Source organism: Sinocyclocheilus grahami, unplaced genomic scaffold, assembly GCF_001515645.1.
Source record: "Sinocyclocheilus grahami isolate Dianchi unplaced genomic scaffold, SAMN03320097.WGS_v1.1 scaffold18.1, whole genome shotgun sequence".
In the NCBI taxonomy this organism is placed as follows: domain Eukaryota; kingdom Metazoa; phylum Chordata; class Actinopteri; order Cypriniformes; family Cyprinidae; genus Sinocyclocheilus; species Sinocyclocheilus grahami.
The window spans coordinates 1,381,730-1,452,881 of record NW_015505197.1 but is presented as its reverse complement, the minus strand read 5'-3'; the positions used below and the strand labels follow the sequence as shown (position 1 = coordinate 1,452,881).

Genomic DNA, 71,152 nt, shown 5'->3' with positions numbered 1-71,152 from the left:
CTTTTTTCCGTGCAATAATTATACTTTCCTTTTGAGTTTATTTATTTAAATAAATAAATGAAATATAAATTATGTATATGTATATATATAATTGTCTGTGTGTGTATATACATATTTTTTATTATATAATTTAATATAATTATATATAATGAATATAATATAATTAATTTTATTTATTTATGTATTTATTTTTTTTATTAATATTATGTTTTCATCTATTATGTTTTTATTAATATTTTATGGTCATGTTTTTAGGTGAAACTGTTAACTTCTTCAAATAACAAACTTAAAATTCAAACTTTATACATTTTATATTATTTTATAAATATTATATTATGTGGGAAAAGTTGGCCATTCTTGATTTACTTCAGCTTTTTTTTTTTTTGTAAGGTCTCAGAACTTAATTGACTTTTTAGGCCTTAATCTAAGTCAGGTGATGACTATTCCAGAGCTTAATGAATACTGTAAGTCTGAGTCCCTCCGGGTGTTTCGGATACGCTCAACAACCATGGGCTCCTCTAAGGGGCTGGCTGAGGATGAGAAAAACAGACTCATACAAAGCAGAGGAAGCCCATCTATATGCTTCCTGCCTGCAGTTTTCATGATGTGTAATGTAATTAAAGTAATGGACTTTAAAACTGAATTTTTCAAGTCGATATAAAATATGGCAGAGGAAATAAAACTTCTTGTACGCTTATCAAGAACAGTACTGTATAATACTCACATCAATACAAAGGACATGCTGGAATATTTAGGGGTTTATGAAAAGAAAAAGAATGTGAAGAAAACCAAATGCCAATAACTAGGAATGGGGGAAGGTTGGTTATGCTTTGGAGTTATATGGTAGCCTGTGGAAAAGAGGGGAGGAAAGAATGAATGGATTCTCCATCAACATATTCAGGAAGTACTGATAAGCAAGAAATAACAAGACAAAATCCAGAACATACTCGCATGAAGTACCTCACAAAATGAAAGATTATAACAGTGGCCTTATTATTGCGAATCTATAAGGAGATCTTAAGTATGCAGTGGATGAAGGATGAGCGTAATAAGATTTCTAAAATAGAAGCACTCAGCAGTAGCAAGAATAGAAACTTTGCTGTGCAAAAGAAATGTTGTGGGTTATGATGTCTGCTAAAATAGTTAATACTGAGGCTGATAATGTCAAACATTTGCACATTATTTATAAAAAATATGTATTTTATTAATATGTGCAATTTTTTTTTTGTAAAACAATATACAGTATATATAATAAATCTGTATGTTTATATAGACCTGTGCTGGCAAAATGAGTCACAATGAGCAAATTTTAAAAAAATTAGTTCTTTTTATTTTCACAATCTCCATTAAAAAACCTTCAAAATTATGTATGATTAGTTGGAATTGACCAAAAAAATTACTGTGCTATACCCTTTTAAAGTCGATAGAGTCAGCAAAGTCAATTTTGAGAAAAATCGAGTTAAAAGTTTTCTGAAGGTTCCAAAGCAAAATCACCCGCAATGTTGCTGTCACGGAAACACCTGCCTCACCAGCTGAATCAGCCTCCTACACCCGCTCACAATCACCTGATTATTGATCACGGACACCTGTACCCACTTACCACACCACTCAAATACTCACTCACCTCATTCACTCATCGACTGGTCTCAAGGTTGCAAGCTTCTCTGTCCTGGTTCCTCGTCTTCCGATCTGCCTGTCCCCCTCGGAATCCTCAGTTCTTGGCCGGAGAACCGGAGTGCCGACCCAGATAAGACTGTGTTTTTGCTTCCCTTACTGCCTATGTTGAACTCTTTTCCGTTGGAAGCCTCTCCTAAGTTCCTGTTATTAAACTCTCTGACTTGCGTTACCCTGCCTGTCTGCCTCTTTGTCCCGGTTGTGACAGAAGACCAGTCCCTACAAAACGAAACGGATTACAACACGGACTCATGGATCCTCAGAGCACCTCCTCACCGGAACCCTCACCCAGTCGGACTTTCACCACCTCTCTACCCGCCTGTCCCATGGCCCGGCCAGCCAGCTTCTCGGGTGAGGCAGCCCTCTGCAGCGGGTTCCTGCTGCAATGCTCCCTCTACCTGGAGATGCAACCCCACCTGTTTGTGACCGAACGGGCCAAGGTGTCATTCATTATCTCCTTGCTGTCGGGACGAGCCTTGCAGTGGGCCGAAGCCTTGTGGACGGCACAGAGCCCACAGATTCACTCTCTGGATGGCTTTGTTAAACACTTCCGGGAGGTGTTCGGTCACTCGACCACGGAGGTCACGGTGCATGAGGAGCTCTTTCAACTGCGGCAAGCCAAGTTATCCATCCACGGGTATGTGCTACGCTTCCGCACTCTCGCCGCCAGCAGCGGCTGGAACGAGGCCGCCCTGCTCTCGGTGTTCCGCCGAGGCCTCAACCCGGGCTTACGCCAACAGATGGCTATATACGATGACACCGTGGGCCTCGACAGTTTCCTCTAGAAGGCGGTTCGCATCTCCCAGCACCTAACCGCGTGCCATATGGAAGCGATACCCATTGCCGCTGCCTCACCCAGCCTCTCCACTCCAGCACCAGAGGCCATGATCACGGATAGCTACCACCTGTCGTCCTGAGAGCGATCTCGGAGACTCACCCATGGCCTATGTCTCTACTGTGGATCCCATGAGCACCAGCTCCGCACCTGCCCCATTCGTCCACCACACCCAGCGGTGAGTACTATCCAGATCACTCCTGATGTGTCAGGCATGCGTCATATAAAGGCTCTTCTAATTTATCACACCCAATCCTTTCCAGTCAAAATCCTTGTGGACTCCGGAGCATCGGGGAACTTCATCTCCTCCCGTAGTCTCGCCGGATTGCAAATTCCCTGCTGCAAAAATTCCACGACCTACCAGATCACTACTGTCCAGGGAAAGCCATTGGGCAGTGGGCTGGTGCGGCACTGCATGCCCGAGGTCGTTCTTCGGATTGGATGCTTCCACGCCGAACGGATCTCTCTACTGGTGCTGGAGGAGGCCGTCGTGGACATCGTCCTGGGACGCCCCTGGCTCGCCAAGCATCAGCCCACCATCGCCTGGAAGTCCGGAGAAATACTCACGTGGAGTGGGGAGTGCAAGCAGGAGTGTCTCCGGGATTTGCCTAGACCGATCTCCAACCGGAAGGACCTCCCTGTCTGTTCCACCTCGGTGGAAAGCCCGGATTCCGCGCCTATCACTCCTCCTCCTCCCAAATATCAGGCGTTCCAGGACGTGTTCAGCAAGCTCGCTGCCACTCACCTTCCACCTCACCGGCCATGGGACTGTGCCATTGACCTGCTGCCTGGGGCCCACTTATCCAAAGGACGTGTCTACCCCCTGTCGATCCCGGAGAGAGCCGCCATGGAGTAGTATGTGCAGGAGGCCTTACAACAGGGGTTCCTCCGTCCATCCACCTCACCCGCAGTGTTGAGCTTCTTCTTCGTGGCCAAGAAGGATGGGGGGCTGAGACCGTGCATCGATTACCGGGCCCTCAATGACCAAACGGTGAAGTTCGCCTATACCCTTCCTCTGGTCCCGGCGGCCTTGGAGGCCCAGCAAGCTGGATCTCAGGAGCGCCTATAACCTCATCCGCATTCACAGGGGTGACGAATGTAAGACTGCCTTTGTCACGCCCACCGGGCACTACGAATACCGGGTCATGCCCTATGGGCTTTCCAACTCACCCTCCATATTCCAGAACTTCATGAACGAGATCTTCAGAGACATGCTCAACCGGTTCGTCCTCATCTACATTGACGACATACTCATTTACTCGCCCACTCTCGAAGCACACTGTCTCCATGTCACCCAAGTCCTCCAGCGCCTCTGTCAACACCACCTATTTCTCAAGGCCGAAAAGTGTGAGTTCCATCAATCCACGGTTCACTTCCTGGGATACATCGTCACCCCTGCCGGGGTACAAATGGACCAGAGGAAGGTGGAGGCCGTTTGGGACTGGCCCCAGCCAAGTACCATCAAGGAGATGCAGAGATTCTTGGGGTTTGCAAATTTCTATCGCCGCTTTATTGCCCACTTCAGCCAGTTGGCGGCACCCCTTACCTCTCTCCTCCGATGGAAGGCCAAACTCCTCACCTGGACCCCGGAGGCCCACCAGGCCTTCAGCCAGCTTCAGCCGGCGAGGTGAACCCCCCGTGCTCCATCCATGTGCGTATTTCTCACGGAAATTATCCCCGGCGGAGCAGAACTACGACGTGGGAAATCGGGAGTTACTGGCCATCAAGCTCGCCCTGGAAGAGTGGCGGCATTGGTTGGAGGGTGCCAAGCATCCATTTGAGGTGATCACCAACCACAAGAACTTACAATACCTCCGAGAGGCCAAACTTCTGAACCCTAGGCAGGCCCGCTGGGCGCTGTTCTTTACCCGCTTCCTCTTCGTGGTCACTTACCGTCCCGGGACTAAGAATGTCTGCGCGGACGCACTTTCCCGCCTACACCAGCCGCATCCTACCGCCGAAGAACCAGAGCCCATCCTGCCGCCTGCCGTCTTCATGTCTCCTATTCAGTGGGCCCTCACTGACCAGATCCGTGCCGCCACTCTCACCGAACCTGCTCCGCCGGGAGGTCCAGAGGGGAAGAGCTATGTTCCACCCACCCTGCGTATAACCCTTCTGGACTCTGTTCACACCTCTCCGGGATCGGGGCACCCAGGCAGCCGCCGAACCCTCTAGCTCCTCCAGAGCCACTACTGGTGGCCCCACATGGCCCGAGATGTCGCCCGGTATATCAGGGGATGTTCGGTCTGTGCCATCTCCACCACGCCACGTCGTCTGCCCGAAGGGAAGCTGGTCCCGCTACCCGGGCCTACTGTCATGACCATCAGGACAGCTGGAGCCAGTACCTACCCTGGGCCGAGTACGCCCAGAATTCCTTGCGCCAGGAAACCACCGGACTCACCCCATTCCAATGTGTGCTCGGTTATCAGCTGCCCCTGTTTCCTTGGACCACTCAGAAGTCCCAGCGGTAGATTACTGGTTCCGTGAGAGCGAGAGGGTATGGGACTCAGCACATATCCATCTCCAGCAGGCCGTCCGGAGGCACCAGGCCAACGCAGACACTCGTCGGTCCGACAATCCCCGCTATGAGCCAGGGGACCAAGTCTGGTTGTTCACCCGGGACATCCGCCTCCGGCGGCCCAGCAAGAAGCTGAGTCCCCGATACATAGGTCCTTTCCCCATAGCAAGGCGCATCAACGAAGTCACGTACCGGTTACACCTGCCTGCCCATTATCGGATCTCCCCCACCTTTCATGTGTCCTTGCTAAAACCCTTCACTAATCCTCTTCTCCCTCCCTCCACAGAACAAGAGCAACATTCCAATTAACCAATCAGAATTGAGAGATAACTTTTCAGGAAATATCTATTTTAGACTTACAATCAGGGTTAGGTGCTTCTTCACCCTTGTTAATCAGCTATCATTTCACACTGTTTTTAGGAATAAATTATGGGTAGGGTTAGGTTTAGGGGTACGGATTGGGTTTAGTCTATATTTTTGGACAGTAATGTTGATCCTGGATCAACAAAAGATGTTGATCCAGGAACATGTCTTACTTGGCAAAATCACGGCGACCATTGCCCATGCCTAAATCCGCCACTGCAGAAGTGTAATGTATGTACATATTTGCCTATGGGAAGAGCAAGGACTTGGCACAAAACTTTTTGCTTCAGAAATGTAAACAGCATTTCCTTTTTTTCAGAGAGAGAGGGGACATTAAATTATCAGTTAGCAAAAACATAAAACTATCTATCATCTTTAACACAGCTAATTTTCACTGTTTATGATTTGGATTTATAGTCTCACATTTTGTTCCACACAGTCTATACCAGGATGCATCCCATCTGTGAGATGTCAGATCCCACATTTCTGCTAAGCATGAAATGTCCTTATTTGGGGAATATATGAAAGAACAGTTGCAGATGCATTGAGCACTGAGAAGTTGAAAGGTCAACAGAGATGTCGGTGTTCTAGAGAGCAATAACCCCTCTGACTTTGACAGTCAGTTCATGCTGAGGTCCAGGTTGAGAATAAGGACACCACACATTCGCTTTTGACCCTCCCTCTCTTGAGATCTCAATTCCCTTCCCCATCTTCCTTTTTTTTAAAACACTTGTTTTTACCATCCCACTACCTTCATTTCTCTCAGCCAACCCCACATCCACCACCTCATTAGTCTCGTCTTCGTTTCCATTCTTTCTTCATTCTTGTGGTTCCATCCTCAGATGAGACATAGCGTTCGTTTCCCCACAGACACCAGTCATCATAACTGTTTCCCATCAGCTGCAGTTTTCCATCAAACCAGAAGGCCAGGAGGCCAAATGCTCATCTCAAACCAAAATCACTTTTTCCTGTCCACACAAAACGCCACCGCTGTGGAGGAGAGATGAGTTGTGGAACAGAAAATGACCCCCTGTTCATGGGTGAGAAATCCACACAGCATTTTATGACTTCACAATACTTTCCACTGTTCAGACTCTCTCTCTTTTTATCAACTTTTTTGTACAAATCCGCTTTATTGACCTCAGTGTAATTCTGAACTGTCTTGAAAAGGAACCACAAAACTGGGTCTTGGGTTAATCATGGTATAATAATTTGGTCCTACGTTAAATTAAATGCTTGCTTATTAATATCAGAGCATGGTAACCCTGCTGTTTAAAATATTATGCATGCATGCATTTCCATAATTTATCCAGCAACCTGAATAAAGTCATGAACGGATGTTCATTATTGTTGTGCAAGTCAACAGCAATGAACAGTCATTATTTTGATCAGTTTGTTCACCTTGTTTTCCAGTAAATTAATTTCCAGTAGTTTAATTAAAAGTTGTATACAATCTTATATAGAGATATATTTTTTCAAATATATTCAGAGAACGCAAACTGAAATTGAACTGAATTTGAATGTACAGGGCCGTCCTTAAGGGTTTTCAACTGGTGCGGCCGCATTGGGCCCCGCAACGAACAGGAATTTTTACTTACATTTATTGTGGAAATAATTTTTTTCAGGATTCTTCATGGAATAGAAAGCACAAAAGAACAGCATTTATTTGAATTAGAAATCCTTTGTGACATTATAAATGTCTGTAATGTCAATGTTTTGATCAAATTAATGCATCCTTGCCAAATAAAATTTATTAATTTCTCAAAAAAAAAACCTTACTGACCCCAAACCTAATCCTAAACCTCACTACATTTCAACAGATGTATGTTTAAAACAAGAAAGAAAGAAAGGAAACATTGCTAATGTGGTAAAAAAAAACTAACAAAGTTCAATATATGTTCTCTGAAAACAATTTGTAATGTCTTATGCAATTTTAAAAGTGGGATAATATTATTAAAAAATAAGGCAAAAATACTGATTAAGTATATTTTTTGTAATGAAGCTGGATTACTGCAAACACTGCTATTTCCAAACACAACAAAACTCAGATGATGCTCCAGCACAAATTCAAATCCATTCAGTGCTCACATGGCTCTGATTTAGATCAATGCATGTTTTGATCAACTAGTGAAGAGTTGTTTGTTTTTCTATCATCACAAATTGCTGTTGGGAAAATAGTTTGCTATTTCCTTTTAATCTAAACATGAAACAAACTTGGACATGTACTGTGTGTGATATTCAAGATCTGTTCAATCAAAGCTTCTTTGATCATAATTTTCCCACAGGAAAAAACAAATAAATCTCATGGCTTCTGTTTAGATTTTTTTTCCCCCGTCTTTTTGTCCTCTGCTGTTTGCTTAAATAAACTTTGCCTTTTGTATTGTTTTTCTTTAATCTTTTTAGCATTAAAATACATTTTACTACAGTCTCCTAGCTCATTTAGATTACAGCTTTAGTGTTTGTTTAGAAAGTGTCATATTTGTGTTGTAATATTTCCCAGACTTCTGTGGTGGATTTTTACATGAAAGTCTTGTTAAAAAAATAAATATAAAAAATAAAAAAAAAAATATATAAAATATAAATAAAATAAAAATTAATTCCTCTTTAAAAATATATATCTCAGCTCTAGGTGTGAAATCATGTGAGTTGCATCGTCAGTCTGACTTCACATGATGTCAGAATTATTTTCTCTTTGGCTTTTTTTTTTTTTTTGAAAAAGGCATTGCAGCAACACTCGTGCTCAGAGTCAGAGAATGAATCTCTCAGCATAAGTCAGAATATGTGTAATGGAAACCAAATGACTCAACAGCTTTTAGCCAGTGTCCATATTTCATTTGGCAATGTGAAAAATTAAGTTATACTGCTGATGTCTGAGAAAGTGCATTGCCTGTTGTGAGCACAATTTTAGTTGAGCTTGGTCTCATCTTTCAAATCCAAAGAGCAAAATTTAGCCTACAGTAAAAATCTTTATGAATAATGAAACATAAAAGTTAAATTTAATATTAAATATATTTATTTAAATACAGGTCAATATAATGTCTACGGTTCAAACTGAGGAAAAACACTTCATAAAATGCCAGTTCAAGAGTTCACTGATATTTGTAAAAAAAAAAAAAAACAACAACAAGTCTCACATCTATATTTATGGAATTTCAAGAGCTTGTGTCACCCAGGGCAAATCAATCAAAACTGCACACACAGGTGCTGCTTTGCACCTGCTTTCCCCCTTGGTGATTAATAAAACATGTCTTTTTAGTCATATCCAGTAACACAGTCACACTTAAACACATACTAGCCCCGAGGTATTGTGAGTCAATGTCACTCCTATTGAGCAACTCATGACAGTTAACAGCAATGTCCTGAGAGACTCTCATAATTCCAGTCAAACAAAACAGAGGAGTGTTAAAACCGGGGGGGAAAAACCTGCAATAGCACAACAGTCATTGTGGAACAATGGAGGAAGTGCTGGTCTCAAGTGAACCGATGAAGACAGCCAGGCCTAAGACATAAGTGTCTCAGTGGTCCATCTAGTGGGCAAAAGTGTAGGCCAGCGTAGCATGACCCTTAGGCCAATGTTCTGCTGTTTTGTTCATCTACTCTACATCAACTTGTCTTACACTACTGTTCAAAAGTTTGGGGTTAGTAAGTATATATATATCATAGAAATATACTTACTTTTATTAAGCATGGATGCATTAAATTGATCATAACTGAGAGTAAAGACATTTTCAAATCTTCCTATTAAATAAACCTGAAAAAATGTATCACAGTTACAACTGTTTACAAAAATTGATTATAAGAAATGTTTCTTGAGCACCAAATCAGCATGCGACACTGAAGACTCTACTGAAACTGCAGATTTGCCATCCCAGAAATAAATTACATTTTAAAATATACTGTATTATAGAGGAAAACACTTATTTTAAATTGTAAATTTTCCATTTTAATATATTGATGAAATAAATGCAGCCGTGAGAGAAAAAATAAAAAACCCAAAAGTTTGAATAGTAGTGTACACATTTAACTAACACTTTTTTTTAATGCTTTGTGTCATTTTCTGAGCTTGACAGTCCCTAGTCACCCTTCACTTTCATTGTTATAGAACAGAAAAGAATAGATTGATCTACAAAAACAAAGGAAATCACACAATTTTGGAACAATATGAGGGTGATGAATGATGACATTTTTGGGTGAACTATCCCTTTAATGAATCCTTTTAGTAAAATATAGACAAAAATCACTCTCCAGTCGCTCCTGCTGTCAGCCTTAACTTCCGGTGTCAACATCAAATCAGAATTTTGACGCCTTTGTGAGAGGAATTCTCTCCATGTTTCTCTTCAGTGCTTTGTTCAGCGTGTTTAAAATGACATCTGTGTTGTTCAGAATGTTGTAGGTGGTGAGGTTGGTCAGCTTCTGGAAATCCTCAGGTTGGTATGTAAGGTTGAGAGTGGAGAATGGACTTAACAAACTGGTGAAGTCAATATCAAAATCTCCATCCTTCATCTCTTCCTTACCCTCTCTCTTTACTCCTGCCACACAAACATACACACACACACACACAATTGCTTTTAGTTGATATAAAGTTGACAAAACAATTTAGTTGATAAAGTTGTACTCAAACTTGACTCCTCCTTTTTTGGACATTTTTTTCATTCACATCATATGTAACGTGAAACATAAAAGATAAGAAACAACATAAAATTAAGATAAAGATATTAATAAGCGTCTCCTGCTCAAACTTGATTCGGACTCAGGTGGTCTCGAGGTCGAGGTGGACTCGGGACCCAACAATTATTGTCCTTATAAAAAAACCTTCAAAATAGTAGTATCTTTATGTAAAAGCTGAATCTCCATCTAAACACCTTTCAGGAATATTTCACCCAAAAATTTATATAATTTGCCATCATTTATACACACCCTCATGTTGTTCAAAATTTGTATGACTCTCAATTATGTTTTGGATCACACTCACAATCACTGCATGGACAAAACAGGTTAAACATTCTTCAAAATTATGGTCATACTAAAGGTTACAGATGGTGGTACTCACCAGGAGACTTGAACTGCTTGAATGAGACATTGACCAAGGGAAAGTGGATCACTATGGGAACATCTGGATTCTCTTTATCCTCAAACACATAAACTTCCCTAATCGGCTCGGACTCCAACTTCTTATAATCGATCTTTGGAAACGGAATCTTGCGTTCAGCGCAGTACTCCTGAGTTTGCTTAATGACCTGTTGGACACCAACAGAAACAACAGAATCACATTTCATCCTAATCTCCTCGTAATCTGACATTATCTTTGTGGTCTCTCACCTTGAAGTGGTCCGGGTCCCAAGCGTAGTTCAGGGACAGAATGACGTCCGCGCGTCTGTTACAGCGTAACACAGGAGGGAATCCTGACTTGATGACAAAAGCAGAGTCAACCAGGCCAAGTGTGGCATCTGCTGGTGTCAGGGAGTTTGGGAAGGCATCTGGATGTGTGTCTGCAGAAAGTCCACTTTATAATTAATCCTTTCCTAGGTTGATAAAACTGAATCAATGGTACTAATTAGGCTAAACTTGACAGCATAAATGATGTTCTGACCTTTCCATGAGGTGAAGTCACAGTTCTCACTGTAGTTCCTGTGCAGGTGGAAGCCTCTAAGGAAGTTGAACACTTGGCTGATAATGGGGCGGCAGGACAGAAAGTTGCTCAGCTTTTTTGCCAAGTCAGTCTTAGGGCTGGCCTGAAGTGTGTCTGACGTTGATGATTTGTCATCTGTGTCTACAGATAAGGGAGGATGATATACTGACCCAGTGACAAGCCACTGTACCCCCAAAAGGTAACATTTTTGCAAATTTTTTCTTAGTGTGTGGGTCTGAACAAAGAACTAGGTTCTTTATGCTCATTAATACAGCTAAAAGGCAAACAAACTTTTGAGAAGCTTCACAGGGAATCCTCTTACCTGTCTGGTTCACTCCTTTCCCAATCTTGCTGGCCCAGGATGGGATCACTCCAGTGATGCGACTCCAAAGCTGAGTCAGACTCAGGGAGAAAACACTGCTCCATATTCCTGCAAACATAACACATTTTGACTAACATTTTGAATACAACCAATCACTATCTCTAACTTAAAATTGTTTACCATTAATTAGCTTTTTGAGTATTTAAATATATTTACCCAATAGAGAGTAAATTCCAGATTCTGGGAGTTTCTTGACCATGTGGCCGAGGTAATATTCACTCCCAAAGTTCTGTGCAGGTATGAAGACACCATACTTGGTAAATCCCACCTCATATGGGGTGAACTCACACCATTCTGAAGGAGAAAAGAACAAAGAGAAACATGGACAACATATCTGCAGTAAGCACATTTAGTTGCTCTAAATACAGGGAATTGATCTGTTGAGGAACAAACATAATCAACTTTTTTAACCGTAATGGACCCTAAGTAAATTCAAATCAATTCTTACCAGTCTCTATGGTACATCCTGTCTTGCCATTCTTCATGTTGAGAGCCGTGTAGATGGGAAGAGGGTTCTGGCCCTTTGATAGTGCCATCTGCTGGTCAGATAGTGTTCCCATTTTTTTCTGAGTAAGAAAAGAATGTATGAATTTCTTCTAAACTTCTAATGGTAGCCATTTATTTGCATTTTATGCTAAAAATTTATTTTGTTTCTGTGATATCAAGGGTATTCAGTACCTTCCCTTGGATGAGGTATTCTATAGCCAGACCCCACATGTCAATAAGAGACACAAGTAGTCCTTCTTCCTCTCTCTCTTCCATCTTCTCTTTGTAGTGCCGTAGCTGCTCAGGGGAAAATATACTGAACACACTTTTAGAGATCTCCTTCTTTACAGACTCCATAACCCCATTTAGGTCATTGTTTGACCAGTTAGCATCACCATAAAGAGAAGCCATAGTCCTATGAGACAATGAAAGAAAGTTTGATGTTTAATGACATATCTAATGTAAAATCTGGGTTTTGAAGCAAAGCCTGAAGCAGCACTGATTTGGAAATGGACAGGCCCGTAGTGCTCCTTATATTCACCAGGTAGAGCCAGAAACCCCTGTGATGTAGCTGACTGTATCAAGAAGCTGGAGTTTCTGCAGAGCTCTTAGGCCTCCAAATGTGCCACACATCGCTCTGGTCCCGCCGCCAGAACACACCACAGCCACCAATGGGACCTGAGAAGTCACATCAGTCTTACAAGTATATATATTTTTCATCAATTAATCAAACAAGCATTATCTGTTGGAACAAGACATGCCATATCCACCTTATTTTTATCACAAGAGCTGCCGCTGCCAATTTATTAGTTGAAATTGCAAAGCTTCCAGTGTTATCTGCTTCCTGTGTTATCTGTTATTATTAACTGTACAAAACAGTCTGTTATGCTGGTTAATATTGCAAAATGGTATTTCTCATCATTATTTTAAATTCAAATGAAAATTATTAAATATATTAAATTTGATGGGAACAACAGTAAAACTGCATGTCAGGTGACACTGCCAGGAAGTGTGTCTGTTGAATGTGCAAATACTCAAGTTTGTGTTTGTTTTCTTGCCTTGCTGGGTTCAGGTGCAGAGCTGAGATTCAAAGCTTTCTGAAGAGCTTGTGACACGACTTTTTGTCTCTTCACCAGAAAATTATTTTCTTCCATTGGAATATCAAAATCCAGACGCACATCCAACTTTTCGTCAGAGCTTCAAAACACACACACACACACACACACACACACACACAGAGAGAGAGAGAGAGAGAGAGAGAGAGAGAGAGAGAGAGAGAGAGAGATTAATGGAATCTGACTGGTTTACAGTGCTTTGTCTCATTTAACTACGATCAATTACACAATTAAAATCATTCAGGTTTGTCTGATGGATTACATTCCAAAGTAATTTCTTTAAACTGTTCCTGAACTAATTAGAGATAAGCCATTCAAATTGTTTACCGGCCCTCTGTGCTTAGTTGCAGATCCACTTCACCCTAAAAGAGTTGCAGTTAGTTAGGTTTTGTTTTTATATTGAAAATAAAAATAAAAATACATGTCTGCCACCAGTGCTGGGTCGATTACTTACAAATTGTAGTCTATTAGAAATTACATGATGAAAACTGTAGTTAGTAATGTAATCTAGATTACACTTTTTAGGTAATTTATTCAGATTACTTTTAGATTGCTTTTGACCTAACTTGTTTATCGATTTATATGGGCTTATTGTTATTTAAAATAAAACTAAGAGAAATAAAATATATCACCATTAACCAACATCAGATAACATGAATGTGTTTTTAAATTATTAAAATATTAACTTTAAATCTCAGGGAGGCTTCCAAGTAAATATAGGTCAGAGTGGTTTGACTGACAAAGAAGTTTGGAAATCCCTACATCACATGAACAAATATTAATAAGCATGAAAACAGCAATGACATGGTCAAATTCTTTCAGGTTTTAAATATTTCTGTCAGTTATACATCAGCATTGTTTAGTAATTATTATCTCATCCATGGTATAATTGACTGAGAGGTGCGTTTGTCCCCAAATTCTGATGCATGGATTAAAAATTAATTTACATGTCATTTACATGGCCGTTACATATTGCGAATACTCAATCTATTCAATTTGACAAACAGTAGAATTTGTTTAAGTAAAATTTAAAAGAAAAATGATGAATAATTTACTGCCATTGAGTGAATAATTTGTAATCATGTAATCCATAAAAAAGTAACTGTAATCTGATTATGAATATTTTAAAACATAATATAATCTAACTACAAGTACTAATTTTTTTCGGAATCTGATTAAGTAATCTATGTGTTACTTACCCAGCACTGCCTGCCATTCAAATTTGATTTTACTAGTACCCACCTGTCCAACAGGCATGCAGAGTTTAATCTGTGGTTTGGCTGCTAATGGTTTCATAGGGACTGATGACAGAATGTCTGCAGTCTTTGGATTTATCCCGTCCTCTTCTGCCCCAGCCTGGACAAGCAACAAACATGCAAACAAATAAACAAGCATCACACACACTCAGCTGTCAGCGATATGCATGCTTGATAAATTGATTAGGTAAGAAATCATCAGTTTATTCAATGACACACTTTTGATGGGATGAGACTAAACTCAGTCTCCAGGTCTCGGTTGATGTAGTAGCGAATAGTCTGTGAGCAGCTGGGGTTTTCCTCAGAGCCTGGGATCAAACAGTCTTCCTTGTATGCGCCTCGCAGTTTTAACATCATGTCCTTCTCAGCTGAGGTAAACACAGAAACATATCACATATTTTTGCACCGTTCTTAATGCAACACCTTTAAAAAAGGTCCTATTTATATAAAATTAAAAACGTATTTTTATTGCATTGTAGAATATTTACTGTTAAAGCAAGGGTAGGCAGTATTTTCCAGAAACGTCTTTTTTGTCATAAGTCTCTTCACATCCTGATAGCAATCAATAATTAAAGTGGTGTTCTTCTGTGGAAAGCTCAGGACCCTAAATGATTCGTCCAATCATTGTATTCGGTCCGAGTTCGGGGCGTGGCTACTGTAACATCTGGAACCAGAGGGCGTTTAACCGGTGTGGAAAAAGAAATGATTCCTATACAGAACAGTGCAAGCAAAATTTGAAGACTTGTCAAAATACATAGAGACAGACAACCCGATAAACCAATGTTGAATACTGGTAGTGTTTTTACAAGATGGAGAAATTTGATGGAATTTTTGGGTTTCAATCGATGCAACGAACTTGCGGAGTTTCTTCTCGACAGGTAACGTTAAGCTAAACTTCAAGTTAAAAGTATTCCTAATTTGTTGGAGCTTTTATTGACAGTTTTACCGGTTGACACGTCTTCACTTTTTTAGACCCGTAAAGAGCTGTGTTTGTGATGTTTGAGTTGGAGGGGAAGCTTGACGCTCGAAAGGGGCGTTTTTGCAAAGGTTGTTTGAAAACATCAAAGACTATCCACCTTTTTCTTCAATGCGGAAGTAAGCCTATGGGTGAGACTTCCGGTTCATTAGCTGCTATAGGTAAATAACGAGGAGAATAACAACGTGCAGTAAACGGTAAAACTGTTTGCACTACAAACCAGTGTGTTCATAATTAAGATAATACATTAAAATAATATGATAAGACACACCAACTTTCAATATCAAGCAGCAAAACGAACTGTTTTGTTCAGCTAAAAATAGCTGGACGGTGTGGACGCAGATGAGACCGGAAGCCAGACCCATAGAATTTACAAATGGCCGCGCCCATTTTTATGACAAGAAAAAGGTGGATAGAATACTTTGGAAAACATGCTTTATATTTGTAATTCCGCTAGATGACACTAGTCGTACATTTGGTGGGATGAGACTAAACTCAGTCTCCAGGTCTCGGTTGATGTAGTAGCGAATAGTCTGTGAGCAGCTGGGGTTTTCCTCAGAGCCTGGGATCAAACAGTCTTCCTTGTATGCGCCTCGCAGTTTTAACATCAGGTCCTTCTCAGCTGAGGTAAACACAGAAACATATCACATATTTTTGCACCGTTCTTAATGCAACACCTTTAAAAAAGGTCCTATTTATATAAAATTAAAAACGTATTTTTATTGCATTGTAGAATATTTACTGTTAAAGCAAGGGTAGGCAGTATTTTCCAGAAACGTCTTTTTTGTCATAAGTCTCTTCACATCCTGATAGCAATCAATAATTAAAGTGGTGTTCTTCTGTGGAAAGCTCAGGACCCTAAATGATTCGTCCAATCATTGTATTCGGTCCGAGTTCGGGGCGTGGCTACTGTAACATCTGGAACCAGAGGGCGTTTAACCGGTGTGGAAAAAGAAATGATTCCTATACAGAACAGTGCAAGCAAAATTTGAAGACTTGTCAAAATACATAGAGACAGACAACCCGATAAACCAATGTTGAATACTGGTAGTGTTTTTACAAGATGGAGAAATTTGATGGAATTTTTGGGTTTCAATCGATGCAACGAACTTGCGGAGTTTCTTCTCGACAGGTAACGTTAAGCTAAACTTCAAGTTAAAAGTATTCCTAATTTGTTGGAGCTTTTATTGACAGTTTTACCGGTTGACACGTCTTCACTTTTTTAGACCCGTAAAGAGCTGTGTTTGTGATGTTTGAGTTGGAGGGGAAGCTTGACGCTCGAAAGGGGCGTTTTTGCAAAGGTTGTTTGAAAACATCAAAGACTATCCACCTTTTTCTTCAATGCGGAAGTAAGCCTATGGGTGAGACTTCCGGTTCATTAGCTGCTATAGGTAAATAACGAGGAGAATAACAACGTGCAGTAAACGGTAAAACTGTTTGCACTACAAACCAGTGTGTTCATAATTAAGATAATACATTAAAATAATATGATAAGACACACCAACTTTCAATATCAAGCAGCAAAACGAACTGTTTTGTTCAGCTAAAAATAGCTGGACGGTGTGGACGCAGATGAGACCGGAAGCCAGACCCATAGAATTTACAAATGGCCGCGCCCATTTTTATGACAAGAAAAAGGTGGATAGAATACTTTGGAAAACATGCTTTATATTTGTAATTCCGCTAGATGACACTAGTCGTTGGAGAAACTGCCTACCCAAGCTTTAAGTATACTTATGGACCGGAAATATCAATAAAATATGTATTACAATTTGCTCATGATTTCAGTGGTTATTAATAAGCCTCATATTCATTTACATATATCACTGAGGAGGTTAACCTGGGAAAAGTAGAGATTTATGGATATAATTATATATAAGTTTAAAACCAGAAAATTCTTCTGTTTACCATGAGTCCTTAGACGCTTTTCCACCTTAACATCCAGTGCACAGAATAGACCTGCCTAAAAATGAGGGAAAAATTGAGTGTTTTTTTTTCTGTGTGTGTTTGTTTAACAAATATTTCCAAAGTACAGTCAGTTTTGTTTTATGGAAGCCTGAACTTGACCCTTACGATACTGCTAAAGATTTTAACATACTGTATGTGTAAAATATACTGTACACTCATAAAAATGTTGTGAGATTTATCAAATGAAAGACGCAGACGTTTTTACTGAATACAATGTGTACATCTATTACTTATTTTAATACGTGTAAGTGGGTTAAACTTATACTGAAATGTAATGTTAGATGAATATCAATAAAATACCACAATCATTTATAACCCGTTCTTTTTAATATACAAAACTCTTACCATCAGCACTCCATTAGAGAAGTACGGTTCAGGCTTCTCAGAGCTTGAAAAAGAAGAGATAAAGTGACAGATTAGTTCAGTCTGATGTACAGTAATAGTGATTATTTTTTTATAAGGAGGAAGAGGACTATCGCTAACTAATGTGCATTACATGGTTAATAATGCCACCATTATTGTTTTCGATTAATAACATTCTCACTCACCTCACCGTCATCTCAAACTCCACCCACAGCTCACTCTTTTTCAGGAAAATAAGTTCATCACAATCAGACAGATGGATAGGACTATATCAATCAATATTTGTTATGCTTGGCTTTCATACACTGATTTAAAGTAATGGGCACCAAAGGTTTTCACTTTGAAGACTATGTCAAATTTAATAATTTAATAAATGATATTTTCATCTACCTTATCATCTGTAATGAAGCATTTTGTTTGCTTTTGTCCAGGTGTGAGGTTATTGACGTCGAATAGGATGGTGGAGCAGTAGTCATCTTTCGTTAACTTGTCAGCATCAAATATGTGGAATTCCAGAATGTTCTGAAGAGACAAGAACATAGTGGTGAGTTTATTTTAGCTCAAAAGCTCTCCCTCTGTTGCTCTACACTTTTTCCTACGCCCTGTGATGCTTTGCATGAATTATGGTCATAACTTCTGTTAAAGTCTTAACAATCAGCAAATGGTTCACCCTATAAATGCAGTAAGCCATTTCAAAAACTGGGTACAATGAAGTGGCCTTATTCTATTCATTCGTCGAACATTAAAAGGAAACTTTAAGTCATGCTTAGCAAACCCATCATTTCACATGTATTGCAACTTGCACTTTTACTCAAGTTCATATACTTAATAACTAAATCTTATAAAAAGTAAATTTTTATTATTTTAGAAAAGCAAAAAACAAATTAAATCATTAATGGATGAGAATTCTGACAAATACTATACGTGGGACAATTCTGACAGTATGCAACAAAAGGAAAAACCTCTTTGTCATTTTGTGCTTAATTATTATTATAAATTAATAATTATTATTAACTTATTTACCAGGGCAATGGAACAAATTTAGCCATTGGCTGACAAGTTAGCAAGTGTTTTTGATTAATATTTTGGGGATTAAATTATTGTGATTAGAGTTGTTAAATTATTCATATAGAATTGTTTCACTGTTATACCAGCATTTGAATGTTAGTGACATCACCAACATATCATTCATCACTTGTTTTTCAAGAACAAGGGTGGAGAATCACTTCATGCTGTCAGCTGAGATTGGAAGGGCAAGACCCAGTTGCAACAAAACCTTTCAGTCAAGAAAACCCTCAGTAATAAGTGTCAGAGTTTTCTTGCAAGTTGCAACCATCTGAACAGATTTGCTCACCTTGACACCGCTGTGCACTCTGAAACGAAAGGTTTCATTCCATTTTGGTGCATCACTGTTTTTCACAGTTTTGGTGCGATGGCAGCAGGCACAGGCCGTGGGTAACTTTAAGACGACGTAGCAGTCACATTTAGACACTGGAGAGAGAGCAAAATCAGAGCACACTAAGAACTTGTTATGTGGAGTATGTAATGTTCAGTAAATCAAAAGCATTTTTATCAATATTTCACCACAAGTCACAATGTTTTTGAGGGCTGATGGACTCACAAAGGTCATACGACCGACTGAATTTTCCCTGCAGCACTGTGACACTGAGGTTCCAGTACGGCATGAACTCTTTCTGTGAAACACAATGAAATGAAACTGGTTTAGACAGATGTAGCAGTATTTTCATCTGAATTTGTAACAGCAGCATATAAAGATGTAAAATGGTGTGGAATATGTGAATTCACTTCAGTCTTTTGAAGTGAACTCTTCAGGCTATACATCTTAGATCCTACAGTGTTATACGGAAACTATGTATTGATATCAGACAGGCAGTACATAGATATGGCACATACCCCGATGACACTTTAAAGGAAAACAACTGGGAATCATAGAAGAAAAAAATAAAAATGCTCTCTCCAGCTAAATGAATCATGGCCAGAAGAAACAGCCATGTATTTGGAATACAACTTTTGTGCTTAATTAGCTAATCAGAAATCATTGTACACTAGTGATGTCTGCAAATAAAATAACATTAATCTTTTAAATAATAAATCGATATTTGTTTTGGTTGCCATAGTAGTGGTCTTAAACTACTAAAAATGTTTTTGTTGTTGAAAATAGCTGCCTTCATTTTTTAAAATAAAAAAGTAGTGCCAACATTAAAACCAACAAAGTTACAACCAAGTAAGTTTGTTGCACTTTTTTGAACAACTTTAAGTAGAAATTTTAATTATATTTGAAAATATAAAATAAATGCAGTTTGGTGAGCATAAGGTTTTTTTAATCTCCAAACTTTTGAACAGTAGTGCACACATTTAACATCTGTTTAACTACAAATATAAAATCTCTAGTTGAATAACAAATGTTGTGAAAAAAATATTTCACCAATGAATGAAAAATCTGATTTACATCATTTACTCACATTCATGTTTATCCAATTTAGAATATACGTATATTGAAATAACACAAATGAGATCAGAGAGCTATGGAGACAGATTTTGGTGAATACTTTTATGAACTTTAATGTTGGGCTGTCCTTCAGACAAAGCTATCTTATGACTTCAAAACACTTGGAAATGGCAAGTACTTTTGTATTATGCTGTATGTCATTTAGTGAGCTTGACAGTTCCTGGTCCCCCTCACTTTTGTTTTTAAGAGTAAATTATTGTATTAACTGATCTACAGAAAAAAATAGCACACACACATATATATATATATATATATATATATATATATAGTTCTATATATAATATAGAAGAACATTAAAAAATTTAAAAATCTTTGAAAATAAATTTCAGTGTACCGTTTTTCACAAAAAATTTTTACATTTAAATTCAAATATTCTGTTCTTCCTTTTTTTTAATCACAAATTCTCAAATTAATGAATCAAATTAAACTATCTAAAAATATCTGTGTGAGTAAAATAAATGTGTCCAAATAAATTGCCAAACCCAACTCTCTTCGTCTTTCTAAAAAGGAGCTGAATAAGTTAACGCATTAAGTACAAAAAAAGAGAGAGATTCATTATTTTTGCTTATCAAACAAAAAACTAAATTTTTCGAAGTACTCCCAAGAGCTTGTTATCCCTGGTTGGGAATCACTGTCATAAAGAAACCTTGATCAAGCTCCTTAGGCTTGTTCACAAAGCTGCTATTTGTGGTTTTGAGCTAAAATAGCAATGCTACAAAACAAGTAGGTTAATTCATCAGAGTCAAATATCTGTGAGTTTAGGTACCTTCAGCATTGTTGTTTTCTCCTCAGCAGGCTTACAGTGAAGTCACAAAACCAAAAGATGAAATGAAGATCTCACTAGTCAAAGTGAAATAGAACACAGAACACCTGTGAAACTTGTTTATCTCCAGCCCTTCGCACCCTGATACAACAGGTGTTTAAAGTGTCGAGGGTGGAATCAAAAATCCTCCTCCCTGTTTGCAATCATCCTCCATCTCTATAATGCTGAAATGAGAAACACAGCTTGCTAAAATAAATCTACATGCCAACATTACATACATTGCGTTTGATGTGAACCGTCTTTGATTATGAAAATGAAGGTGACACCCTGAAGGCTTATACTTAAAAAATATTCTTTAAAAAAAACAACTAAGATTTCAGTTATAAGGAAGTGTGTTTATGAAAACTCTCCCATGCTCATAAATACCAGCCTTGCCCTCTTTCATTCAAATGCTCTGTAATCATTACATTCCTTCTGATTCAAGGTCTAATCTGAGAAAATTGAGCCATTATAAACATTAACGTTGCTTTGCTTCCTTGTAAACCTTATGCATCAGAAAATTATGTACATGAAATGCTCCCATACAATGCAAGGGAAAAAAGTTATAAAATAACATTTTCTGGACGATAATCTAATAATTTTCCAAATGATAATCTAATAATCTGCATATGGAATCAGCACATCTATAGTCACATCAGATCCAGAGCAGGCAGGTGTTTTGGGGGTAGAAACTCATAGAATCATATTTGGATTACGAGATAAGGCCCTATCATCCAACTCCACAAGAATGCTCTTTATCAAAATCTTTAGTAACACATTCATTTATTGACCGTTGATGCTTTCTTTAGTATGGTTTGTTTGTAAAGTTGACATTCATTAATGCCCCTGTAAAGGGAAGAATCTTAGATCCTACAGTGTTATACGGAAACTATGTATTGATATCAGACAGGCAGTACATACTGTAGATATGGCACATACCCCGATGACACTTTAAAGGAAAACAACTGGGAATCATAGAAGAAAAAAATAAAAATGCTCTCTCCAGCTAAATGAATCATGGCCAGAAGAAACAGCCATGTATTTGGAATACAACTTTTGTGCTTAATTAGCTAATCAGAAATCATTGTACACTAGTGATGTCTGCAAATAAAATAACTAATCTTTCAAATAATAAATCGATATTTGTTTTGGTTGCCATAGTAGTGGTCTTAAACTACTAAAAATGTTTTTGTTGTTGAAAATAGCTGCCTTCATTTTTTAAAATAAAAAAGTAGTGCCAACATTAAAACCAACAAAGTTACAACCAAGTAAGTTTATTGCACTTTTTTGAACAACTTTAATTAGATTAATTTCTACTAGTAATTAAAGTAGAAATTTTAATTATATTTGAAAATATAAAATAAATGCAGTTTGGTGAGCATAAGGTTTTTTTAATCTCCAAACTTTTGAACAGTAGTGCACACATTTAACATTGTTTAACTACAAATATAAAATCTCTAGTTGAATAACAAATGTTGTGAAAAAAATATTTCACCAATGAATGAAAAATCTGATTTACATCATTTACTCACATTCATGTTTATCCAATTTAGAATATACGTATATTGAAATAACACAAATGAGATCAGAGAGCTATGGAGACAGATTTTGGTGAATACTTTTATGAACTTTAATGTTGGGCTGTCCTTCAGACAAAGCTATCTTATGACTTCAAAACACTTGGAAATGGCAAGTACTTTTGTATTATGCTGTATGTCATTTAGTGAGCTTGACAGTTCCTGGTCCCCCTCACTTTTGTTTTTAAGAGTAAATTATTGTATTAACTGATCTACAGAAAAAAATAGGAAATAGCACAGTTTTGGAACAATATGAGGGTGATGAGCGATGACATTTTTGGGTGAAGTTAAATATAGACAAATCACTCTCCAATCGCTCCTGCTGTCAGCTTTAACTTCTCTTCTCAACATCAAATCAGAATTTTGACGCCTTTGTGAGAGGAATTCTCTCCATGTTTCTCTTCAGTGCTTTGTTCAGCGTGTTTAAAATGACATCTGTGTTGTTCAGAATGTTGTAGGTGGTGAGGTTGGTCAGCTTCTGGAAATCCTCAGGTTGGTATGCAAGGTTGTGAGTGGCGAATGGACAGAACATACTAGTGAAGTCAATATCAAAATCTCCTTCCTCCAGCTCTGCCTTACCCTCTCTCTTCACTCCTGCCACACAAACACACAATTAGTTAATATAAATACACCTTGTAATCTACTGCATCTCTTCATGCAAAAGGAGAATGTCTAAGATTATTAAAGCAATAGTTCAACCAAAAATTATTTGCCAACATTTATGCACTCTTATGACATTAAAAACCTGTATGACTATTTCTTCTGCAGGTCACAGAAGATGAAAATGCCTCAGTGTTTTTGTTCATACAATGAAAGTCAATAGGGTCCACTGTTTTGGATCCCATTGACTATCACTGCATGGACAAAACTGTTCTAATAATTCTAAAAATTTACTTTTTGGTGAGTAAATGCTAGAATTTAAATTTTGGGGTGAACTATCCATTTAATAACACCAACTTACAGGTTACAGATGGTGGTACTCACCAGGAGATTTGAACTGCTTGAATGAGACATTGACCAAGGGAAAGTGGATCACTATGGGAACATCTGGATTCTCTTTATCCTCAAACACATAAACTTCCCTAATCGGCTCGGACTCCAACTTCTTATAATCGATCTTTGGAAACGGAATCTTGCGTTCAGCGCAGTACTCCTGAGTTTGCTTAATGACCTATTGGACACAAACAGAAACAATCAGAATCACATTTCATCCTAATCTCCTCGTAATCTGACATCATCTTTGTGGTCTTCCTCACCTTGAAGTGGTCCGGGTCCCAAGCGTAGTTCAGGGACAGAATGATGTCCGCGCGTCTGTTACAGCGTAACACAGGAGGGAATCCTGACTTGATGACAAAAGCAGTATCCACCAGGCCAAGTGTGGCATCTGCTGGTGTCAGGGAGTTTGGGAAGGCATCTGGATGCGTGTCTGCAGAGAGTCTACTTTATAATTAATCCTTTCCCAGGTTGATGAAACTGATTCAAGAGAGGAATTGTACTAATTAGGCTAAACTTGACAGCATAAATGATGTTCTGACCTTTCCATGTGGTGAAGTCACAGTTCTCACTGTAGTTCCTGTGCAGGTGGAAGCCTCTAAGGAAATTAAACACTTGGCTGATAATGGGGCGGCAGGTCAGAAAGTTGCTCAGCTTTTTTGCCAAGTCAGACATAGGGCTGACCTGAAGTGTGTCTGACGTTGATGGTTTGTCATCTGTGTCTACAGATAAAGGATGATAACTTTTTCATTGTTGGCAAATAGATTAAACAAATTTGAACATAAAACAGAATATTTGCCATCACAAAATTGTAATCACAGCTGGTAAAGCTGCGATTACACAGTATTTACTCAGTCCGAGTAGTTCTCCCTTAAGGTACTAATGTTTTTAGACACTTGATTGCATGCATTTAAATATATATTTACACAATGATCATGTTAAAATGTAGTACATTTAAATTATATTAAATGTAATATCAAATAACACCATTACATGTACTTGTTAGTCAACACATCAAAACAGTTGTACTTAAAGCATGACAAAAGAATATTAAAAAATAATGATTTAAAATGTAAAGTAAAACATTGAATTTGAGATTACAAAAATCAGTGTACTTAAGTGTGTTATGAAAGTAATGAAAGTGTACTCTCTTTAAGGACACTTAAGTGCTCTTTTATGCAATTAATCTTGTTATCTGCAAGTATAGTTTTTTTGTATTGTATTGATTTGCACTATTGAATAGTGCATATTCAATACAATTTAGCATACTTCTATACTTTACAAGGGTACTTGCGATAAAGCTGAAGGGCACCAAAATATGAGAAGCTGCACAAAGTATTTGCTCAGGTAGTCTTACTCATTGTCCCTGCCTTCCTCTTACCTGTCTGGTTCACTTCTTCCCCAATCTTGCTGGCCCAGGATGGGATCACTCCAGTGACAACACTCCAAAGCTGAGTCAGACTCAGGGAGAAAACACTGCTCCATATTCCTGCAAACACAACACATTTGGACTAATATGAATACAACTGCCAGTCATTATATTTAACTTCAAATTCATTCCTCAACCTTTGGAGTACTTGAATATATTTACCCAATAGAGAGTAAATTCCAGATTCTGGGAGTTTCTTGACCATGTGGCCGAGGTAATATTCACTCCCAAAGTTCTGTGCAGGTATGAAGACACCATACTTGGTAAATCCCACCTCATATGGGGTGAACTCACACCATTCTGAAGGAGAAAAGAACAAAGAGAAACATGGATAACATCTACAGTAAGCACTTTTAGTTGCTGTCAATACAGAGAGCTACAATTGATCCGTTGAGAAACAAACATAATTAACTTAACCATAACGGCCCTTTATCTTTGTAAGACAGGAAGTAGCAGGCAAATTAAACCAGCCAAAGTAAATTAAAATCAATTTTTACCAGTCTCTATGGTACATCCTGTCTTGCCATTCTTCATGTTGAGAGCCGTGTAGATGGGAAGAGGGTTCTGGCCCTTTGATAGTGCCATCTGCTGGTCAGATAGTGTTCCCATTTTTTTCTGAGTAAGAAAAGAATTTATAAAGTTTCTGATTGAGAAACTTATCTGCTTATCATTTATTTATGCTTAAAATGTATTTCGTCTCTGTGCGGTCAAGGGTATTCCGTACCTTCCCTTGGATGAGGTATTCTATAGCCAGACCCCACATATCGACAAGAGATACTAGGTGTCCTTCTTCCCCTCTCTCTTCCATCTTCTCTTTGTAGTGCCGTAGCTGCTCTGGGGAAAATATACTGAACACACTTTTAGAGATCTCCTTCTTTACAGACTCCATAACCCCATTTAGGTCATTGTTTGACCAGTTAGCATCACCATAAAGAGAAGCCATAGTCCTATGAGACAATGAAAGAAAGTTTGATGTTTAATGAAGCAAAAGCCTGGGTTTTGAAGCAAAGCCTGATGAAGCACTGATTTGGAAATGGACAGGCCTGTAGTGCTCCTTATATTCACCAGGTGGAGCCAGAAATCCCTGTGATGTAGCTGACTGTATCAAGAAGCTGGAGTTTCTGCAGAGCTCTTAGGCCTCCAAATGTGCCACACATCGCTCTGGTCCCGCCGCCAGAACACACCACAGCCACCAATGGGACCTGAGAAGTCACATCAGTCTTACAAGTATATATATTTTTCATCAATTAATCAAACAAGCGTCACAACAAGACATGCCATATCCACCTTATTTTTATCGTAAGACCTGAGGGCAATTTGAATGTTGAATTTGCAAAGCTTATGGTGTTGTCTGCTTCCAGTTATTTTTAGCTGTACAGCCGGTTACAATGGTTGATATTGCAAACTGGTATTTCTTATCCTTATTTTAATGTATTGTTGCAATTATAAACACTAGTTTGCATTGCAATAGTTTTGCCATTTATTTTGTTATTCTTCTACATAATGTATTGGAATTTTCACACATTTACAGAAAATAGCATATTTCTGTGTTGCATAAATGAAATTATTAAAATATAAATACATTAACATTTTTATATCAATTAAATTTGATGGGAACAACAGTAAAACTGCATGTCAGGTGACACTGCCAGGAAGTGTGTCTGTTGAATGTGCAAATACTCAAGTTTGTGTTTGTTTTCTTGCCTTGCTGGGTTCAGGTGCAGAGCTGAGATTCAAAGCTTTCTGAAGAGCTTGTGACACGACTTTTTGTCTCTTCACCAGAAAATTATTTTCTTCCATTGGAATATCAAAATCCAGACGCACATCCACCCTTTCGTCAGAGCTTACACACACACACACACACACACACACACACACATTAATGGAATCTGACTGGTTTACAGTGCTTGGTCTCATTTAACTACGATCAATTACACAATTAAAATCATTCAGGTTTGGCTGATGGATTACATGCCAAAGTAGTTTTTTTAACCGTTCCTGAACTAATTAGAGATAAGCCATTCAAATTGTTTACCGGCCCTCTGTGCTTAGTTGCAGATCCACTTCACCCTAAAAGAGTGTATTATTCCAGTTAGTTGATAGATTTTATTTTTATTTTGGAAGAAATATATGTATACCATTCAAATTTAACTTTTATCAGTACCCACCTGTCCAACAGGCATGCAGAGTTTAATCTGTGGTTTGGCTGCTAATGGTTTCATAGGGACTGATGACAGAATGTCTGCAGTCTTTGGATTTATCCCGTCCTCTTCTGCCCCAGCCTGGACGAGCAACAAACATGCAAACAAATAAACAAGCATCACACACTCTCAGCTTTCAGCAATATGCATGCTTGATAAATTGATTAGGTAAGAAATCATCAGTTTATTCAATGACACACATTTGGTGGGATGAGACTAAACTCAGTCTCCAGGTCTCGGTTGATGTAGTAGCGAATAGTCTGTGAGCAGCTGGGGTTTTCCTCAGAGCCTGGGATCAAACAGTCTTCCTTGTATGCGCCTCGCAGTTTTAACATCATGTCCTTCTCAGCTGAGGTAAACACAGAAACATATCACATATTTTTGCACCGTTCTTAATGCAGCACCTTTAAAATTGAACAAAGACATATATAGCAAATCTAAAACTTTTATTTTTGTTTCAGTATATGTAATGTTAATTATGCTTATGGAATAGAATGATCACTTATAATATACATTTTACAAATACAATTTTCTCAAGCTTTCAGTGGTTATTTTGAAGCCTCATATAAATTTTAATATCTGATTGAGGTTAGTTAAAAGTTGACATGTACGGATAGAATAATAATAATCCAGTGTTCTTCTATTTAAAAATTTGTACATTTTTAAATAAAAAAAAATTACCATTAGTCTTTAGACATTTTTCCACCTTCACATCCAGTGCACAGAATGGACCTGCCTAAAAATTAGGAGAAAAACTCAGAGTACTACTTAGTTCAAAAAGGTTTCCAAAGCACAGTTAGTTTTGTTTTATGGAAAGCTGAACTTGTTCCTTATGCGCGGTTTAAGATTTTTTACAGTCATAAAAATGTTGTGAGATTTATCAAATGAAAGAAGCATATACAGGTTTTTACTGAATACAGTATGTACATCTACATGTAAGTGGGTTTAGCTGTATCTGAAGTTATACTAAATATAATATTACATGAATATCATGATCATTTAGAACCCGTTCTTTTTAATGCATCAAAACTCTTACCATCAGCACTCCATTTGAGAAGTATGGTTCAGGCTTCTCAGAGCTTGAAAAGGAACAGATAAAATGACATTAGTTCAGACTGAAGTATTAGTGATGATTTTTTTCATAAAGAGGAAGACGATCACTAACTAATGTTCACTATGTGGTTAATAACGCCACCATTATTGTTTTCAATTGTTATCTCGCTTACCTCACAGTCATCTCAAACTCCACCCACAGCTCACTCTTTTTCTGGAAAAATAGTATATAATAATCAAAAAGATGGTTGGGACTAAATCTATATTTGTAATGCTTGACTTTCATACACTCATTTAAAGTATTGTACACAAAACCCTTCCACTTCAAAGACTTTGTACAAAAAAATAAAATGATTGTTTGATCATCAAATGATTTACCTTATCATCTGTAATGAAGCATTTTGTTTGCTTTTGTCCAGGTGTGAGGTTATTGACGTCGAATAGGATGGTGGAGCAGTAGTCATCTTTCGTTAACTTGTCAGCATCAAATATGTGGAATTCCAGAATGTTCTGAAGAGACAATAACATAGTGGTGAGCTTATTTTAGCTCAAATGCTTTCTCTTGCTCTACACTAGAGGACTCAAATATAAGGTCAAAATTCTGCTTTGCAAACCTATCATATCATGTCACAACCAAGCACTTTTACTCAAGTTCATAAAGTATTAATTACTTTAGAAAAGCAAAACAACCAAATAAAATCGTTATAAAATCCTGGCCTATAATATGGCAGCAGTTCTGATATGCAACAACAACCAAAAAAATTGTTGAATTAGTGTTCTTATTTCCCAGGGCAATGGAACAAATGTAGCCATTGGGGAATAATTATTATGATTAGTTAAGTTAAGTAATTATATAATAACTAATTATTCTTATTTGTATAGAATTACTTTGCGGTTATACCAGCATGTGACTGTTAGTGACGTAACCAGCATGTCATTCATCACTTATTCAAGAACAAGGGTGGAGAATCACTTCATGCTGTCAGCTGAGATTGGAAGGGCAAGGCACAGTTGCAACGAAATGTTTTAGTTAAGAAAGCCCTCAGTAATAAATGCAATAGGGATGCACCGATATGAAAATTTTGGCCGATACCGATATGGTGGCCGATATATCGTGCATCCCTAAAATGCAAGCACATTATTTTCCATTAAAAGAGTTTTCTTGCAAGTGTCCAAAGCCGATTTGCTCACCTTGACACCGCTGTGCACTCTGAAATGAAAGGTTTCATTCCATTTTGGTGCATCACTGTTTTTCACAGTTTTGGTGCGATGGCAGCAGGCACAGGCCGTGGGTAACTTTAAGACGACGTAGCAGTCACATTTAGACACTGGAGAGAGAGCAAAATCAGAGCACACTAAGCACTTGTTATGTGTAGAATGTAGTGTTCAGTAAATCAAAAGCATTTTTATCAATATTTCACCACAAGTCACAATGTTTTTGAGGGCTGATGGACTCACAAAGGTCATACGACCGACTGAATTGTCCCTGCAGCACTGTGACACTGAGGTTCCAGTACGGCATGAACTCTTTCTGTGAAGCAAAATGAAATGAAACTGGTTTAGAGCTGTAGCAGTATTTTCATCTGAAATTGTAACAGCAACATGCTTTATGTAAGATGATATGGAATGTGAATTTATTTAACTAATTTGAAGTGAACTCTTCAGGCTGTACTTATTATATACAGTATAATATCACTGAAAAGAAGTGTAGAAACAATTTTTACTTAAATTGCTGGTAAATTTCTCAAACAAATGAAAGTAACATTAAATTGTACGAAGTTTGAAGTAGAACATTTTTGCACTTTTAACTTAAATGTTGCATTTTTATATTGCTGTTGTTAATACATTTACATAAAAATATTTTATTATCATAGCAAAACAAGCAAATAAGTCTTGTCAGAAAGAGGTTTTAATTTCACTTTAAATGTTCTACTTTCAGTTTTAAAGGGGTCATATGATGCGATTTCAAGTTTCTTTCTCTTTGGAGTGTTACAAGCTGATTGTGCATAGATAAGATCCCTGATGTTGCAAAGACGAAAGTCTCAAAACCAAAGAGATATACTTCAAAGAGGAAATTCAAATAATAAATGGCGTTTTGACAGTCTTTGATGTGGCATGACAGATCGCTGTATAAACGCCTTCGAGAGCTGCTTCTGGGACGGTTCAGAAACGTGCTGGTATAATGCCAACACAAGCACTGACTAGAGCGGCCGCGATCAGCTCCGGTTCCTGTGTCTGAGCCGTGACGCCCCGCAGATTTGTGCAGAGCGGAGCGCGAGTGAACGCGATCATTCCTTCCTCTGTACTACTAGTTTTAACGCGAATAAACATGACTGAACATCTCATGCCTCATTTAATTGCTCAATCAGTTTCAACCACGGAAACACCAACAATACAGCGTGGAAATAAAATGTCACATAGCATTTAATTTACCTCAGCAAGTCATCAGTGTCCACAGCTTGTTAGTTCACTAGAGAAATGAAGACTAGGAGCATTTTGCGAAATATTACACCATATGCTCATATTTTACTAAACCTGTTAGTCTTAATTACTTAATGTACAGTATGTTTAAATTAATCTGTTATGAAACATGCTATGACAGCCACTGTGTAATTGAATACATTTGAACAAATAGCTTAGAAATTGTATTAAGTTAATTTAAAAACGGCATTATATGCAATTTACATGTTTGCATACAATTTATTATTATTTTTTTTAAGTTGAGTGTTGATCATCTATTTAAAAAAAGTTAAAAAGTTTGGGTTAAGTTGTTAGGCCTAATTATAACCTTATAATGTAAAAGGGCTCCCTATAGTTTTAAGCTGAGGTAGATTTTTATCACTAAGAAAATGTAAACTATTACTGAATGCATTTAAAGAAAGAGCAACTTGTTCAAAAAAAAAAAAAAAAAAAATTTAGTTTTTCCCCCCGCCATAACGAAATAAAACCCAATCGTGACGTTAAAACCGAGGTACGTACCAAACTCATATTTGTGTACCGTTACACCCCTATTAATCAGTAATGTCATAGCCCAATTTTCCTGATCAAGTCAAATGCAGAAGGAATCAAATCAAGTCCTTACTTCACTCTATTATCTTTTTCACTCTGAAATATAAAAAAAAAAAAAAAAAAAAAAGTTTAGTTTTTCCCCCTGCTATACCGAAATCATACCGAACCATGACGTTAAAACTGAGGTACATACCATAACTGTCATATTTGTGTACCGTTACACCCCTAATGTCAACATATTCTGTTACACCAAATACACAAAATAATGATCTTTAAAAAAAAAAAAAGCATCATATGACCCCTTTAAAAAGAATTCACAAATTCTCATCCAAACAGTTTTGTATATTATCCGTTTTACAAAAGTGTCTAAATGAATTGTTAAATTCATCAGTCAAATATCTGTGAGTTTAGGTACCTTCAGCATTGTTGTTTTCTCCTCAGCAGGCTTACAGTGAAGTCTCAAAACCAAAAGATGAAATGAAGATCTCACTAGTCAAAGTGAAATAGAACACAGAACACCTGTGAAACTTGTTTATCTCCAGCCCTTTGCACCCTGATACAATATTTGACAGTGTCTTGTGTTTAAGGGTGGAATCAAAAATCCTCCTCCCTCTGTTTGCGATCATCTTCCATCTCTAGAATACTTCACTGTTAGCATGACAAAAACTCTTGCTAAAAATACATTTGTTATCAATGGCTACATGACATCATTACATACCTTGTTTGGTGTGGACTCTTTTTAATTATAAAAGCAAAGGCGACATATCCTGGAGCTCATTAAATCTAAGATTTCATTTATATTACTAGGAAGTTGTGCTTTTATGAAAACCCTTCCATGCTCATGAATACCAGCCTCGCACTCTTTCATTCACATGCACTGTAATCATTACATTCCTTCTGATTCAAGGTCTAATCTTAGAAAATTGAGCCATTATAAACATTAACGTTGCATTGTTTTTTGCTCATTTTGCAAAAGATTGTGTATGAAATACTTCCATACAATGGGGGAAAAGTTATGAAATAACATTCTTGATAACAGATTATCCAACAATCTGCTTATCCTAAAATAATCTTTGGATTTAGAGATGAAGCCCTATCATTCAACTCCATAAGAATGCTCTTTTTCTGAATCTATAATAGCACTTTCATTTATTGGCCGTTGATGTCCTTTCATTAGTGTGGTTTGTTTGTAAAGTTGACATTCATTCATGTCCCTGCAAAGCCTGCTTTTACTCCAGGGAAGACTCTAGGATTATATTGAAACTACAGTGTTATAGTGAAACGGTTTATTGATGTCATAGACGTGCAGTGCATAGAAACAATAGGGAATCACAGCAAAAACTTCAGTTTCTCTAAGTAAATGAGTCATATTGGCCAGAAGAACCTGCCACATAATTTATGTGTGGAACAGCACTCATATCACTACCTGATTTTGTTAAAATATTGTTGTCATGAGTGTTTCTGTCATGACAACTCTCGGAGGGATTGGCATGTAATGTTCTATATATATATATATATATATATATATATATATATATATATATATATATATATATATATATAAAAACACACAAATAAACCCCCACAAAGCAGGAGACACATTACACAAAACAATACAAGCCAATATATGCATGCCGCTGAATAGAAAGATAAACTGCTGCATCAGTAGACATGCATGTATCCACACACATGAAGATGAACACACAAGGAAAGACAAGACATGCCCCACAAAGCAGATCTATCGTCAAGACATTTGTACTGCTGCTGCTCCGAATAGCCATGTGAACCGCATGTATTACTATCTATGTGTGCCTGGGCTACCACGCCGACCGGCTTAACTCTGGCTGCGTTTACACTTGGCATTAACATGCGACCTGTATTCGGATGTTGTCCACATACACATTGAAAAGACAAGTGTAAACGCACTTCAGATCAGAATGTTATCCGATCAGCGTGTCCTGGTCCAGAGGTAGTCGAGGACGCATTGTGATCGGATCTCAGTGTAATGTAAACGCAATCCAGCCATCGTGTCTGCATTCGCAGGTTGACATCACGCAAAACGTCACCCCCTCTCTCCCGATCTGTCCAAGTAGATATAACTGCAGACCAGAGATCTCCAAAATGGGGAGATATATTCACCATTGGCTCTGGCTTCAGCCAATTGATATTGACTTGCATTTCAAAATAAAACTTCATAAATTAAACATTGTTTCTAGTTCATTTAAAATAAAATGCTATATAAATAAATATGCTCCATGAGAGCAGAGCTCAAAGCTCGTGGCCAGCGGTGTTTATCTTTTTACCGTTTATCTCCTGAACTGCAACTTTCTTTACCACGATATTCAGCGCCAATCCCGCCATGCAGTCAATTTCACTGGTTAAGGTTAGGGTCAGGTGTGGGGTAGGTTTAGGGGTTAGCATTTTTTGTAGCATAGTGTAGGAAATCAACACTTTAATTGACAACCAATAAAATCTTTAGAATCAGCTGTGGGGCAGAGTTTGTACCTTTAGTGGATTGGGGGACATTTTTTTGCATGCATGTCATGTGCCTGTCTGTCAATGGGAGGAAGCCACGCCCTATTTGAGCTCCCACCCCGTTTTTAAGTTCCCGCCCCCATTTGGAGATCTCCAGGCTGCAGTTATACCCTTCTCTGTCGGAAGAACAGAGCCCTAGTGAGACTCGGTACATTTATTTTGATTTGTAAAATGTCCCACGACTGAAAATAGTTTTCAAAAGCCCACCACTTCACACAAATATTGCGCGGGAAATACAGATCTGATCGGTTATCCAGATCGAGAAGTCAGCTGATGTGGCAAGTGTAAACGCGCTGTGTCCTGATTGACAGATGATCCGATCACGGTGATCGCATGTTAATGCCAAGTGTAAACGCAGCCTCTAATTAGACGCGCACCATGTGTAATGTTAATTAACAATATGTTCCAATCCGATATATAAGACCCCAGCATCCACTTGAGCAAGTATCATAATTTAGTCATTTAATATCTGCTGTTACTTTCTACACTTCATCAGTCCCAGCGGCAGCATAACAGCTCGTTAATTCGTGTTCGTGCAATGAGACAGACAGAGTTAGCAGATGCATGCCATTTTACTCTCTGGTGTAGATAAAGTTATCAGGGTTACAGTGCACAAACTCCTGGGTGGACTGACTTGAATGAACAAATAAAGCAGAATATAAACGTTCTTTCTCCGTTTTCTTTATTACACAACACGTCACACGAACAAATTTCTCAGAAAACACATACACTACCCATAACGCATTTCACTCGGAAGTCGGAACGGCAACAAACATAGCGATAACTCTTAAAGGGGTCATTTGATGCGATTTCAATTTTCCCTTTCTCTTTGAAGTGTTACAAGCTCTTGGTGCATAAAGAAGATCTGTAAAGTTGCAAACACTAAAGTCTCAAATCCAAAGAGATATTCTTTATAAAAATTAAGAGTCAACCACGCCTACCTAAAACGGCTCTTCTAACACGCCCCCACACGTCTACGTCACGATGTGGGAAGATTTGCATAACGCCGCCCAAATGTTCACGCAAAGAAAGAAGGATGAACTTTTATTCTCGCTGTAGTGCCGCTGCCATGTTGTGGAGTCGCTGTGTGTTTCCTTGTGAAAGCGAAACTACTTTGTTTGGCCTTCCAAAAGAGGACACAACTAGAAATCAGTGATTAAGTTGTATTTACAACACTGTTCCAGAACATTTCAACCCAAATATTCAGATGTGTGAAGCGCATTTTATGGAGGATTAGGACTGTTTCTTGAACCAGTAGCCTACAATGCGTCTGTGGCACAAAGGCTGTTTCTATAAAGTGGGGCACACACACCGTGAAGCAGTTGGGGGTTCGGTACCTTGCTCAAGGGCACCTCAGTCGTGGTATTGAAGGTGGAAGAGAGCGCTGTACATTCACTCCCCCCACCTACAATCCCTGCCGGAACGAGACTCTTTGGGTTATGAGTCCGACTCTCTAACCATTAGGCCACGACTTCCTCACAGTCTGTAAGTACGTTTTTTATATTTAAATAATTTGCCAATGATGATTCAAACGCGAATTTTGAGCAGTGTAGAGTAGGCTTGTTGTTTGTTGGTTCTCCGATCACAAATGCAGACATGGTTTTATGTTAACTAATCCAGTACGCACTAATCCACAAATTACTTAAGTTATTAGGTTTATAAACGTGCCTGACACTCCCGCTGACGCGAAATAAACCAATATCCTGAATTATTCAGTTACTCCTAACAGTACATCGACTGAACTGTTAAAAGAGAACCAATGATGGGATGTGCACGAGCAGAGCACCGAGTCTCGTCCTGCTGGGAGACGGCATCACAGTATTTTAAGGAGCGTAACATTTCCGTCACACGCTTGAGGTATTCGGCCAATCACAACACACTGGATAGCTGGCCAATCACAGCACACCTCGCTTTTTTAGAACGATGAGCTTTGTAAAAATCTACGCGTTTCAGAAAGGCGGGGCATAGAGGAGAAACAATAATGTGCATTATATGGAAAACAATGTGTTTTTTAACCTTAAACCGCATAAACACATTGCATTACACCAAATACACAAAATAATGTTCTTTTTAGCAACGCCATATAACCCATTTAATTCCCTTCTCCCGCAACACTATGACTGCAATAAGCGCATGCAACTGAAATCAACCACGCATGCACTCATCACAATGAAAACATTGACCTTAGAAATAACTAACATGAACACTGGGATAATCGCCGATGTATATGGAGAACCCCAGTTGAAATGCATACACAAGAATGCTTATTTCATTTAACCCGTTTTCATGTTCGTTGCTATTAATGTGTTCTCAGAGCGATTACAAGCTCTAAACTGCCTTTTGTTCCAGCTGTATAAACACATGCTAAATGCTGCTGCTAATATGCTTAATATTTCGCTGCTGCATACAATGCAAACTGCTAACATGACACTTATTTTAAAATTGTTTAAGGTTGCTCATTTTGTATTCAATTAGGCAGAGCACGCAAATATATACAGCGATATGGATTAAAAGGGCATTCACTTATCTTAGATGTTGATTTAGGCTGCTCTGAAGTGCGCTGCCAAATGCTACAGCAAACAAAAGCCAGGTATTTGAATATTGAGCAGCGAGCTCATTGGCTACCAATACAGGAGAGAACCAATCAGCTGCCATGTGACAATGATGTCACCAGGTCAAATTGAGCTAGACCTATCGGACTGCGCCATCTAGAGTTTCATGCCAGAACTCTGTATTAATATAAACAAAGAAAAATAATTCTGTGCTTAGTTAGCCAATCACAAATGAATTATTTTGTACACTGTGGATTGCTGACATCAAGTTGGCTGGCATATCTTTGGACAAAGGGCTAATATCTCATATCTAGTGATGTCTGTCAGTAAAATTTAAAAAAAATGAAATGAAATGAAATAAAACAAAGCGGCTTTTAATTAATAAATTAGGTTTAATTGTGTTGCCAAATTAGTGGTCTTAACTAATTTAAATTTTGTTGAAAATTGCTGCCTAAATTTTTTTTAGTAAGACTAGAAATAGTGTCAAAGTTACAACCTACAAAGTTACAACAACCAAGTGATGAAGTTCATTGCACTTTGTAGAACACTTTGAATTGAATTGCTGATGAAGAAAATGGTTGAAATGACAGAAATGACTGACTAGTTAAATAGACAGAAACAAAGATGCTGTTTCATTGAATCATAAACAATTTTTTAATAATAGGATTGACAAAACGTCATTAAAAAAAGAAAGAATTTAATTAAGGATGCAGAACAGAGATGTCCTGTTCTGAGGTTTACTTCACTGCAATGGTGTTGCAGATCAACGTGCTTCTTCAATCTTTCGTGTTTTTTGTGATCTTGGTTTTGGTGTTGACGCTGAACTGGTCTTTCTTACCGCGCAGCCTTCTCCTTTTTGGCGTGGCTATCATCACCTGTCTGCCTTTCTCTGTTTCGGTTTAGTGTTTTGTTTAGTGCATTCAAAATGAGGTCTTTGTTGTTTTGAATGTTGTAGGAAGTGAGGTTGATGAGCCTCTGGAAGTCCTCAGGTGTGTAAGTCAGTTTGTGAGTGAGATATGGGGAGGTGTTACTGTTAAATTCAACATCAACCGCTCCCTCCTTCCACTCCTTCTCTCCCTCTCTCTTCACTCCTACACCACACACATACACATGATTCTACATTAGCATTTTTATAATGTACATTCTTGGTTATTTGAGCTGATGTTCTAAATAATGGCAATATCCAGTCACAATATACTGCAATTAAACCGTTAAAAGTGCTTTAAATGTAGCAAAAATATTGTTAAAGTTTTAAGTAAGCTTTGGCTTTTAGAGCTGTTTTGCCATTGTCATGACAGTCTGTGTATTATAAAAATATAAATGGGTTAATACATGCAAGGAAGATAAGACCAGTCATCATTCAATATGCAAAATGTGTAAGAAAGAACACCAGTGACAATTCGGTATGCAAATATTTTTTGCGATGCCATCTTCATCAGGTACATTATTTTTTTGAAAATTTTTATTCAAAGTATCCTGAAAAAAATGCATCATGGTTTTCAGAAAAATTCTAAGCAGCACAACTGTCTTTTATTTTATATCTACTGTGCGGCCTGGACGCAGCATCCGTCAAAAATAGGCGAACGTTCTTAGGATCACAACAAATGACAGCACGTATGAGCCTCCCTCAAGACGCACCATCACAAGAAGAATACACAAATTGTATGAAAAGGAGATTTTAATTTGATTACATTAATATTTAAGTTGAGATTTACAAGAAATATTTTAACTGCTACTATGTAAAGGGAATACTGCTGTAAAAAAGCACCTTATTTGTTTAAAGTGTTTGCAAACCAAAAGTTATTGCACTTTTGTTCCTACAGCAGTACTTTTAAAATAAAAGTGCGCAATACACTACTTTTGAATTCATTATTGAATTTTGCGCATAACAATGCAATTTATCGCAGAAAAATCATGTGATTAATCGCGATTAAAAATTGTAACCGTTGCCCAGCACTATTTAAAATAAATTATTTTAGAAAAAATGTAAACAATAAATTGTAATATTTTTTCATATTACTATTTTTTATGGATTTTTGATCAAAAATTGCAGCCTTTGTGAGCATAAAAGACTTTCAAAAAAAAATTTTTTTAAATCTGTAAAAAAAACGGTAGTCTATTTTGTCCATAGTCAAAAATATAGACAAAACCTATATAAAATATATACAATATAAATTTTAGATTTATGTTTATTTACTGTACACAATATAAAATTAACATTCTAACCAGAATGTTTGTGGAATATAAATACATTCCTGCTTTACAAGCACTGTAATTCCTATTAGGAATATGGTAGATGGGATGTAAAGAGTGATGGTGGTACCCACCAGGAGACTTGAACTGCTTGAATGAGACATTGACCAAGGGAAAGTGAAGCACTATGGGAACCTCTGAATTCTCTTTATCCTCAAACACATAAACTTCCTTCAGCGGCTCCGACTCCACCTTTTTGAAATCGATCTTTGGAAATGGAATCTTGCGATCAGCGCAGTACTCCTGAGTTTGCTTAATTACCTATTGGGCACAAACATTTTTTAAACAAATTTTAAATTATTTTAATTTTTTCTCAAAATTTCTTAAGTACCTAATATTTGCATTTCAATCAGTTCTTAAGCAATCTTCCAGGTCTCCCACACCTTAAACTGATCTGGTTCCCAAGAGTAGTTTAGAGACAGAATAACATCCACATGTCTGTGAGAGCGAACCACAGGAGGGAATCCTGCATTTACAGAAAATCCAGCATCTACTAAACTTAGCACAGGATCAGCTGGAGTCATGGTGTTAGGAAAGGCGTCTGGGTGTGTGTCTATAGACAGAGCACGAATATTATGGAATACTGCAAACACTATCAGCTATTTAGATGTAAAAAGATGTAAATTATATTTCATGCAATGACAGACATCACCAAATTACATCTACACACATGAAATAACACTAAGATATAGTCCATATGAAGAGTAAATATAATAAACACAGTGCACGCTTGAAATAGTCAGTGGCATAAATAGAGCTCTAGACCTTTCCATGCGATGAAGCCCGTGTTCTTATTGTAGCTGTTGTGCATGTTGAAGCCTCTCAGGAAGTTGTACATCTGGCTGACAATGGGGCGGCTGGTCATAAAGCCACACAGCATTTTAGCAAAGTCAGTCACAGGGCTGATCAGGTATGTGCCAAGTGCTGTTGGTTTACTATCAGTCTCTTTACAGAAGGAGACAAGAAGACAATTAAGTCATGTCAATATATAATAATGAAAGGGTTGGTAAGATTTATTTTTTTGAAAGAGGTCCGATGATAATGTAATGCATTTATTTAATCAAAAATACAGTAAAAACAGTAATATTGTGAAATATTGTTACAATTTCATCTTTAACATTGTATTTGAAAATAATGTAAATAATATGTTTTTAAATGTAACTTATTCTTGTGAAGGCTAAGCTGAATATTCAGCAGCTGTTACTCCAGTCTTCAGTGTCACATGATATAATAATTCCTGATAATGCTGATTTGCTGCTCAAGAAACCTTTCTTATAATTGTTATAAAACTGTTAAGTATACACATAGGGATTAAAATGCATCACAAACGTTCACCTGTGTTACTCACTCCTCCAACCCAAGGCATCCAAGAAGGGGTGACTCCTGTGGCAATACTCCAGATATCTGTCAGATTTATAGAGAAAATGCTGCTCCACATTCCTTCATAAACACACACACAGATTTGAGTTATTAATGTGACTGGTTACAGTTGACATCATTTGCTTACAGCACAGGATCAGGTTCAGATTCAGATGTAGACTCTCCCTACTGGCCAAAATCAGCAAAACATTTTTTTTTTTTTTTTAGATGCTGAGCGCAACAATCCATTTCTTCTTCTGTTACTTATGGCCTTCAGTTTTTATTCTGTTCCATGTCTTTATTATGTGCATGAACTCAAACACATACACTCAAACTCACCCACAAGAAAAGACAACCCAGTTTCAGGGAGTTTCTTGACCATGTGGCCGAGGTAATATTCGCTCCCAAAGTTCTGTGCAGGTATAAAGGCACCGTATTTTGGAAATCCAACCTCATATGGGGTGAACTCACACCATTCTAAATAGAAAACAAAGAAACATGAGATTATTGCACTTTTATTCCCAACATCAAGCTACAATCTTGTCGTTTATCTACTCCTTTCTTAGTGAGCCTATTCTAAAAACGTTCTGTAAGTCTTAGGATGAGAAAATAATTTGCATGTTTATATCTTCATAAGGAGTTGCTGAATAGTCTATTAAAGCTATTAATATTGCACTTCACAGGAAGCTGATAGCTGAATTTACTCAACAGACATTGCACATCACTCTGGCACTTAAATAAGTTTGAATAATATAAAGGCAGTGAAAAGGATTTGTACTGGACTGTTAACAAATATAAAGTGCGCAAGATGCAACAACTACAATGCAACGTTCATAATTATATATCTAATATAACCAAATTACATTTATTTCAAACATTTTATTAAACACGTATGACTCAATTTAGTGCTTTTAAATGACAATTTATATTAATAAAATGTTCTTATATAAATAAACATGGATGTATTATATACACAAGTATATTACAAGAACCTATGGTAACTTATATTAATTATATTTATTTACAGAATTATATTATCATACCTTAAGCTCCTCTAATAAGCGTGATTCACATGTCTATGTTTAATCATGTTGCAGGTTGTTCCAAATGAATGCATTTTTTCAAGTGGCATGAACTTCAACACAAACAGACTTTTGACTAGGTCTGGTTCACTTAGAACGACTTGATTAGACAGAAAAAGACAGTTTACAACATGTAAACTGTCTGACAGATAGGTAAACCAACTAACAGATATGTAAAAGAAAATCAACCATAATTTGATGATATGAACACTATCTTATTGTACATATTATGTAACGTGTATAGTATGAACATACTAACTCTTAAAACAAAGCAGAACACACAGTTAACGCCCGATGATATCATGTCACCTTGACTCAAATAAGGTGTGTGACCAGTATAGCAGGCAGCATCTGCATCCTAAACAAATGATGGTCATTATAGAAAGTGCGCTTAAGCACTATCTGTTTGACACAATTAGTATTAGGAAATTACCGCCCATGGGTTGTTTATGTACATTTCCTTATATGTTTTAGTTTGAGAGAAGCTGAATTGCCATTATATTTTTATTAGTACATACCCGCATCTGTTATACTTTCTGTTTTGCCATTCTTCAGGTTAACAGCTGTGAATATGGGTAGAGGGTTCTGGCTTTCAGACACTGTCCTCTGCATTTCAGATAGACTACCCATGTGTTTCTATAAAAGGAAAGTATTATATCGTGCACAAGATTTTAATACAGAGCCAAAACTGACAGAAAACACAATTTTTTTTTACCTTCCCTTGGAAAAGATACTCTAAAGTCAGACCCCACATGTCGATGAGAGACACAAGGAGGCCTTCTTTCTCTCGCTCTTGCATCCTCTGTTTGTATTCCTGTAGCTGCTCTGAGGAAAACATACTGAGCACCTTTTTAGAGAGCTCCTTCTTTACAGACTCCATAGACTTATCAATGCCACCCTTTGACCAGTTAGGGTCTCTATAAAGAGAGCCTAGAGCCCTGAAATACAAAGATTGAACAAAAACATTATTTTTCCAAATTCTTTTTCCATATGACGGTGCAGCAACCATAGAGTCTAATTGTTCATTCAGATGCAACCCATCAAATTATTAATTTTTTACCTAATTGTAATTACTTAAAATCTGTTTGCTGTCTGTCTGATGCATACTGTACTTTCTCAGTCTGACTAGCACACATGGTTTTTATCAGTCATGCTTAAAAATGCATTAAGACTCCTCATTCTCACCAAGTGGCACCTGAAACCCCTGTGATGTAGCTGACTGCATCAAGAAGCTGGATCTTCTGCAGTCCCTTAAGGCTACCATATGTGCTTGTTAACGCTCTGCTCCCACCACCAGAACACACCACAGCCACCACTGGGACCTGAGGAGTCACATCAAACACAGATTCAAATGTTGCTCTATTTGTTATTGGGTATTTGTATTCTATACAAACAATAGAATCAAAATTCTACTGTACATATTGTACAGTAGGAAAATCTCTTAAGTTATTTGCTGAATATATGGGTTATTTGTGCTAAAGTACCTTGCTGGGGTCAGGTGCAGAGCTGAGATTCAGAGCTTTCTGTAGAGCCTTTGACACGACTTTTTTTCTCTTCACCAGAAATGTTTTTTCTTCCACTGGGATATCAAAATCAAGGCGCACATCCAGCTCTTCAGCAGAGCTTCAGAACACACACAAAACCATTTTTATCCTGAGATTAGGATGGATTTGAAATAAAAGCTGATAAATAGCATTGTAATTTACAATGTTTCATTTTATATTTTCTAATCATCATTTACTATTAAACTACTACTGAGGATAGATGTGAATTAATTCACGATTTGTTACCGATCATCCGTTTTCAGTTGCAGATCAACTTTATTCTTTGAAGAAAAAAAAAGGAAAGGAAAAACAGGTCATTTTAGATCAAATGCACACATGAATATAATATATGAATATAAATACAGGATTTGTCTAATATATTAATTATGAGAAAAGATGGGGAGAAATTTATATTACTCTATTAGTGTATAGTATTATGTGTTATTATATTATCAATAAACCATTTTTGGAGCGTCACATTTAGATTTAATCGATTAATGAATCAATAACTCACCTCTCCCAGAGGCAAAGAGACCGTAATCTGTTGTTTGGATGGTAATGGTTTTAAAGGGATAGGGGTAAATCCAGTGTCTACAGGGTCTGAAACAGCAGCATCCACTACTACTGTCCCAACCTGGAGAAAAGTATGTTTGTTTAAGCAAACATTTAAAGCCACACTTTCTGTTTGTTTCAGGTGCTTTATAAATCTACAAGCCCTTATGTGAAGTACTGTATACATACTGTTCCTGTTGCACAAAATATGAAAAATGAGTAAGTAATATAATTTATGTGGTAGTTTTTACAGCAATTTTCAATAAACAAGGTGTGTCAGGAATGATTGTTGGCATGGATGACCTACATTTTCTGGGCTGATAACACTCTCAGAAGTCAGATTGAGTTCAGTTTCCAGGTCTCGGTTGATGTAGTAACGTAACGTTTTCAGGAAGCTAGAACTTTCCTCAGAATTTGAGATCGCGAAATCCTCTTTGTAGGCCCCTTTCAGTTTTAAAACCACGTTCTGCATTGCTGGAACACACAGAGAATAAACACTGCATTTTTACACTGCTCGTGTTTTCAAAATTAATTTATAGAATAGAGCAATTTAACATTTTCTTTTCTTTTACAGTTATTTCTGAATACCAATGAATTTCCAGTACCCATCTAATATCCAAGCATTTGCATGAGAAATGTGGATGAAAATGTCTATTTACCTTCAGTCTTCTTTAGAAGCTTGTCTATCTCCACATTCAGCTCACAAAAAGGACCTGCCTATTTCAAGAGAAAGCATAAAGTTCATTTGATAAAGTTTTTGTATTTTTGAGTGTTTAGTTAGAGTGGTAAGAGCATGTAGCCTATAGTAAAACCGAAGCTTATTAAGAAGACACCTTCTTATACTGTACATCAGAAAATCATTATTTTAAATAATCTGACTGTAACCCATGATATATTTAAGAAAGTTGTAGTAAAGGTTTGTACCACCAAAACTCCATTAGAGAAACATTGGCTTGGTGTTTCAGAGCTGCAACACACAGACACACACAAAACAGAAACTTAGATCAGATGTATGTGTATGGACATGCACACTCGACTGTACAACAGGTTCTTGCTTGTATCTATTTTTGCAAATGCTCACTAGAACTGCTAAAGGCAATCTCACTCACCTCTTAGTGATCTCAAACTCTACCCACAGTTCATCCTTGGTCTGAGAAAGAAAGTAATAGTCACAAATCAAATATCAAGTGCTTTCAGTCAACTAAGTGTCCATTTTATGTTGTAATATCTGTTTAGATATGAGATCTCTATATAGCACTGACCTTATCATTTATTATAAAGCATTTGGTCTCCTTTTTCCCATGTGTGAGGTTATTGATGTCAAATAGGATAGTGGCACAATGGTCGTCCCTCATTAATGGATCCTCATCATAGATCAAGATCTCCAGAATGTTCTGTGTATAGAGAACAAAAGTAAGGAGTGAAAGTGTAGCATTACATTTTTTGGTTCTAATGAGGCAAAAACTCGAGTAATTAAATATTTGAGCTCATATTGCACATCTTACTGGAGAGATAAATAAGGGAGGTTAGAAATAGGATATAAAATAATAAAACATTCTAAGATCAGACAAATAATTGAGTGGTTTACCTTGATGTTGTTGTGCACCCTGAATGTGAAAGTTTCATTCCATTCAGGTTTCTCGCTATTTGAGATAGTCTTGGTGCGATTTGTACGGGCCGATGCCGTGGGTAAGTTTAGGATGACATAACAGTCAGATGAAGACACTAAAGAAAAAATTGAGGTAGGGTTGGAAAAGTTAGTGAGTTGGCTGAGATAATAAAACATAGATTTATTTGTATGCATGTACACTCAGAGAGATTACTGTTGTATTAGTTGTCAAACTGTACGGCTGAAGGCTTTTGAAAGCCCAGAAATGCCTTTAAAAATCTGTTAAGTAGGCAAAGGATTATACTTATATCTACTGACACATACCTTGAGATTAAAATGATTGCACCCTACTACATAGTGAATTATAGGCATGTGTACCTAGCCGAGACACATTTTTTTTAAAATCAAAACTGCAAACAGGTTTAGACATGTTTGCTTTAAAATTTACACTTCTGCTAAAAAGAAAATTACAATTTGTAAATGAATATATTTGGCTGATGTTGAGAGGACAAACTGTCTCACTGTAGTCATAGGACTGATGGAACTTCGCATATAAGATTTTGACTGACAAATTCCAGTATGGCTTGACTTCTTTCTGTTGAAAGCAAATAACCAGAAAAAGAAAATGAAGTGGTTGAAAAATAATGTAATTTGATTACGAAAGTGTATGTACAACAAATGATCTAAGATCACAAGATCTACACTGTTTACTAACATAGACAGTTAAAACAAAGTAAAAAATGACAACTACAGAACTTCAGTTTGTTATAAATAGTGTCTCTATACAAAAATCTCAATTACAATCATGTAAAGAAACCCAAGAGGAAATAGCTAACCTTAAGCATTGTTGAATGTTTGCACAGAGATCTGGATCCAGCTGCCTGTGAAACTCAAATGAGAATGCATGTGAATGCCAAAGGTGGTGTATGCACAGCTTGAAAAGCTAGTTATCCTGCTTATAAAGTCACAAGTCAACCTTTTCATCCACAATGCCAGTTTTCATAACACATAAATATTGCTAAGACATGCCAGAACATGATAGAATACTATGGCAGTGAACTGATATGAAGAGAGCATACATTCACTCTGAAGGGGAATTTGACATAAAATTCCTCTTCAATTACATTATTTTTTATTTGATTCTACAAAAACATTGTAAAGCTGTCATCTCTCTCACAATGATTCGCCCTGTTTCATTTCTAAACTTATGCAAGTGTTCATATTGCAAAGTTTTGTCATCTCTATTCTTTAATATCCAAAATGATGTCTGATGTTCTGCTTATATTAAGTTGCATTATTTCAGTCTGGCACATTCACTTGCTGACTTATTTCTCAATAGATTTTAAGTGGATATTCACCCAGATCAATGAATGCAAGGTTGCTCCAAAAGAATATGTTCAGGCTGTCTAGGTCTGTCTGGGAATAACTTGTAAAGTAGCTTGAGTGCTGTTCCTCTTTTTAAGCCTATTTCGCAAGGTCATGGCTGCTATCCTATTCTGCAAAAAAAAATTCTGACTCATTAAAAATCACATCCCATTTCTTTGTGATTCTGTAACATGCCAATTTAAATACAAATAGAAAATGAGAATGATATGATCCATTACACCTATTATTTTGTTCTTTTTTAGCATTTGATTGGAAGAACAGCCGCTTTTCTTTTTCTTATCCCATAAAAAGACTATTACTTACCTATAAATTACATAACAGTGTCAACACGTTATCATTGCCAGTATTGTCACTGTTTTTTATTTTGTGTGTGTGCAGGTATCGCCCAAGGTGTCCAAAAACAAGTATGTTGCCAGTTGGCGGGGCAAGTACACCTTATTTTAATTCATTGTACAGCACTACAATGCAAAAGAGGTGCTGTTACAGTCAACCAATTACTGACTCCGCCAGTTGTGCAATGACTAATTCCTGTCTTTCTTTTAGGACAGTGTCTAATAGTTCAGTTTGTCTCCACCTGCATTTTGAACATATGACCACATATTCACCCTCCTCTCACCTGTCAGGGAAACACACACTGGACAGACTGGAAAGTTTTACAAAACTATTCAAAATACTTTATTAATGGACCTGAATGAAATCACAGGCAGCATGAGCAGAGGATAATGGAGATGGGAGATGAATTGTGAGTAGCCACACATACACACACACTATTAAACAGTCACTGAGAGATACTAAACACTTACCTGTTGTCTTGTAGGAAGATCAACAGGAGGAGAGGAGTAGGAGACTGGAAACAGGGACGAAGAGAGGATCAAGGAGGTAAGTGTTCTTCAGCTGAGTAACAATCCAAACGGATGCAGTCTTCGCCATAAACAAGACCAGACAAGGCCTGTGTGTGTGGAATTTGTAGCCAAAACTGTAAGGTATGCGCCTACACATGAATTAACTTGAAATGAATTTACTGTAAATAATTACCGGAGTAAATAAAAATGACAACTAGCCTTGTCACTATCATGCGATGTCGTTATGCCAACAGGAGATGGCGTCAGTCGCTTAACTGTAGGGAACTGAGCAAAATGTCACCACAAACACTGTGGAAACACAGTGGCAAATGTGATCAAGGTCTATTTCCGTTCTCCACATTTTTGTAAACCAGTTTTCTCTTTCCTGGCTACTTTTAGATACTGGATACTTTTAGGCTCAATTAACCAACTGCTGAAATATGTCTAGGCATGTTAGCCTACTCACGGTATGTGTTCCCAGCTTTTGATCACGTTCTTCACTAAAAGAAACCTTAGGAAACACCTGAGATTTCAGTGTGTGCAGTGAAGGTGTCCTAACCAGACTTTGTATTGACTGCATCTATTTGAATCACTCTAGCACTGTCCGATTCATTCACACACAGATCCCCTTGTCCCAGAATGCCACCCACACCTGCAAATCATCTGCTGTAACAGATTGAGGTCTTTAGGATGCTCCTAATAGAGCTTTGTGGATGAAATCCTGAAACCAAGCTGAAGTTGAACAGTGGAGGGATAAGGGAGATCTTTATCCTAAAAAGCCTAAATTACATTTTATAACTGCAGATTGTCCCACTGGGAGCATAATATTTCTGCATTTGTCAGGAAATTAATTAAATCTATTATTTTAAGTTAACATAACATGCATTTATTGGTGCAAATATCTTGATTTTCTTTGTATAAAGAGAAAAGAAAATCATTAAATGTTCATGAAAATGTTTACAGTTTCTTTGTTTAGACGATTAAATGTGTTTTTCTTTCGAATAATTTTTTCCTTAGATGGCATAGGAAAACTTTAACTGAAATATGTCTAGGCATGTTAGCCTACTCACGGTATGTGTTCCCAGCTTTTGATCACGTTCTTCACTAAAAGAAACCTTAGGAAACACCTGAGATTTCAGTGTGTGCAGTGAAGGTGTCCTAACCAGACTTTGTATTGACTGCATCTATTTGAATCACTCTAGCACTGTCCGATTCATTCACATACAGATCCCCTTGTCCCAGAATGCCACCCACACCTGCAAATCATCTGCTGTAACAGATTGAGGTCTTTAGGATGCTCCTAATAGAGCTTTGTGGATGAAATCCTGAAACCAAGCTGAAGTTGAACAGTGGAGGGATAAGGGAGATCTTTATCATAAAAAGCCTAAATTACATTTTATAACTGCAGATTGTCCCACTGGGAGCATAATATTTCTGCATTTGTCAGGAAATTAATTAAATCTATTATTTTTAGTTAACATAACATGCATTTATTGGTGCAAATATCTTGATTTTCTTTGTATAAAGAGAAAAGAAAATCATTAAATGTTCATGAAAATGTTTACAGTTTCTTTGTTTAGACGATTAAATGTGTTTTTCTTTCGAATAATTTTTTCCTTAGATGGCATAGGAAAACTTTAAATGACTGTACTTTTTAATTTTACAATTTAATTTTACAAGACCATGTTTGCCTTTGTTAAAGCTTTTGTTGCACATAAAAGAAAACTAAAAACGCAAATTCCTCCTCTCTTTGCAGCCCAGCTCATTTAACTGAAATTGGAGTGATTGTCTGTGATTTTGTCTCAAAGATGAGCACCATGGCTACAAACACCCCTCCTGCTCCACCTGTAATGGCTCTGAAACCGAACATTAGACCCTCACAAAATGTGCTCTGATGAGAAACCTCAGCCTGTGTGCTTAACACTCTCACACACACACACAGAGAGAGAAAAACTTCTGGTCAGACTGACACACTTAGATGAAGCTGGTGGGGTTTTCTGCTAGTATTATATGGTCTATTATGATTTGAAGATGGTTGCTAGCACTGTTTTGAACAGGAGAGCAGAGGCTGAAAGATGGAATTGATTTGTTAAATCTGAATGAGAGGTTTTAGGTAACAGAATGGAAGAGAAAGAGAGGAAACATTGACAACATGCCCTCCAGAACAATTATCTGAAAATCACTTCCGTTGGAAAACAGCAAGGTCTGTGTCTAATCCTTGCGAATATACAAACCTCTTACGATTTTTGAGACATTGCATGTAAAACAGTGAGAACAATGAATATATGACCTGCCTGAAAGTACCAGACGTCAAATCATTTTTGGTTTATTGATTATATAAATACACATTTTATACACATGCACAATCAGCTATAGCATATTTGATTAAATTTGTTATTTTTGCAGCATATATAGTATCTTACTGAAATGAGAAAAATATGCTGTATCATATCATTTATATAAATATTAATTTATAAAATATTTTCTAGTAATTTGCACTTAAATTTATGTATTTTGTAAATGTAAATTGTGTATATACACAGACTACAGTAAGAAAAGTCTGTAGAAACAGGGCCCAGTGTACTGTGTTAATATGAAATAATTTTCTGTATTGATTTTCACAGATTTTTACCCATATTTTGAATTACAGAATGGATTTGATGTATTTTAGGATTAAAGGAAATGTCACATGTCCTGGACGAAAATTTTCAGTAACTTTTCCATTTTTCTACAGATTTTTTTGTTGAAATCTACAGATAGATAGATAGATAGATAGATAGATAGATAGATAGATAGATAGATAGATAGATAGATAGACAGATAGATATATCTTAGAATGCTGTAAAAATGCTACTTTACTGATTAAAAAGCACTATACTTTATATCGTCGTACCCAATTTAAAGAGACCCCTTAAAAACACAAAAATGCACTCAACCAGTAAACACAAATACCTCTCTTGAATTCATTCCTTTTAATTCTCCTTGTACTGTTTATCAGCCCCTCTCTGGTAGTAGCATGGTATGTTTTGAAACAGTTCCCAGGTTTTGGCTCTACTTTTACTCCATATACATTTGACACGTTGTAGATGGCAGAAAGAGGTACAAGGAACATTAGCAGAATAAAGGTGCTAGCGATACAGAAGAGAGCCTGCTTAGCTCTACTAATGAGCTATTAAGAGCAAGATAGGACTCAAGTCTCTCCCCCTCGGCCTCTTTTACAGCCAAAACACACTTTGTCTGGTAATGGGTGTATTAGCGGAATAAGAATGCACTGGTGTTAGTTGGGGGTGGTGAGTGGGATCTGTGTGTGATGTATGTTTTACCCTATTACAGTAATATAATTCAAGGTTTTTTTGTTGAAACATGGGGATTCCTTTTACTGTATGAGTAATGAGTAGCACCTAGGTTTGGTTGCTTTATTTTTTATATTAGCTCATTTTATTTAATGGGGGCAAAGACACTGACCAGTTAGTTTTGTGATTTAGTTTTACAAACCGATCAATTAGTTATTAGAGAAGTATATCAATATCATATCGGTTTAACAGTCAATATTAGAGTTTTTTTATTTGCCAAAATTGATATTTAGTTGTGCATGCTAATTTTTAATGATTACTTAAAGCAAATCTTTAAAACGCTAATAATTTGATAACACTATTAAATGCCACTTTTTGTATATAGTTCACTTACAACATTTAAATCTGATATTTTGTGTTTTATTTAATTTACAATTTTTATTATTTTATTTTATAATATTTTAAAGAAAATGTATTGTTATTTTATTTTAGAATATTTTCAGTAAAATAGTATAGAATTTAATTCATTATGCCGTTTATTGGTTTTCGCTGTAACTTTAAAACTAAACTAAAATAAATTGAAATAAAACAAATAGCAAAACTAAAACCTAATCTTAAAATTTGATTGGTTTATCAGTATAGGCCAGAATATTGATGCATATTGGAATGCATAATGTTTTGCTTTACTGTTCATCTGTTTTTGTCTGAATTATGAATGAATAAATAATTCTGAAATTTCATGAATGTTGAATTATAGGAGTCTGAATAGTTTCAGGCATTCATACAGTAAATACCCACAGAGACATTTTATGAAGCAGGTATTCTATATTTAACATGAAAGTGGTGATCAATAGTTCTGACCTTTGCCATCATTGTTATACACACCTGTTTTGTTTTTCCAAAATTCACAGGAGGTTTGCAAAATCTTGGAGTTCTGATAGCTGCGTAACCCACATGCTGCATCGCCCAAACTCAAAAGGAGTTCATTCAGGTATTGTCATGTCATGCCTTGTTTCTTATTTATCTATTGATATGTCTCACCATCTGTCTTTTTGTCTCTGTCTATGTGTGTTTCCGCCCATCTCGTCTTTGTCCCTCTTCTCTTTTGACGCTGAAGTGTTTTGTTGTCTCTAAATAAATGAGGTGGGTGAGTTTTGCCATTATGACACTGTGGGCTTTACTTACCCTCAGATGGGAGGCTTTACCAGCAGTGACACAATAGAGACAAACAGAAAGGAAGAGGAAACAGCACTCATTTTGTTCTGGGATCTTCACAGCTACTTCATTAGGGCATATCTGAATAACCTTCACACAGAAATATGTGGAAAAAATGTATGAAAGCCCAAAAAATGCCATATTGAAAATATTAGCATTTCACAATGTTATGACTTCTTTTGTTAATGACAGAATGGCAAAACTGAAGGTCAGGATGTTAATTTCCAACACAAATCACTAAATTGTTGGGTCTAGTGAGGCTTCAGATGCTATCAGTGCAGTTTGATTTCAGATAATGTGTCCCTGAGACCAATGAAAATCCAGTGAAATTTGTCTTTATACTGAACTATTTGCAATATTTATAAGTATCAAAAGGTTGATGAGTAATTTGCATGACTGCAGGGTCAAACATTTCCTGACATGTCAGGTTCAGTGGACCATGTACTTGCTCCAGGTTTGAGTCCAGTCCCATTCTCCTCCCACCACTACACTCTACTTTCTTATAAAAATAAAATAAAAATCACCCAAATAAACTAAAGTAAAAGCCTTTTCCTACATTTGTAGTACCTACACTCTTAAAAATAAAGGTGCTTCAAAAGGTTCTTCAAGCGATGCCATAGAAGAACCATTTTTAGTTCCACAAAGAACCATTCAGTCAAAGGTTCTTTAAAGAACCATCTCTTTCTTAACTTTTAGTAATCTGAAGAACCTTATTTCACCATAAAGACCCTTTTGTGAAACAAAAAGGTTCTTCAGATGTTAAAGGTTCTTTATGGAACCATTTAGACAAAAAGGTTCTTCTATGGCATCGTGAAGAACCTTTATTTTTAAGAGTGTAGATTGGTTGTTAACCTGGTGAACCCACCAGCTTAAACGAGAATTGAATTTCCATGGCAGTCTAAGATGACTGGTTTGGTGCCCATCTTGTTATTGGACCAGCATAAGCATTTTATTCATATTGATCAGCCATGTTGGAAACAGGTTGACCAAGTGGTTCTAGCTGGTTGAGCTAGTTCACACACCTGTACTATCAAAAAAATATTTTGAAAATATATAGCCTACTTATAGCTTGTCAGTGGGGCAGTACCCTCAAAGAGACAGCTCTGTGCCTTATCTACCCCTAAAGTATACTTGTACCTTAATGGTTGATATTAGTAACTTGAGGGTATATTTCAGTACTTTAAGGGCTGATATTAGTAACTTTTATTTATTTATTTATATATACATATATGTACATACACATTATACACACACACACACACACACACAAAGAAAAACAAGTAGATAGAATAGAAAAATAGAACGCTAGTGTTCGTTTGTTTTTTGTTGGGTCAACTTAAGGGTTAAGATTATAAGGATTGATATAAGTAACTCGAATGTATGTATTAGTATCTTAACAGTTGATATTTATATATTAATTGTTCATGTTAATAAATTAACGGTTGATTTTCAGAACTTAAGGATTCATATTTGTACCTTAAGGGTACTAACATTTACACTTAAGTTACTAATATATAATTTATAACTTAAGGTTACATTTCTGTTCCTTAAGGATTGATATTTATAACTTAAGTGTACATATTAGTTCCTTAAAAGTTATTAGTATTAGTTATATTAGTAACTTAAGAGAGCATATTAGTGTATTAAGCCATGGTAGGAAACCCGCATCCCTAACCTAACATATGTTGTTCTTTTCAACAGGGATTATACATGACCAACAATCTTAAAAAGCAACAGATATTTGAAGATGGCTCTGTACCAAGACAGTTTAGTGTCCCACAGTCTCCGTGTAGGACATCTTCATCTTTTGTCGACCTGGAACGTCTCAGACCACAGCTGGTGTGTGTCCCACCGAACTCTTATTCCCAAGCTCTGCGCAGAATCACCCCATTGCCCCATTGCCCCATTGCCCCTGCAGCCCCTTTTCGTTGCCTCCTCTTACCTTTTCTTTAAAAAATCCCTCCCTCTCATCTTTTCTTTAAACAACCTTTCCCTCTCTCCAACAGGCTGCCCCACACACTCACTAAATGAAGTTAGTCCAGCACCCCCCTCCCCATCCTCTTCTGCTCCCTACCAGACACACTCACAGAATTGTTTGTTAATAGTCCAATTAGATAATTGCCATCTTTCACTCCTTTTGCGCTCCGTTTCCCATAAAGGACTGAATGGCTTCAGGAGGGGGGGAGTTCAGCATGAAGAGGGCCTCTGGCCCTGCAAGGTGACAAGAAGGGTCCGAGCCTGTTCCCTGCTCTCAACCATTGGCTTGAATTGAATCATTGTAGCCTAATCAATGGTCTTATTGGATTACAGACCACTGCTGTTCCCCCAGATATTGTTGCGTTGACAATGAAAATAGGCGAGACTGAGTGGGTGGGTGTGTAGTAGTGTGGAAGGAGTGGGAGAGAAGAGGAGGAGGGGGTTGCTTTGGGTGTTAGCATTGGGATATCGGGCAGGTTGAGTTTTTTAGCAGTGCTTTAACAGGTTTCTTGTAGGATAAGGGGGCTGAGTTACCGTAACGTCCAGTTTGGGGTATTAGAGGTGTTGGGTAACTCGGGGTGGTTGTTGCACACCGTCCCCAGCTTGACAGAGTTCCCTTGTGTTCATCTCTTTCTTTTGTGAATCCGTGTTCATTACCACTACAGATTCCGAGCGAAGTGGATTCCGTTTTTTTTTTCGTATTCCAGGTCTCTCCGCCTCCCTCGTTCTTTTTTTCTCTCTCGCTCTCTTTGCTCTCCACCGGTCTTTCCCTCTCTCTCTTTTCGCTCTTTGCTTGTATTAGCTCCAAGGGTGCAGCGTGTGGTACCGGGCCATTATCCGGGGGGAGATTCGCCAACCTGCTCGTAAAGTTAGCCCAACCAAACATCTACAGCCTGAGAGAAGGGGAACGGCCTGTGCCAAGGCATCGAGGAATGAAGTGGAACTTTTCTGGTGGTCCTTTGGCTCGGTGATTGTGCGTGGTGGCGATTTGAGTCAAATCATCTCCCTTGATCCTGTGCGCATGAGGGCAGAGAGGGGGGTCGGAGTGAGTGGACCCCTCTATCAGGACAATGTGCATTTCCCAAACAATTTAGAGTATTCATGAGGTTACGCAAATGTGGAGGCAGCTAAATTACCGTAATCAATTGAAGCGGCGAGCATGCGTCCGTCCACAGCTCTGATTACCCGGAGATCAGCCTGATGTGAATGTCACAAGGAGAGGAGCTGTTAAATTGCTGTTGAATTTGGGTGAGAAGTCTATGATCATTGGGCAAGTGAGTCTGCACAGAGATAATAGGGCAGATCAGTGGACCAGGAAAGTGCTGGTGGCACATTAGCTATCTGACTTCAATTCAAAGCTGCTGTTTTACAGAAAGACCAAACCTGTATTACCCAGAATAAGCCGTGTGTGTCCATACTCAAATAGTTATTTCTTCCCAACAAGGAGAAAAAGAAGGAGAAATCTTCGCAGAGGATAAGAGACTATGGAAGTCCGCTACAGCCAAGACTCGGAGTCCGGAATGTTGTTGAAGAATGGACTAAAAGAGGGGAAAGAGGGAAAGGATTCCCAGGGGAACATTTCAAAAACGTTCCTGAAGGACCAGCAGGAGTCCTTCTCTCCATCCGAACCGGTGGAAAACTGCGAAAAGAGCCGGACGAGCTCAGCAGATCCTGATTACTGCCGGAGGATTCTAGTTCGGGGTAAGTTTAAAAACACTCCTGTGGAGCTTTTTGTACATTTTGTACTCCACAAAAATAAACAGGAAATGGACTTAATGGGAACTTTTAATTTAGCTTTTTGTGATAGTTCTTCTGAGTCGCTGGTTTAGTTTAGTTTAGGGTTTTTTTCGTCCAGCAGTGAGTGTGTATAGATTTGAGCATGCACAAGTGTACATGGTGCAAATTGATCTATGCTGCATTGAGAACAGGACTAAATTGGTTTTGTATTGAAGAAAAAATGTATGATCGTTATTTTGTCAGCTCTTATGAAGTGTCATAGCTTTATGATCCAATCTCTCAATTGCAAATATTTAGAAAATGCTATTTCGAATAAGTTCAAATATGTATTACCATTATGGACAAAAACACTAAAATAAATAGAATAATTATCCAGTCTGGAAAATAATTAGCACTGTACAAAATGATTGTGAATTTTTTATTTCTTTACAGTTTCTGTGATTGAGGGATTTAAGAAATTTAGTTATTTTTATACATAATGAAAAATGTAACTTTTTTTGCATAGCTGATTATGTTAGTTATCATTAGATGGTCTTATCATCTCTGTTTTATATATATATATATAAGCTTCAATGCTTTTTGTCCATCATCAAAAAACATTATGCATTCTGTTACTTTTTAAGCATTCTGTTACATTGCTTCTTTTACTAAAGTATTTAATGAAGATACATCTTTTTTTCCTTAAACAGTATCATTGAGATGCACAGAAATGTATCTGTAAATGAATCATATTTCACATTAAGTTTTTTTTTAAAAAAGCTATTATGTTTTTGTGACAATTTGACTAAAAGCTGTTTGTCTGTATTTGTATTAAATTACTAACATAGTTGTGAAGCCCCTCCTGCTTGTGTCAGCTGATTGTGAAATTTTGGAGCGCAATCAGCTCCATTAATTTATTTAGGTTGTGAAGATAAATCTAGGGCAGACTCGGAGGCCTGCTGAAATACGAGCAAATTAACCTTATGAAATTATTGTGTAATTTCTTCAGTCACAATTCAGCAGCCAATACAATTATTTAGTATCTGGATTTGAATAATTATGGAGACCAGTGTGTGTTTTAAGTTATTTTGAAGTTGTCACAAAGCTTAACTAATTTTTTAAAGAGTATATTTATTGCTTCAAATTTTACTAATAATGCTGGAGCATGGTTCTGCACATCACAAAGACACAAATAACAACAAAAATAATTACTTTGATTAATCAGCTAACATGTTTGGTGTATTTCTTAAATATTTCTTTCATTTTTAAATCATGCATTTATCTCCCTGTTTTTATGCACTTTATTAAATACTTGATTAGTAAACATTTTTAGTAATCATTTAATCTGTTCAGAGATAGAAGACCCGTTATAAATATTTATAACTAATATGCAAAAGACAGAAAAATAGAAAATTGTTGTGCAGTATGATTTGTCAGACCTTTTTGTGTATTTGTGTTTTAAATTAAGTTTTTTTTTAAAATTTGAAATATTCTTTGAGCTTTAATTAAACTTTTTTATTTTAGTCAACACTGTTTAATACATGATAAATTGTTACTATTTTAAATAAGAAACTTTTAGTTTTTAATTACTAAAATAATAAGAGTCTAGTCTGGCATTTGTTTAGCATTTATGTGCCATGATATACCTACAAAACTGTGACATTTTTAACAGCTTGTGGAGGAAAATAATTTCTTGATTAATTAAAAATGTCATATGTTTTGTTGGTTATTTAGCCACAAAAACTGTGTAATGTTACAAATGTTTTCCATGACTACCTATATTAATTTCTCAAAAAGAAATCACTTTTGGCATGTTTTTATGATATAATAATTTCTTTTAATTGAATGAACAGATATTTTAATGATAATCTTACAGTAGGTATGACAATTTGCTGAAAACATTTTTCCTATCACATTTAGATGCCAAAGGTTCGATTCGAGAGATTATTCTCCCCAAGGGTTTGGATCTAGACCGACCAAAGCGTACTAGGACCTCGTTCACAGCAGAACAGCTGTACAGACTGGAGATGGAGTTTCAGCGATGCCAGTATGTTGTGGGACGAGAACGAACCGAACTTGCCCGACAACTTAACCTATCTGAAACTCAGGTACACACCCAAATGTACATATCGATACACACTAATACAATTACAAATTCAAATTCAATCATTATAAAGACTATTGAAATCAGCAATTAAAAAAAATAATATTAATAATCACAAACATGTATCACACAAATTTGGCTCTCCCAAAACATATTTATCCTTGTGACGCATGTCTGGTGCATAATCATAAAATGTATTGTTGATACTCTGTACAATTAAAAGACACATAGTTACCTGGTAACAGGTTGTTCTGACTACATGATTTTATTATTATTATTATGATTTTGATATTTATTTAATTTGCATTTTGGGTGGCATCCCTTCAGACCACTTAAAACATCAGCGATCCGATCACATCTTCCTGACATTTTCCCGGATAATTCCCTTTTTTTTTTGCCCTCGCCATCAGTGCAATAGTTTGATGGTTTGTTAGTGACATAAAGGCCTGCTTTACAAAAATAAGCCCAGCGATGCATTTGCGGCACATGCTTTGCGCAGGGGTCAGCAAGAGGTCACGAGCTTGAGATTACATGATTGAACTGTACATGCACTCTCTCTCTCTCTCTCTCTCTCTCTCTCTGCTTCGTTTTATCCCTCTCTCTCTCTCTCTCTCTACGTGTCTCCCTGGATAATCTGCAGCGCGGGGAATCTCTGACTGCAATAGTAAGGCTAATTTTGGAATCCACATTTTTATTTGTTTATTCATTAGTGAACATGTTCATTATAGCACATGCTTGCAGGACCAAGTACTTCATTTATTAAGAAAAAAAAGACATGATGGCTCACAAGAAATATAAGATATAAAAATATAGAGCTGCTTTTTCTCATTTTAACACTCAATATTGCAGTCATATATTGATCAGGGCTCCCCGAATTAAATACCCTGAACACCTGCAAACCAACAATGCTGTCTCAACGTTTCTAATTCTATTGACCATTTGAACTGTGTCACATTCTATCACATCATCACCCCACTAACGACTTTAAAATTCTTCTGCTGTCCTGTGGGGTGAAATTAAGACATTTAAAGCCCTGAGGCAGATCAGTGCTGCTAACACAGGGAGCACAAGAAATTATCTTCACTAATGCCCTCTCTAATGCCCCATGCTGCAGTGCAGTTCAAATCCATGCCTTGATTACATTAAAGCTTCCCGTGTCTCTTCTTGGCCGCCTGATAAAGATGGTGAAGTGCACCTTAATGACGGCTTCATGAAAATAACATTGTGTTCTGAAACACTAAATGTTCTGTGGAAAGATCAAACAAGGAAATTTGTGAAAGTGTACCAGCAATGCATTTTGTATTTCTCAAAGGTAGTCAAGAATGCATGGAGAACTAGAGGGGAAAATATTATGTTTTTATAAGGTGGAATTGCTCGTAACTCAATGTTTTTTGTGACCTTCCGGTTCATGGTATCCGCTTTAGTGCTTTATTTTAGTGCTTTAGAGACAATAGCAGGTTTAATATGATAACTCAATATTTAGCATTCCATTACAACACTGATGAAACTGTTAAGGCATGCACTTATGTAACTAACAGCTTTGAAAATACAGCAGCTTATTCTTTATTTAATAATCTTGATCTATCACGAGATATTTAAATAGTAAAACACTTTTAATTGTGATGCATTTAAGATGGTAATTTTAATGTGTTTTTTTTAATGTAAATGTGACAGTTAAACTGCTTGACACAATTCTGAGATGTTAGTCATACTTCATTGTTCTTATTCCTCTGAAGCTATTATCAATCATTTTAAGTACAACAAATATAAAGTGGGCCTCCTTTTCTCTATAGAAAATAAATATATATATTATGATTTTGTTCTGCCATCGGAACTTGATCTAAACATGTATTATCTGGAAATTGCCATTCCTCTTTCTTTGTAATCCTAAATTAAATGGATACAGTACAATTATGTGGTTCAAAACAGTATTGATCCATCCGTCCTTGCAAAAGGAGCTCGTGTTGCGGTGTTTTTCAAAAGAATAGGTGCATGTTTTTGTTCATTATATAGGTTTTTATTTACAATTACCCTTTTTATTTAAATTAAATTAATTAAAAAATAAGTTTAACTTACACTTTTAAAATTTCAATTTAATTTTAGCCCACGTTTTTTTTTTACTGTGCCAAAATACATATTAAATTGGTGCATTAAGAATTAAACTTTACCACTGCTTATTTAATTAGATTAATTTATATATACACAATTTAATTGCATTTTAATTAATGTTGTCTCTATTAATAGACTTTATAATTCATGGTATCTAAAAATCAAATAATTGTTTTACTTTTTAAACTTTATCTTATTTAATTTTCATTTATTTATTAATAATTAACATTTAAACCAGTTTGAATAAATAGTAGCATTATGCAAGCTTACGGTATTCTCCATATTATATTGCTTTGTTGTTTTCTATTTTAAGCTAATTTCTCTCTATCGTTCCTTCGACAGGTAAAGGTGTGGTTTCAGAATCGTCGCACTAAGCAGAAGAAGGATCAGGGCAAGGATTCAGAGCTGCGCTCCGTGGTCTCTGAGACAGCCGCCACCTGCAGCGTCCTGCGTCTCCTGGAGCAGGGCCGGCTCCTCACTCCCCCAGGCCTGCCAGGGTTGCTGCCCCACTGCGGGAGCTCGTCGCTAGGCTCAGCCCTGCGTGGGCCGTCTCTGGGCATCACCGCTAATGGAGGCTCCTCCAGCAGCAGTAGCAGCAGTGCCGCCAGCTCAGGCACAGCCGGGGGGAGCCCGCCGCTGCCAGCGGTGACCAGTTCGGGGACAGTCACAGGGCTGCAGGGATCTTCGCCTGCCCATGGGCTGTTTAGCTTCCCTATGCCCTCTCTGCTCGGGTCAGTCGCCTCACGCATCTCCTCCACCCCGCTTGGCATGGCTGGATCCCTCGCGGGGAACTTGCAGGAACTTTCTGCCCGCTTCCTGAGCTCGTCCGCATTTGAGCCCTACTCGCGGACAAATGGCAAAGAAGCATTAGACAAGAAAGTTTTGGAATGATCAATAGGGGTTTCTTTTTGTCCTTTTATTATTTTTTATTGTTGTTAATGTTTTTTAATTAATTTGAGCTCTGATTATCTCTCTTTTTTTAATCACTTTCGCACCCTTTTGTCTCATCAGTGCTGTTGTGTTTTCAGTCTTGCGTTTTTTCATGTCGTCAACCTCCACACTTGATGCCTCTCAGAATTGTAAAGAGGTGGACTCATACTTTTTAAAAATCAAGGATTTTCAGAGCATTTTGCACTAAATCAAAGTTTCTCCAATTTGACACAAATGAGAGCTTGAGGAAGGAATGTAGCAAGAGATTATGGAGGGGAAGAGAGATGAAAATGGTTGCTGAGGCAATATTTTCGGGAAACTTTTTTCCCATATACGTTTTGGAGCTGGACAGTTATATTCAGATTAAAAACTAATCTGAAATCTGATGGGTTGGAAAAAAAAACAGTACAGAACATAGACCCCCGATAAAAACTGAACTCATGGCAACATCCTTCATGTTTTCAGTTGGAAGAGCGATCTAAATGTGTGATTTTTACGTAGTGGCGTTTACCAAGTCCCAAATAATGAAATATATTGGGATTAATTTCCAAAGGTGAGCATACAATACGGTCATACTGTGGCTTTATATACACAATTTGCTTACAGAGGTCATGAATTTGCCATATGAAGCTATAAGATCAGATGTCTATACCATTTTGTATTCGTATACAAATATTTGTATTGTATTTGGTTAAACACGTTCTGACTAAATGGAAGGAAAACGCTGTCACACCGTTAAATAGTCCAATAGTATTCTCTAAATGGTTTCTTTGAGGGTGCTCCCCAAAACGAGTTTTGAAGGCAGTCTCAGTTTGTGAGTTTGTATGTCTTAAATATGCAGTTTTTCTCCTTTGTGCGTGTGTGTGTGTGTGTGCTGGTACTGAAGTTGTAGTCCTGGTTTAATGTCCATGTTAAGGTGCATGTTTAACTGAAAACCCTTCGAGAAAACTTGAGATGTCATTGCCTGGGATTAAGCTCCGGAGCATCTACGTGACCCTTGCATTATTGGACTAAATGTGTTTGCTGTGAGCGGCAACCCCTCTACCAATGCGGCAAAGTTTTCCAGAAGAATTTGAAGCCCTTTCTATAATCAGAGCTGAGACGAGGCGGATCTCTGAGGGACGAACAGGGTACGATTACTGTAGTATAAAAGCAAGACGATTGAATAACTAAAATTGTTATTTTATTGTAAATTATTGACTTCTGTAATAAATAGATCATTAGTATATCTGCAAATAATGAAAGAATGAATGTATGGGGGGGGGAGGTTCTGATTGAACAGCCAATCAAAGCTCTGGTGGTGGTGTTGTTAAATATCTTGAAGTTTGTGAACCGTGGTATGAGTGTGGATATATATTATATATAACTAAAAAAATCAAAACAAAACAGATCTCTTCAGTATTTCATTCCATGTGTAAATTGTAAATGGCATGATGGTGTCTTCATGTGATGTTCTCAGCATCCGTGTAAATCGTCTAAGGTTAACTTAACACTGCCAGCTCTGCCTGCTCTTGTGATGTTTGAGAGACACACAGCCTTGCATGAATGAATGTCAGTACATGTACTGTTGAGGTATTCAACCTATGGAGTATCAGAGTTTCATTCAGACAGAAATATCTCCCAGAGTTACTCATTGTCTTTGTTTGTTGATCAGTTCAAAGGTTTGTTTGAACTGTTTGGTTTATGTAATATATATATTATTTCAGTTTAATTTAATTTTAATTTAAGTTTTCTGTGGCTTTACAATGCAGTTAAGATTTTTAAAATGTTATATGGCTGATCAGTGACATAAGATGAGGTGAATTAAATAATTTATTGAGGTGTGTTATGAAAGACAGACAACTGTTTTGTTTTCCAGAAAAGGAGGGAAAAAATCATCTGTCCTTGTAATTGGATGAACAGTATGATTTTGTTGCACTGCACAGTTGCATTTTATAAAAGAGACAGATAATATTGAAAAGAAGTTGGTAGAATCAGGGCAGGGAGAATGAAAAGTAAATAATTTTTTGTAAAATGTTTTTGTAAATGTCTGTTAGAGCAAAGTCTTAAGGTTGTAGAATGGCAATGACTAGCCAAAAGAAAGCAGAACTTCATGCTGCAGCTGGAGTTTTGCAACACTGAGTTCCTGTCCTATCTGCACCGCTCCCTCATGGGCCCCGATGTGTCACCATATCCTAGCATTTCAAAAATAAATAAATAATAAAATCTGCATTTGTATACGTTTTAAAACGTAAAAGATTGTTTTTTTTTCAATAATGATTTCTGGCAGATATAGTCTGGGGTTCGGACTGAGAATCGTAAATTTATAATAGAAATTCAGTTCATATTTATTCAAAATACTTTTTGAAAAATCCTGAAATTGTTTAATTATTTAATTTATTTATTTATTTATTCCCCCACCCCTCCCCCAGTTAATTTGTTATGATGGTAATATGAAAAAAGGCATTAAAAACAAAAAAAGGCATTAAAATGCTAGTACTTTAGGACCCCTCTTGTATTCAGTAAAAACATTGTGTTCAATGATAAACCCTTGTCGTAACCATTTTGCCACTTTGGAATTTTGTTGTACTTTTCAATTTTGAACCATCATTTGTATGTGTGTGTGTGTGTGTGTGTGTGTGTGTGTGTGTTTATATGTATGCACTGATAGAAGTCTTCTAACTAAAGGCCTTTGTCATTTGCTTAAGCAGTATCTACCCTTCTGAGTCTTGGGAATCTTCCTAAAAAATAAAACAACAGTCTTGGCCTCCTCTCTCCCTCCCCCCTCGCTCCATCTCTCCTCCCTTGCAGCCCAATTAGGCTGAAGGTCGAGCTGCATTGTGGTTAGGGGTGAGGGAACGGGTGGAGACGATGGGGGAGAGTGTGAAAGAGAGAAGGGGGGGATTCAGCGAGACCACCAACACGTTCCCCGCGTCACATGACTAGCCCTTAAACCCCGGCCTATGGTGGGAGGAAACACAGCATCCTGTGAGTGTTTTGTACTCTTTGTGTGTCCCTCACGTCCTCTTTTATTTGTGCTTATATATGGTGATCAGAGCATAAACACATGCTGTAAAAGAAGCTTGTATGAGCATGGAGTGGACTCGTGACCCCGATGTTCCCGGTGAGCGCTAAATCCCGTCACTGCTCTCCCGGTTTTTCCCTAAAGTATCATACATGCTGACAGGCTTTTCTAACTAACTGATCCAATAAACCAATCAGAGGATTTCGAAAAGCGGAGCAGATACACGTCAGTAGCTTTGGCACATGGACTCACCAAGGCCCAATTTCAAGACACCCTATGCCAGCTGAAAATTAGATTAAAAATACAAAAGGCAACCATAGCTATATTTACAAGCACCCAAATAATCACTTTATATCTGGACTGAAAAATCTTCATGTAAACACATCAGTCGATCCAGTTGAGCTCATTCTAAATGAAATTTCCATTGGATTGAAAGGCATAGTGTAGACCTGAAATAATCAACAGGAAAAAAATTAAACATGTGAATACTTAAATACTTAAAACTATTTTCTCAAATGGATTAAAAAATACCATGTGCCATGATGTGTATGTTTATATATGTTTTACATCATACGAACATGCGTATGTTTATTTACTGTCTTATTATTGTCTTATTAACTGGTCAGTGGATTTATTAAAATTCTCAAAAAGTCAAAAACGACATTTAGCTTTCTCTGGCACTACTAACTTTTGATTGGAATATGTGTAATGCTGATGTAAACAAATATGTAAATCGTATTGCAGAATTTGGGGTTCATAAATGTTTTTTCTGAATCTGTAATCAGATTGGATTCATTTTTAAATGATTGCATGTAAACATACCCAATTTCAGATAATGTGATCAAGAAATAATGCAATAAATGATCATCTAATGACAAATAATTTAGGTATAAAAAGTAAACTGCCACTGGGGCTGTACTCTTTCAAAAAGTACTAAAATGTACTTTTAAAGTACTAATATGTTATAATTCGTACCATTTAGGCATCAAAAGGCAAAAAGGTAAAAACTGATTTTTGTAGCTTTTGTGTCTTAAGGTACCATCCCAGTGACAACTCTGTACCTTTTTTCGGAGAATGTAATCAGAAACATTACATAAAGGCTAATAAGAGTTAAAAGGTTTTGAGCTGATTAACTACCTACAGTATAGACTGTTTATGAGAAACCTGCTGACCAGGTGGCATATCACTAATCCTATTACATATCTGACACAGCAGACGTCTCCAAACAATAATTAGCAATGCCAATGACAGCCCCTGCTGTGGTAGATTAAATACAGATGTTGTTATTAAATCACACAGGTTTCAAACAGCAATTATGCAGGTGGTAGCCTATAAACATATCGCCACATTAGAAGCAACAAGCATTGAGGCGTCGGAGAGCCGCACTGGTTTGGTCGGCCCGTGTGAGTGGCAGCTGACCGAATCAGAATTGAGAGATAACTTTTCAGGAAATGTCTGTTTTAGGCTTACAATCAGGGTTAAGTGCTTCTACACCCTTGTTAATCAGCTATCATTTCACACTGGTTTTAGGAATAAATTATGGGTAGGGTTAGGTTTAGGGGTAGGGATTGGGTTTAGTCTATATTTTTGGACAGTAATGTTGATCCAGGATCAACAAAAGATGTTGATCCAGGAACATGTCTTACTTGGCAAAATCACGGCGACCGTGAGTGGCACTACACCAAAATAGCCCATTTCATAATGTTTTCGCATTGTTGTGTAATATTTTACGCCATTAAAAATCACTAGAATTTTAATTTCAATAGCACAATTCTCTACTAGCAGAGGATTTGTTTCCCACAGCGTCAGAGTTTCAGCCCTGCATTTTGATTCAATTTGCATTTGCACGGAGCAAGTTCGCTTCAAGCGAACAATAATAAATACCTCAACACTCCAAACTCCCTCCACCTGGCCCAAACCGCACCACACAGCCCTGAAATTTTATTTATTTATTTTTGTGTATGTGTGTGGACGGACGATGTATTTTAAGCGAGGGCATGACTCCAGTGGGTGGGTACTCTTCAGGGGCATTAATTTGCTATTTTTTGCATTCTGTCTGAAACATTTGAATTGACTCTCAAGAGACTTCACAAACGGCAGCATCACCACTGCAACACCCACCCACTCCAAACTGTAGTGCTTTTCCCTGCCAACAGGTTTCACATTGGACTGTGTGTGTGTGTGTGTGTGTGTGTAAACTCATATGCATACAGTGTGTGTGTGTGTGTGTGTGTGTGTGTGTGTGTGTGTATGTGTGTGAGAGAGAGAGAGAGGGGGAGAGAGAAAGTTAGGGCATAAGTTCAGATCTTCAAATCTCAAACATTAGATTTGAGTTTTAGACCTATTGTACCTGCTGCATGTAGAGAGAGACAAATCCAGTGGGAGAATGAAAATCACAGATAAGTGTGTGAAGAGTGTGTTCAAACAGCTTGTGTAGCTGTCAGTTAGGAATAGTGATAATGATAGTTGAGTGGAACGTTACACAGACGCAGATGCAAACGAATTCTACAAAAATAAGACTTTCCTTAAATTGGATCTCATGAAAAAATGGCAAAATAAAATCTAAACTGACACAGGTTTTTAGCTTTTAATATTATCTTCAATGGGAGAAAAAAGTTTCATCAATAAACACACACACACACACAACATTAAAAAATATGCTCCACCTCTGAAACAAATGTCCAATTCACTGACATCATCAAGTCCTCTTATTTTTCAAGTCCTCTAATTTTTAACCCCTCCTCTCCCACCACTTTTCACATTCCAATCAATTCAGATTAACACAAAATATAAAAAATGTAACAACAAACAGGCCTACATTTATTTCTTCTAAATATCCCTTTTTGCTCAGAAATGTATCACATTTCATAATTAAAATGGGTTGTGAATATATTTTTTCTTGCTGATTGTAAAAGCTAATCATTAATGCCCAAAATGAAAATCATTTACTCACCCTCATGTCGTTCTAAAACAGTATAACTTTAAGAACATAAAATAAAAGATTTTGAAGAATCTCTCAGTTTTGTGTTTGTTTTGTTTTTATGGAAGTCAATGGTCACTAAAAGGGTTTGATTACCAGCATTCTTTTAAATATCTACTTTTGTGTTCCAAAGAAGAAAGAAAGTCAGATTTGGAATGACATGAGGATGAGTAAATAATGAATTTGTGAATTAAATTTGTGAATTGGTGAACTACCGCTTTAAGAAGACTGCATATGAAGCATTCACAATGTTCTTGCTAAAGGTTTGAGCTTTTAGGATCAGAAAACCTTCGAACTACATTTATCAATTACAAAATTATCCAGTGGTCATAACTCTCTCATAACCTGCACCTACAAAGCTATTCCTAGTTGTTGGCTGATAAGAAAAAAGTAAGCTCTTAAAGCCTGTATAGAACTGGACAGGTTTTAGCTTTCCTGCCATTTACTGCAGGAAAAAGTCACTTCATTAAGGTCTTTCAATGCTCTTAGGTGATATTCTATCTGAAGCACTTTCAAGTGGTGATGTTAGGTTCTTGAATGAATCGTTCTTTTGAGCCAGTTCTCAGGAAGTAACCGGTTGAGGCGGTTCACAAATCGAACTGAATCGAACTTTAGTTCCGGGTTGATGATGCAGGATGCACAGCCAACTAAAAAAGAACCGAATGAGCCGGTTCAACCAACTGTCGAAGTTTGCGGAGGATTACCGAGGACTCAAAAAGAACCAAATGAGCCGGTTCAACCAACTGTCAAAGTTTGCCGAGAATTACCGTGGACTCAACAAGAACTGAATGAGCCGTGGCGAAGTTTGCCGAGGATTACCGAAGATTCTGTTGATTGAGTTGACGATACTGTGCAAGCCTGAGGCGCGTACTGGAAATATGCTTGTTTATTATGACTGTTATTAATTTACATTTTATTAAAACCTGAAAAAACCTTTGTGTCGAGTGATGTACATAAATTTTACAATAGTTTATTGTGCATGAATATTATATTTAAAGTTGCTTAAACAAAATCAATGAGTTTATAAGACTGGTTTCCCTTTCAAGGGAACTTCGAACTGCGTCCTCTAGGGGGCGCTATGGGGAACGCCTCGTCGTGACCAGTGTCTGAAGCATACATTGAAAAAACACCAACAACACGTTGGCCGGCGACAGCCCATGACTTCACTACCAGTGCGACTATTAGTATAAATAGGCGCCGGGAGAACATGTCATTCTCTTCTTCGTCTTCAATGACTGTTTTGTTTGAAGCGTGCATTTGAACATGGTAAGAGCGATCTCTATCCTATTATTATGGCGAGCACTAGCAGAACGTTTAGAGGATGTGTGCATCCGTGTCGTTGCTATTTGACACCTGATGACACACACGATCTCTGCGTTCTTTGTTTGGGCGAGGAGCACGCACGCAATGTCCTTGAGGGGGCAATTTGCATGCATTGTGAGCATTTTCGATGAAAAAGCTCCGCTCTCGTTTGTCTCTTTTTTCGAGGAAAGAGGTGCAGCCATCTGCTTCCCACGGTTCAGGACCCGCCGCTGCTGAGGCATGGAGGAGAATGAGCTCTTGGGGATCGCAGGTGGACCTGGCTGATGAGCTTAAAGAGGGCCTTTCCCTCTCGCGCTCGTCGGCTGTGGACGAGAGAGAGCCTCTGGAGGATGATGTTATTTCTCTAACATCGTCTGATCCGGGGGCCAGTGCTCTGCTGGGTTCAGCCCAGGAGGAGCAGGAGATGTCTGAGGACGGCGAAGAGGCTGAGGCTGAGCCTTCCCAATCCTCCTGCCCTGCGTATGATGAGCTGTTGGAAGTTATGGATCGCGCCACGGCGAGGCTGGACTTGCCGTGGAAGCAGGCCAAGCAAGTGACGTCGCGAGGTCGCCTCGATGAGCGTTTTCTTTCTGGCCATAACCCTTCAGCTCAGGTGAGCCTTCCATTTCTTCCTGATTTGCATACTGAGATCGAAAAGGAATGGAAGAGGCTGTTTTCCTCACACATCTATCGGTTCCAGCATATGAGTTATGCCAAAATCGAGGCGATGCGTGAAAACGGCTATGAGAGGATGCCCCCTGTAGCTATCTCTCTATGGGTGAGACGTCCTCCCTTAATACTCCCTCCTTGCCATCTAAGCCCCTTCAGGATACATCGCACTTAAATGGCAGGGCATACGCAGCAGCAGGTCAGGCTGTGGCTTTGTTGCACACTATGGCGGTGCTCCAGGCGTATCAGGCTGATCTGCTGAAAGACCTAGACAAAGGCGAGGGCCTTTCTCCTGATGAGGTAGCTGAGCTGCACCGCACCACGGATCTTGCTCTCTGTGATACTAAGCAGGCCGCCTCCGCTATGGGCAGGTCTATGGCGGCAATTGTAGTAACGGAGAGACAACTGTGGGTGAACCTGGCAGATATCGGGAAGAAAGAGAGGGGCTTTCTTCTCGATGCTCCGGTTTCACATTCCGAACTTTTCGGTACCTCCGTTGAGACGGTGGTCGAGAAGTTCAGGAAGGCGAAGGCGTGCTCAGCAGCCTTCAAATCCTTCATTCCACGAAGGTCCAGGTCTGAGCCCGAACAACAAAGTGGTCCTGGTCCGTCTCGGTCTGAGGATCAGAGACGGGCACAGAAGGCTAGTGTCGAGGCTTGCGCTCCTCCTCCGCCTGCGGGTAAGGGTAGGAGGAATCGCGGATAAAAGGGAGGTAGGCAAGACCTTAGGGATGTGATCCAGACAAGGCATCAGCGCTTTCATCCAGATTATAGTGATACTTGAGTATCTACTCATTTCCTTTGGGGGTTTTTACATCTGCCCTTTTCTTCCCCTTCCTAATTCCCCTATAACAACCAGCACTCCACCTGACTGAGGTTAGGTAGGAATTTCCTGCATTACAGTCTCCTATGCTGGACCTATGATGTTTTTGGTTGGTTCTATGACTTCATAGCAACCACCTTACTGATGGTCCGGACTAGAGGCTTCTCTGGAATTGCCTCTGGAACGGGGTTCCGGCGCAGGAACCATGGTGGGTGAGTATGATCCATTCTATATATATTTATATATATGTGTATATATGTATTTAATGTGCTGGTGGTTATGTGTGTAAAATCCTTCTGTGAGATTTCTTTACAATGTTTCTGGGACCTGTGTGTTTCTGTCCTCCTCTAAGGTAGGTCCTCTGTGAGCACACCTTTGCTGGATTCAGAAACAAAGTGCTCGACTTGCAGTGTTACTGAGCACTTTGCGCACTTTCTAAAATCCACAGTAGTGGTAAGTGTGCACGCTGAGCACTTTGCGCACTTTCTAAAATCCACAGTAGTGGTAAGTGTGCACGCTGAGCACTTTGCGCACTTTCTAAAATCCACATAAGTGGTAAGTGTGCACGCTAGACTTTGCGCACTTTCCGAAATCCTGTACGGTAAGGGTTACGCGTTATAACTTCGTTCCCTTTCTCTGAGTTGGTTAGACTCCGGTAACTTGGGCTCCACTCAACCAATGTGTCTCTAATTGACACACTTGGAAGTATCGCTCCCCTCACCATTGAGGGTTACTATGAGCATGCTGCTTCCTATCGAGCGCCCGGGTTCGCTCCGTGGGCTGCTCTCGTGGTAATATTAGCAGTGCTCCCCTTTTTACCAAAGGGTTGCCTATGAGCGCGCTATTCTTTCTGAATTCGGAGTTCTCCTCTCATGTGAGAGTTGAGTTCTTTGTTTTTTTCCCAGAGCACCTGGAACCAGCAGAATCAGGTGAGCATAGGCCCTTCACTCCGCCTCTCTGATGCGCTGAGTTTTTTTGGCTAGCTTGCAGTACGCTTACCCTCTGATTCTAACGATCATGCTGTGCGAGCCCCCTCTGGAACCAGTAGCATCAGGTGAACTCGGCCCTTCCACTCCGCCTCTCTGATGCGCTGAGTTTTTTTGGCTAGCTTGCAGTACGCTTACCCTCTGATTCTAACGATCATGCTGTGCGAGCCCCCTCTCTCATTGAAAGCTGGGTCTATGCTCCCTCAGCCAGGTAACTTACTGCTAGCAGTTCCAGCATTGGAACATGCTGTAGGCCCGAGCCCCCCTCTCGATTGAGAACTGGGTGTGTTGCTCCCTCAGCTAAGTAAATTATTGCTAGCTGTTCCAGCATTGGAACATGCGGTAGGTCGAGCTCCCCTCTCGTTCGAGAGCTGGGTGTTTGCCCCCCCCCCCCCCCCTCAGCTAGAGATTTACTGCTAGCCAATCCAGCTTTATGCCTTAGATCGAGTTGGTGACTCTCAAACATATTGGTTTTGGGATGCACCATTCCATCTATGAGCTGCTCTTTCAGAGTGCCACGAGAGCCCCTTAGAACGGTATCCTAAAATCCATGTTATGGTAAGTGTGCACATGAAGGCTTTGTGCACTTTCTAAAATCCACATTGTGGTAAGATTGCACGCTTCTTTGCATTCTTTTCTAAAATCCTATATGGTGAGGGCTTCGCGTGGTTGCTTCGTGCCCTTTCTTGAGCTGGTTAGAGCCCCGTTCACCTTGGGCGCCACTCCACCTAGGTATCCTAGGATACCTACTTTAACAGGGTGTTGCTACTAGGGGTCTGTTGAGACAGTTCCTTTCAGAGCTTATTCAAGAGCAAGCGGTAGCCCTGTGTGACAGGCCAAGACTTAGTATGATTCTAGGCTCTTGGTCGTATCCCCTTAAAGGGATCTATTTGATTCTAAGCCTGGAGCTCTACCCCGGGCCCAGGAGTCTGGCCCTAACAAGTAAGTTTGGGTATGTAGCCTAGGCCTTTGACCATAGGGGATAAAGTCACGGACAGCCGTCTGACGTCCCAGGGGCAACTCACCATGAAAATGGTAAAGTTGGTACTTAGTGTTCGCAATGGTTCTGGCCCGCATTCCCCTCAGCATGGCGGAGTGGGTATACCATTCCCCAAAGCGCCCCCTAGAGGACGCAGTTTGAAGTTCCCTTGAAAGGGAACGTCTTAGGTTAC

At 38.0% G+C, this 71,152-nt stretch overlaps 4 protein-coding genes across 7 annotated transcripts; 1 reads left to right on the top strand and 3 right to left on the bottom strand.

Moving 5' to 3' along the window:
* Window positions 1-9,614: 9,614 nt before the first annotated feature.
* Window positions 9,615-20,939, bottom strand: LOC107553182 (cytosolic phospholipase A2 delta-like). The gene is made up of 20 exons (XM_016235319.1): window positions 20,862-20,939; window positions 19,187-19,259; window positions 18,920-19,056; window positions 17,956-18,087; window positions 17,751-17,785; window positions 17,548-17,590; window positions 17,143-17,197; window positions 15,708-15,856; window positions 14,245-14,358; window positions 13,330-13,364; window positions 12,946-13,084; window positions 12,429-12,565; window positions 12,080-12,302; window positions 11,850-11,967; window positions 11,558-11,695; window positions 11,342-11,449; window positions 10,981-11,160; window positions 10,710-10,879; window positions 10,441-10,627; window positions 9,615-9,919 (listed from the first exon to the last, which is right to left on the bottom strand). Exons 1-20 carry the CDS (start codon window positions 20,868-20,870, stop codon window positions 9,681-9,683), a joined length of 2,421 nt encoding a protein of 806 aa, XP_016090805.1. The 5' UTR covers window positions 20,871-20,939; the 3' UTR covers window positions 9,615-9,680.
* Window positions 20,940-22,335: 1,396 nt separating this feature from the next.
* LOC107553151 (cytosolic phospholipase A2 delta-like) lies at window positions 22,336-31,654 on the bottom strand. The gene is made up of 20 exons (XM_016235281.1): window positions 31,575-31,654; window positions 29,609-29,681; window positions 29,342-29,478; window positions 28,529-28,660; window positions 28,324-28,364; window positions 28,134-28,176; window positions 27,779-27,833; window positions 27,298-27,446; window positions 27,065-27,178; window positions 26,932-26,966; window positions 26,601-26,739; window positions 25,962-26,098; window positions 25,621-25,843; window positions 25,394-25,511; window positions 25,059-25,196; window positions 24,849-24,956; window positions 24,010-24,189; window positions 23,731-23,900; window positions 23,459-23,645; window positions 22,336-23,068 (listed from the first exon to the last, which is right to left on the bottom strand). Exons 1-20 carry the CDS (start codon window positions 31,581-31,583, stop codon window positions 22,830-22,832), a joined length of 2,427 nt encoding a protein of 808 aa, XP_016090767.1. The 5' UTR covers window positions 31,584-31,654; the 3' UTR covers window positions 22,336-22,829.
* A 5,225-nt stretch (window positions 31,655-36,879) lies between these two features.
* Window positions 36,880-46,935, bottom strand: LOC107553138 (cytosolic phospholipase A2 zeta-like). Of its 2 annotated transcripts, XM_016235268.1 has the most exons (21): window positions 46,835-46,935; window positions 45,482-45,526; window positions 45,168-45,240; window positions 44,625-44,761; window positions 44,299-44,430; window positions 44,146-44,186; window positions 43,961-44,003; window positions 43,696-43,753; window positions 43,344-43,510; window positions 42,999-43,118; window positions 42,731-42,765; window positions 42,425-42,563; window positions 42,126-42,262; window positions 41,656-41,878; window positions 41,459-41,576; window positions 40,198-40,335; window positions 39,835-39,939; window positions 39,265-39,444; window positions 38,883-39,052; window positions 38,574-38,760; window positions 36,880-37,337 (listed from the first exon to the last, which is right to left on the bottom strand). In XM_016235268.1, exons 2-21 carry the CDS (start codon window positions 45,488-45,490, stop codon window positions 37,081-37,083), a joined length of 2,469 nt encoding a protein of 822 aa, XP_016090754.1. In that variant the 5' UTR covers window positions 45,491-45,526; window positions 46,835-46,935; the 3' UTR covers window positions 36,880-37,080. The 2 variants fall into 2 exon arrangements, with proteins under 2 accessions (XP_016090754.1, XP_016090746.1); XM_016235260.1 differs by lacking the exon at window positions 46,835-46,935 and having other exon boundaries at window positions 45,482-45,555.
* Window positions 46,590-61,862, top strand: LOC107553160 (ventral anterior homeobox 1-like). 3 transcript variants are annotated; one of them, XM_016235300.1, is made up of 7 exons: window positions 46,590-46,773; window positions 46,849-46,910; window positions 51,078-51,157; window positions 53,083-53,220; window positions 54,806-55,059; window positions 56,995-57,182; window positions 59,630-61,862. In XM_016235300.1, exons 5-7 carry the CDS (start codon window positions 54,843-54,845, stop codon window positions 60,176-60,178), a joined length of 954 nt encoding a protein of 317 aa, XP_016090786.1. In that variant the 5' UTR covers window positions 46,590-46,773; window positions 46,849-46,910; window positions 51,078-51,157; window positions 53,083-53,220; window positions 54,806-54,842; the 3' UTR covers window positions 60,179-61,862. The 3 variants fall into 3 exon arrangements, with proteins under 3 accessions (XP_016090786.1, XP_016090778.1, XP_016090794.1); XM_016235292.1 differs by having other exon boundaries at window positions 54,803-55,059; XM_016235308.1 differs by lacking the exons at window positions 46,590-46,773; window positions 46,849-46,910; window positions 51,078-51,157; window positions 53,083-53,220 and adding an exon at window positions 54,434-54,606 and having other exon boundaries at window positions 54,803-55,059.
* Window positions 61,863-71,152: the final 9,290 nt, after the last annotated feature.

Bases quoted from the DNA above. Each gene is read 5' to 3' on its own strand.
- LOC107553182 (XM_016235319.1), bottom strand. The intron at 10,628-10,709 runs GTGAGAGACCAC...GGTGTCCAACAG, and splicing joins GGGACCCGGACCACTTCAAG to GTCATTAAGCAAACTCAGGA. The intron at 9,920-10,440 runs GTGAGTACCACC...TTTGTGTGGCAG, and splicing joins CAAGCAGTTCAAGTCTCCTG to GAGTAAAGAGAGAGGGTAAG.
- LOC107553151 (XM_016235281.1), bottom strand. The intron at 27,834-28,133 runs GTAAGAGTTTTG...CCTAATTTTTAG, and splicing joins TCTCAAATGGAGTGCTGATG to GCAGGTCCATTCTGTGCACT. The intron at 25,844-25,961 runs GTGAATATAAGG...ATTGTCTCATAG, and splicing joins GGGATTTCTGGCTCCACCTG to GACTATGGCTTCTCTTTATG.
- LOC107553138 (XM_016235268.1), bottom strand. The intron at 44,187-44,298 runs GTCAGTGCTATA...TTTCTTTCTCAG, and splicing joins GCTTTATAATAAATGATAAG to ACCAAGGATGAACTGTGGGT. The intron at 43,119-43,343 runs GTAGGTCATCCA...ACTTTTCTCCAG, and splicing joins GTGTTATCAGCCCAGAAAAT to GTTGGGACAGTAGTAGTGGA.
- LOC107553160 (XM_016235300.1), top strand. From the start codon at position 54,843: ATGGAAGTCCGCTACAGCCAAGACTCGGAGTCCGGAATGTTGTTGAAG. The intron at 55,060-56,994 runs GTAAGTTTAAAA...TATCACATTTAG, and splicing joins CCGGAGGATTCTAGTTCGGG to ATGCCAAAGGTTCGATTCGA. The intron at 57,183-59,629 runs GTACACACCCAA...TTCCTTCGACAG, and splicing joins TTAACCTATCTGAAACTCAG to GTAAAGGTGTGGTTTCAGAA.